Here is a 72089-nt window from a genome sequence, read left to right as displayed (position 1 = left end):
TTACTTTCTACTCATATTTAGTTTGCGGGACCGCAGTTTATCATCCCTCCCGCCCGCTCCCGCATTGTTTAACCCCGCCCCCGCCCGCGCCCTCAGCGAGCTTTCAAAATGTGTCCCGCGTCACAGTGGTTTGCGTCGGGTCCCGCGGGCGTCCCGGGACTGCAAGGCTCTACTCTAGATATGTTATGTGTTATGTTAATATCCCTCTTTAACATTAGGTTTTTGTACAAAAGAATTCTCAAGATTATTTTGGTCAAGTCGACAAAAGGTCATGTATAAGTACTTAATATATTATTATCATTCATTTATTAATCAACAAAACCAACTGTGGCAAACGTCCATGAGTTTGTTTTATTTTATTACATAGACATCAACAAATACAATGAATACAGTACATAAAATACAAATTCATCATTGAAGTCATTTTCAATAGAAACTGTCCAGAAGTTCTATGGGAGATTCAGTGAGCAGAGGAATACTGCACATGTGTCCTGAAGAAAGTGGAGCGGGCGGAGGCAGCACTCATTCAAATGGCTCTGTAGAACTCCCCCCTCCCCCTCTCTGTACCCTACACCCCCACCCAGTCCGCCCAGTCCCATATGACACCCAATAACCAATCTGTCCCATGTCCCTTTGGTCTGTCAGCACCGGTTCTGCTCACAAAGTCCCAGCCTCGAGCAACTTCTCTGTCAATGTTGGTGTGGTACCCTCTAGGGGGCGGGGTTCACCTCACAGCAAGAGGGCCCTTTAACTCTGGAATACATGTAGAATGATGACGATTGTAGTAAAACATGTGAAAGGTTGTAAAAGATCATATGACATATATTATGGTGGTGAGCGAGCCTCAGCAAGGTGCTTTGCCTCATACAGTCATGGACAAAATAGTTGGTACCCCTCTGGCAATGAAAGAAAAATCAACAATAATCACTAAAATAACTTGAAACTGATAAAAGCAACAATAAATAAAAATGTACTGAAAATTGTCCAACAAAAATCAAACACTGTTTTTCAGCTGTGGTTCAACAGAATAATTAGTAAAAACAAAATAATGAAACAGGCCTGGACAAAAATGATGGTACCTTTTTTAACTTAATATTTTGTTGCACAACCTTTTGAGGCAAACTCTGCAAACAAACGATTTCTGTAACTGTCAATGAGACTTCTGCTCTGGTCAACAGGTATATTGACCCATTTCTCGTGAGCAAACTGCTCTGGTTGTCTTAGGCCTGAAGGTTCCTTCTCCAGACAGCATGTTTCAGCTCCATTCACAGATGTTCAACGGAACTGAGATCTGGGCTCACAGAAGAACATTCCAGAACAGTCCTGTGTTTTGTTCTTAGTCATTCTTGTGTGTTTTTCACTGTGTGTTTTGGGTCATTATCCTGTTGGAAGACCCATGACCTATGACTGAGACTGAGCTTTCTGACACTAGGCAACACATTTCGTTCCAAAATACCTTGATAGTTTTGAGATTTTGTTGTATTTTGCACAGATTCAAGACACTCTGTGCCAGATGCAGCAAAACAGCCCCAGAACAAAACCAAACCTATCATTTTCTTTCTAGTCTCCTGACACAGTTCTCTTCTTCTCTTTCTCTGGTCCATGTTCAGTGTTGTGTCCATCATGTCTCCAAACACAATGACACATGTCGCCCTTTAAACAGACACACTGACTGAGGACAAGTTTGAAGAACCTGTGATGCAGATTAGAGACACACCCAAGTTTAACATGTCCCTATTGTTCAGTTACTTACACTCTTTTCTAGAGCTACCATCATTTTTGTCCAGGCCAGTTTCATTAGGGTTTTTTTTTTTTTTATAATTCTGTTGAACAACAATTGAAATACACTGTCTGATTTTCAGATTTTCATTGGTTATTTGTCAGGATTTTTTAAAATGTATTATTACTTTTCTCAGTTTCATGTTATTTCAGTGACCATTGTTGATTTTTCTTTCATAACCAGAGGGGTACCAACTATTTTGTCCATGACTCTATATATTTGTGTGTCTAATGAAAAACTTTAAAGGGCCAGGAGACTATTATTTCCATGAGTCTGAGCAAAATGTGTCTTGTCCCAGTACAGTTATACTGTATAAGCAGATCTTGAGGTCAAAATAAGTCTGCTGTGTACTGTGTGCGTTCAGTTATAAAGTATTTTAGGTTTATTATCTGATCATCAGGATGTGCATGTTAGTCTGCTAGTTGTTGTTCAGTTTTCCTGTAAGGGCAAACTCGGCTCTGGTCTCTGAGAGTTGTGAAAAGTGATTATAAACTCATGCGGGTGAATAATGAAGAGGTTCAGAATGCATAAGGTGAGTGAGGAATAAGTTGAACCACAGCAAACTGTTCCAAATGTTTGTCACGTTTTTGAGACGAGTATAAATCAGGTACAGCACCTTTAAATCATTTGACTCCTGGGACCATATGGCCTTTTATTCTGGGTTGTTTAGCATTTGAACAGCTTTTACTATTTAACATTTTCTGACAGTTGGACAGAGAACACGTGAGTTCCGTGTCTGGAGCTCTGCTGGTAACAGTGGGAGGAGAAGAAGCATTTTGAAATGACAAACCAACTGCACGGCTTCTCATACGAATGTTTTGAATTTACTGGGAGCGTTTTGTGCAAAATGGACCTTTCTGACTGTCCAACCATGTTCTAATGTTGAAGCTGAAGGTTTGTATCTTTAGTGCTTTTTTAAATGTTTTTATCAGGTGTCAGACAGCAGAAGCAGCTCTAGCACCATCTGCTGGTGCCTTTTTACATCTCATTATTAAAGCAACACCACGGAACTTTTTAAAGGGAGAACGTCACCTGCATGATTCCATAGAAATAAATATACTCCATGGAGATAGATACGATTTATGCCATACCGTGGAATATTACAGCCAAAGGAACAACATTTCCATGGAAACAAGCAGGAGGAGGCTCTCCTCCAGCTCCAGGCCAAGTAAGAGACAATTTGTGGAGCTGCAAGCCTGCTCACAGTAAACACACGTTTCAATACAAGAAAAATATACAAAGTAACAAAGAAAATAAAGAAAAAAACATGCCTTTTGTTTATTTTTTGACTAAACGGTTGACTGAGACACAAAGGCGACTGAGAAGCGCAGTGTAAATGTTGCTGCAGCAAAACTTGAAATTCACTAAATCCATAAAGCAGCTCCCTGTCTAAAAAGTGACATGGTGTGGCTTTAACGCTTCCATCTGTAAGTGTTTGATGGCAGATGTGAAACGTGTCTGTGATCTCTGGTCTTCTTCTGTCAGGCCAAAGCAGACACACTATCAGACAGCAGTAACAGACACCATCTAGTGGCGACATGTGAGAACAGTCTCATAACAGATGGCAGCTTTAAATAAAGATATTTTCTCTTGTAGAATTTGTAGAATAATGAATGTTTGAGTGTCAGCAATATTGTACAGGGTCCAACATCCCCCAGAAGTATTATAGTCATAACATTTAGGCTACGTTCAGACTGCAGGGCTTAATGCTCAATTCAGATTTTTCTTGTGAAATCCGATGTTTTTGTGAGGTCGTTCACATTTCACGAGACACGACGACGTCAACCACAGCGAGCGTGCTCAGGGTTTAAGAAAGTTGTCCAGCGTTGGACAGTGGCAGCGACGTCCGTTGAAAGGAACATGTGGATGTGGAGACGGAGCCAAGAGTGGTGAGTGGTGATGTGCTTCACTTCAGTGACACGGAGTTCATTAACAATTTTCGCCTACTTCAGCACAGAATAGTGACGTTTGTGTCTTGTTGATAACGTGTAGGTGGATGAATGCACTTTGACCGTTCAGACTGAAGTCACATGTCAAAAGATCAGATATGTATCAGTTTCAGGAGCACATATCCAAGTGTCCTGGGTCACATTTGAAAAAATCAGATCTGTGTGGTTCAGACTGTCATTAAAAGATCAGATACAGGAACATAGGGGCCAAAAAATCTGATTTGGGTCACTTCAGGCTGCAGTCTGAACGTAGTCTTAGTCTCTTCCATTTCTGGACCAATGAGAATTAGAATCAGTTGTTCAAAGACATGACTTTAGTTGCTCTGCTCTGCCAGCAATATACTCAAACAGCACAGAGAGGCATCACAAAGCTGCACAGGACCACACCATCCCAGTCTCCTGTACCCACCCACATCATCAATCAAACATTCAGGATGAACAAAACGAGTTCAATTAAAAAAAAAAAAATCTCTTCTCAAATGTGTGTGTGTGTGTGTGTGCATGGGCTCTTGTTGTAAACCCCGTGTGTAGTTTGGACCTCTACACACACATTGTGAAATGCATGATAGCTGTTCACATTCCAGTGTTGGGAAATACAATGGCGATACTAATGCTGGACACGTGTGAACTGTGCACCGTCATCTGGATCTGAGAGGAGCAGTATGTGGCCTGTGCAGGATGAAAACAATCAGAGCTGAACCCGAGCCGCCAGAGTCTGAACCTGCACAGACACACAGCCGAGTGTTTGAGAGGCTGCACTAGCACGACTCAAGATCCACTCCAGATGTTGAGCTTTAGGTAGTGACGGTTCACATCAAGCACTCATTTTAGTTTCCAAACAACTGGGTTTCAGCTTTGGAACTGGCAACCCAAACGTGCCACTGCTTTTAGACAGGATCATTGTCTGATGAAGCAGAACTTGAAATTGCAACAGAAACAATTGGGCATCATGTCCAGTGTTGGGGAGTAACAGATTACATGTACCGGAGTTACGTAATCAGAGTACAAATTATGAGTAACTGTATTCAGTTACAGTTACTGTTTCAGTGAGTGGTAATTGAATTACAGTTACTTTGTTGAAATAAATGGATTACACGGCGGGATTTTCCTGTTTTCACATTTTGGGCTATATCCTTTTTTTTTTTTTTTTTCAGTAATTCCACTCATTGCCGGACACTAAACCAGGTCTAAAACCAGGTCTAAACCAAGTCTAAAACCAAGTCTAAACAAAGTCTAAAACCAGGTCTAAACCAGGACTAAAACCAGGTCTAAAACCAGGTCTAAACCAGGACTAAACCAGGACTCAAACAGGATTTAACAGGACTAAATCCTGCTGTGTGGACGTGTCTCCTCTTCTTCTATCAATATATTTAATACGGTTAAATAAAGTCTGGGCTTTTTATTTTCTTTTAGCCGACAAAACATCTTATGTGAAGATTTCCTCATCTTTGTTTCTCTACAGCAAACCAAGTAATCCAAAGTATTCAGATTACATTACTCACTTTAAGTAATTTAATGGATTACGTTACAAACTACATTTTGGGGTATGTAATCTGTAATCTGTAGGGGACTACGTTTTAAAAGTCACCTTCCCAACACTGGTCATGTCTAATGTGATTGAGATGAAGAATAAATCATCATCATCATCACAGTTGTTTCCATTGACAGTTTCGTGTAAAGGCCCAGACGATGATATTTTCTACTCTATGTTCTAATGTTGTTTCATCATCACAAAATACGGGGAGTTGTGTTTTGTTTCAGTCACACATGTTTAAAACACAAACCCCGCACATTTAGTCGAGGTTTAGGCTCTGTGGTCATACAAGAAGTGCTCCACTGTGTTTTTAAACTCTATACAACGCCGTGTATCATTCGTTCATTCATTTTTCAAAATAAAATGAAAAATAAGAAAACAAAAAACCCCAACAATTTTCTTCATTATTTGCCTCCAAAACCAAACTGAAAAAACGGATAATGATTTGTTTTTTCAGTTTTTAATTTTGTATTTAAATGAATGGAAAAAATTGATAACAGCCGTTCCTGTTTAAGTGACTTAAAACTGCGATGCCAGACTAAACCAGGACTAAACCAGGACTAAACCAGGACTAAATCAGGACTAAACCGGGACTGAACCAGGACTAAATCAGGACTAAACCGGGACTGAACCAGGACTAAATCAGGACTAAACCGGGACTGAACCAGGACTAAATCAGGACTAAACCGGGACTGAACCGGGACTGAACCAGGATTGACTAAACCAGGACTGAGTATTGGGACGGGCCCGGAGGTGCATCCACATAAACTGTCGGGTGATCGGGACTGACCAGACCAGGACTGAGATAAAGACCCAGAGTGGGATCAGACCAAGACCAGGACTGAGACCATTTTAATCTTGTTTTAGGCCTGGTTCAGTCCATTATCTGTTTTTTTGTTTTTTTCCCATTATAAATTTAAACACAAAATTGAAAACTGAATCAGTTTTTTTTTTTTTTTTTTTTTGGTTTTGGAGACAAATGATGAAGAAAATTGTATTATTCATTTTCAAATTTTTGGTTTTATTTTCAAAAACGAATTGAACGAACGATACATAGAATCACATTCTCTATTTAAGGGAAAAGCTCACTGAAACAAAACTCAACTCCACATTTTTGAGGAGGTAACAACATTCTAGCGTGGCTTAAAGCTCACGAGAGACCATTTAGCTTAATATTGGAACTTTCTTTTGAACACGTTTCCCTCATATCCGCTCACACAAGTCGGTTATGTTCATGCACTTTTAAATCTTACATACTGCTCCTTTCATTTTGAAGGACATTTTGTGAATCCTCTAATCAGCCAGTGTGACATTTCTGAGCCAAACGGTAGCGGGCGAGGACACACAAGGACACGATGTGAGAAGGGACAGCGTCTTCCTGAAGACACCGAAGCACCAATGAGCAGCGGTCAGTGTAGTCCACAGGGCATGAGCCAAGTGCAGATACCTGAATGTTCACATGGACCAGATCCCAAAGCACCAGACAGCAGCTTGTGTTTGTAATGCAGTGTTGGCGAGCACCTCTCGTTCTATGGCTCCGACCGCTGGCGAGCCGTACCACAATCTCATCAAACAGAGCTTTTTTTTTTTTTGCAGTGACAAGGCGAAGCATTATGGGATAGCGCCTTAGATGTGCTAAAGGGAAGCCGGTGTTTCCTCCTCTGTCAGAACAAGCTCCTCATTTCTAGTTGTAACACTGTGTAATAGGTGAGTTTCATTGTTGAGAAAAGCGCGCGTTGCATGCTGGGAATTAATTTGGTCAGCGGCAAGAAACACTAATTCAACATGACGGACGCTGCGAGAAAACACGTAAAGGGTATTGATCCCGGTTATTTCTCCACTCTAACGGCAGACGACCCAAGACCATTTGACCAGAAATTTGTCATAAACATCGACGCAGCCAAATCACCCTTTTCAACCCCGACAAAAGGTGGACCAAACCAAATTTCTGGTCAGAATCACCAACTACCTGGACAAATATTCACTTGGGCGATATCCACAATGACTTGGTGGAAACTCCTGGGCCATTCACAGCAGAAAAGATGAAAACCTCCAAGAGTCTCGATGTGTTGTTGAACTTGTTGGAGTCCACGGTTTGTTAGGATCTTCTACGTTTGCTCTGCGGATGTTTGAAAGCCGTTTAATTCACCGTTAGTGGTTCTTTTCACTCAGAATATGAAAAAGACATTTTCCTTCTTCCGTGCTTCTATTTGTGCATCTGATAATGCAGCAGGAATTTACCATTATCGAGGATAAATACGCGAGGTTACACACTGTGTTTGACGCTATCCTGTTTCTTGCCTCCAACCAAAATATTTCCCAGCATGCAACGTGGGCTTTTAATAACAATGACGTCAGCTGAAACTCGCCTATATGAGCTTGTTTTCTACACACAGTTTGTGCTTTTACAGAGAGTTTAAATGCTCATATGACTCCATTTTTTCATCTATGTTATGAAGTTGTTTCCTCATCACAAACACACCTGGAGTTGTGTTTTATTTCATTCACACGTTTAACACACAAACCCTACACACTTAGGCTGAGTTCTTCTCTCAAATAAAAAACAAAACACTAATACAGGAAGTGCTCCACTGTGGATGTGCGTTTGGATGATGTCAGCTCTAGAATTTCCAATCTCTACTGAACTAAACTTGGAAAGTCTCAAACAAATTACAAACTCAAAACTCAAGTGTGAATGAAACAAAACATAACTCCAGGTCTGGTTTTGAGGAGGGAACATTATAACATGGCTTAAAGCTCAAAGGTCTTAAAGTTGCGTAATAAAGGAGCTTTAAATGTAGAATGTGCCATGAGCTGATTCATGTAAAATGTGCTATTGTACGTAAAAAACACAGTCCAATCAGGTTCATTTGGTCTTCCCAGAATTTATGTAATTAGTTTCTTTTTGCAGACCAATAGTTTGTTTTCATCCCTGACAGTTTGTTCTGGTTTCTGCACTCTTCCCCAGGGTCACGCGACGTTGCTGTGACGTGTCGCTCAGTTGATTTAAACAGGTTTTGGCGTCGTCTTCCTACCGGAGGAGGCAGGACGACAGCGCCATCTGCAGTAGAACTCCAATAAACTACAATAAAACTGAAAATAAAAAGAGCGCAGGCCTGGTAACGTTACAGTACATCAAGGGCAATAACAGAAAAAGTGCAGAGGGCGATGAGAAAAAAACAATCTGAACACACCAATGAAACCAAACAAAAAACTCAGGCAATTACTCGTCCAGCCAAAGGACAAAATAGAACCAGAGCATAAATGTAACGTCATATGAAACACCCTGCAATAAAACACACATCGGGGAAATAGGGAGGGCCACAAAAAAACAAAACAAAACATAGGACAAAATGTGAGATGGAAACAACGAAGACGAAACACAAGCAACTAAACAGAAAGCAGAACAGGAACAACTCAAATCGGTCGTTTGAAGAGAGAAGCACATTCTGGACTGGAACGAGCAAACATCACTGGGACAGAGGAAACCTAACATCTTCGCTGGATTAAAGAGGCAATTGAAATACGGAAACGAGCCCACGGGACGATAAACCGGGACGAGGGGCTTTTTTACTCTCACACACCTGGGATACTGCAGATGGCGCTGTTGTCCTGCCTTCTCTGAGGAAGACAAAGCCAAAACCTGTTTAAGGTTATGTTTACACTAAAACGAATCACCGTATCGGAAACAATTTGCGTCTAGACACGTCGTTTCTGTGTCCGCAAGCCTTCCCTATCCTCGCAGCTTTGTTTAAGTTTTACAGAAACGAAACTGAAAACCGCAAGGCTAGTTTACATAAACTAATAGCTCAAAAAATAGCTGATGTGGTTCAGCTTCTGTTGGATTAAAAAGGACACAACTCAGTGGAATATGAATGTTTTTTCTGTGACAGAGGGTTGTTCTGCTGATGCTGAGTCTGTTCTGTGTTTCTATCACACTGGAGATGGTTCATGTTAAACGTTTCAGAGATTTTATGTCTGCAGGTCATACGCATAGACCTATAGAACTACACTTTGTACTTTAACGCAAAACCACCTGAAACGCTAGTAAGTTGCAGCAGCTGATTTTGACCGAGGAAGATAACAAGCTTAAAAACAGTGGACCGTGTACTAGCAAATAGTTCTAGCTACACTGTTTCCCATTTTTCCACAACAGCATCACATGACCGATGTCACAAACCCAGTGAACCTGGAAGGAGCAAGTCACGGTGATGTGGTCCAATAAGGACGCGACGAGAGCTCCTACGTCAATGTATCAACGTTTTCAGGTGTCCACGCAGTGCTGGATCAGATCTGTACTCAGATGAATTCGTGGGAGCTGGGGGCGCCAGATCGTTCCGTCTCCGGAGCCGTTTTCCATCGGATTAGCGAGAACGAAAACTGCACCCACAACCAAAACGACTTGAATACAAACTAGTGTGGACGGGGCCTAAATCAGCTGAGCGACACGTCACAGCAACATCATGAAACTCTGAGGAAGAGCGCAGGGAGCAGAACAAACTGTCAGGACAGAAAACAAACTCTTGGTCTGAAAAAGTAAACTAATAAAACAGAAAAAAACATCTGGCATAGTGTTGTTTAAAGTAGAACTATGTAACTTTTCTCATGGAGCGTTAACAAACACTGTCTCTACTGCGGCTCTTGGTTCTTTCATGGAGAAACATGAGAAGGACATTATGGCTCGCCAGGGTCACTTCAATGAATGGGTGACACTCACATATTTCCTGTTATGGATGCCATGTTGAGGACATTCAAAAGGTAGGTGTTTTGTTTTAAATTGTTAGTTGCCATGGCAGCAGTCACGATTAAAAAAAAAAAAAAAAAAAAGTCTCTTAAACCTACGGATACTGGAGCCACTGGTCCTGATAGCAACTGACCAGAACCATTTGAGAACTCAAATACTATGACCTCATGGCTATTGGCACATTTGACAAGCACTGCAAAAATGTCATTAGAAAGTCTGTTTTGTTCCAAATTGTGATATTTAGTTTATTCCTGATGAAACATTCACTGAAACAAAGTGGCGTCTTTGTAAACTCAACACAACCAGACTGAGAACTGCACTAGAATACTGAATTTCCACAAACATTGGATGCATCCTTTTCTATTTAAAGAGGGGGATCTCATGTTTTGAGTCCCCCCTCCCTTTGCTTTCCGCACTAAGTCACCCCCCCTTCAGAGCACCATCACAACACAATCAAGTGTGCGTCCCACTACTGAAACTACAGCACACCTCATCAGCTTTGTAAAGTTGTATTGGAAGTGTTTTGTATCGTGTTTTTGTATATTTGTGGAGAATTGTGTAATCGTGGATGACATAGGCTTGTGGGCGGAGCCTTGTACATGATCGTACTGCTAACCATAAGGAGGGTTTGAATAGGGCTCAGGAGAGATCGCTAAATGACTTAAACACCCATGGATGGCATCTAAAACCTATTAAGGCGTATTCTGATGAGGGAATGTTCTAACATAGAAACCTCCAGAAAGTCCATTCTACAGAATACCCCGCTCTTATTTATTTTTATGACAATATATCTCAAAGTCTAAATAAATGATCCAGTGAATAGTTTGAGTTGTAAGTCCATTTGTTCTGAATGAGCCTGGAATCCAAACAGACGAGAAGCCCCTGATAAACCTCTGCTGATGGAGCCACTGTCACTGAACACACAAAACTATTTGAAATGTAAACATATCCATTCTCAGCCTGATGAGCCCAGTCACCGTCTCATCTTCAGTTATTTGATCACACACTGGGGAGCCTACGATAGACGACCATTTCTTTCCATGGCAACACTGGACATGGAAAGCCTTGGTCGTTGCATATGTCTAAGAATATGACGGGCTCTTCCTGATGTCCCCCCCGAGCTTTCCGCCGATTTAAACACGAGACACGACATGACTCCACAGAAATGACCAGAGGCAGGTAGTACTTACTTACATTTACCTGTTAACTTTACTTTTTTAGCAGCATATTTTTATTCCTACTTGAATCATATTTTTATAGAGGCTTTGCACCATCACGTGTCCCCATGGCAACGGTGCTTACACCACCATGACACTGGACACACTATGTCATTGACTTCAGCAGCATCGGAGAAACATGGGCAGGTTTTGTTGTGTATTTGGTTGTTCTAGACGCTCTGAAAGGGATAAAACGAATCGTTTCTTCACTGTTCCTCTGGATATGACTCATCAGGAGCTCAAACAAGGGAATTATCGAAAAAAGACAGGAATTATGGCTCGAGAACATAAACCACAAAGAGATTTCCAAAGGTACCATCAAGACACCTGAAGTTTCATCAAGGTATTTGCTATTTAAATTGTTTCATAGTTTATTTAATGAGAGAAGCACATTTACTGAACTAAAATTTCATTAATTTATCCAGGAAAACCCGCACTAGTTTATGATTCAATGAACCCACATCCTACCATCAACATGGTGCACGAGTCGAAGAGTCTGTGAGCCGAACCTCGAAAGAATCAGCCATGAAAAGATCCTCGTGAACGTTAGAAAGATCCACTCGCAAAAAGATGAGTGACATATTTATATGTGCGTTGGAAGATACAGTTTCGAATGCCACTCACACTGCAAATGTTTTCTTTTTACATTTTAGTTCAGTAAATGTGCTTCTCTCATTAAATAAGCTATGATCAATTTAAATAGCAAATACCTTGATGAAAGTGACGTGAGTGTGTCTTGATGGTACCATAGGAAATCTCTTAGCGGTTTATGTTCTCCAGCCATAATTCACGTTTTTTTCCCGATAATTCCCTTGTTTGATCCTGATGAGTCATTTCCAGAGGAAAAGTGAAGAAACAAATACTTTTATCCCGTTCAGAGCATCTAGAACAACCAAATACAATCTCATTTTTGTCTCTCATTTGAAGATGGTGAGGCACAAATTTTAAGCAGAAGAAATTCTTCTTTTTGAACAGAAATGGTGGATAGAGGTTTGAAGTGCATGGACAATGACCACATCTAGCCAATCAGATCTTATTCAGGTAGTGAACACTGCTCAAGGTGAGACAGACGACACACAATAGGCTCCGTTCACGCTTCTGTCACAAACCAGGAAGACGTTTGGAAAGACACAATTACAACTTCCGGTGTAGTTCCCGACACTGGACACGTCGCCCGACTGTGATCAAACCCACTGAAGTAAATGAGCACAGAGGTAAAATGAAGACTGCAGATGTATGTGCTGTTTGGAATCATCTGGAATCTGGCACCTCATCTCTTCTAATCACATGTACCCGGTGCACTCGGAGTTATGCGTCAGTGGGGAAATGATGAAAACCGAGGTGTGGCTGTAACTGTTGATTAGCTGAACATAACGGAACTCTGCAGTGACATGGAGATGAAGAAAACTGGGCCTGGGAAGTTGTAATTGCATCTTTCTATGGAAGATCATTTGTTCCGTCAGATTTTGAATTTTAAACATCACAGAATTTCTCACTTTGAAATTTTTTACTCTGAAAAAAGATGTTTGAATTATTTTTATTCAGAATTTTAGTGGCTGAAATTTACTTTCAATTAAAAAAAAAAAAAAAAAAAAAAAATCACAGATATTTTCAAGCCCTCAAATTCACCAGTCGAAATTCAGAATGTAAAATTCGCAGTGAAAAATTTCACAGCAAAGATCCAAGATGCCAAGGCAGAAGCATCGATCATGTGGCAGTAGTTCAGTTGGTAGAAATCAAAGAGATGAGGTTTGGATGAGGCTAATTCTGATCAATCAGATCGGATCACTTTGGATCGATTGCTTCTGCCTTGATCTTTACTGTGAATTTTCTTCACTGCGAATTTTACACTCTGAATTTTGACTGTTGAATTTAAAGGCTTGAAAATATTTTTGCTGAATATTTACATTGAAATTTATACACTGAATATATACACTTTAAAATTTCAGCAAACAAAAATTCATAATAAAAATATTTCAAACACGTTTAATCAGAGTAAAAAAAAATTTTAAGTGAGAAATTCAACAGCATTTAAAATTCAAAATCTGATGAAAGAAATTATCTTCCATATCTTTCCAAACGTCGTCTTGGTTTGTGATGTGAGCGCGAATAGAACTTATAGGGACATAAAGCCGCACAATGGTGTTCGCTGTGAACAAGGGCAGGGCAGTTTCACTCTAAAACTCCTCCTTTAGGGCTGGACTCTTAACTCAGAGCAGGAGAAATGTTAGTGCCTCAAGCCTGCTCCATCAAACTAAACATGGCTTCTGCATTCCTGAACAGGCCTTCACCAACAAGCAATAAGCACCTCCAGTGTCATCTCTTATACACACTTGTGCATGTGTTTTTGTGACAGGCCGACACTCGTGCACTGTTTGTAAAGGGCCTAACTAGGGATGGGCATTCGATGAAATTTTCTTAATCGATCGTCGGACGACTTAACGATCGATTATCGATTAATCATTAACGTTTTTATATTAAAATTGATCATCATTATTATTACTATCTGCACTACTAATCTGCATAAATAAACTCAACTTTACGACATATAAACTAACCACTCTAGAGCCACATCAGCTGTTTGACATTATAATGTGTTATAACGAAACTTAAAACCACATCGCTAATTTGCATAAACTAAGCGAAGATAAAACTCCAGCTCTTGTGTCGCTGATGTGGTTCAACTTGTGTTGGATTAAAAGACATGACTCAGGTGAATACAGGTTAGTGTGACCAGATTTTTGTCAAAACCAGGACACCGTATGGGGGGGGGAGGTGGGGACTCGTCATCGAGCGACTCTCACCTGACAAAACTTTTTAATGTTTTTCGATGTCCTGGTGAAACTTTTTCCCACTGGACACCAAAACATATTTGCTGCTTTGTACACTGTGCACATGGACTCACACTTGTCCTGACTGGAACGGAAAGCGTGAAATTCCTTGTACAAGTTGTCGTTAAGTGCATTTGCACTTCGGTACGTTGCAGACTGACCCACTGTTTGTGTCTCACTCCTTCTGATGCAGAGACACATGTACAGACCCTGTTTGGTCACACTACACACAGCAACATACATTCGGTTTGTCGATTAAAATTAACGTAATCGATGAAATTCTTAATGATCAATTATCGATTAATCGACTAACCGTGCCCATCCCTAGGCCTAACACGAGCAGTGACTCCTGCAGGGGCCCGTCTCCTGTTCCCTCCTCAGTGTAGGGACCAGAGACACGTCCTATACCAGGCTCATTCACAACACAGCAGGGCAAGAATGAAGACGCTTTCAGGGACGGCTTTTCTTCTTATCCTGGACAAAAGTTTATATTACCTTAAACCATTTTTACACATTACCAGTCAAATGTTTGGACACACACTCTCAATGTTTGTATTTTGAGGTTCTTGACATTCTGCATTTTAGATACACACTGAAGACACAAAATCTATGGAATTTTATTATGGAATTATTTATTCCAAAGTTGAAACTATCTGTTGTGCGTGTTGTCGTTTGCTTTGTTGTGTTGCAAACCCTTGGCCTTCACAGTGGGAGCGCGTCTATTTTCACTCAGCCCTATGTTCCCACATTTCCAAGTTGTTGTTTTTTTTCCCCCAAAATTAGGCCCTGTGTCGCCACATTTCCTTTACCATCAATTTGCATCAGATTTGATCCCCATTTCTCCCAATTTGGTCTTCAATTACACCCAAAGGATCCGAAGTTGAAATGACTGAATCATCCCTTTAAATGTGGTATAAAAATAAAATGACTTGACTTAAGACTTTCATTTTGAGAAAAATCTTAAAAATAAGAAAAAATCTTTGAAATGAGGGAACAGAGAGCTGTGGGACCATTGGGCTGACCCCCTTTGAGTGAGCTTCATGATCCCAGAAATGGTTTTCACTTCGCAGCTGTGCCACTTCAGGATCCAGAAATGCCAAGAGTGAAAGGCCGTGATCAGAGCTGAGGGTAGTCATTTTTGTAGCTATACATCTAAAACAGAATGTTGAGTTTTGTTGTTTGCTACAGTTCACATGTGTCATTCATAGTTTTGATGCCTTCAGTGAGAATCTACAATGGAAATAATCTTAGAAATAAAAGAAACTCAAACTTTTGACTGGTCATGTCTATTTTTGGAATTTCAAACCGTTCCAATGTTTGTGGCACACGTTTCTTCTTTAATTTAATTCTGATGACTAGTTTTTAAATATTTATTATTATTAGAGGATTATGTATTTTCCGTTATCACAGTAAGATTTATTTTTATGCTCTGTCTTTGCTCGTATTTGTCAAATGTGCCGATGCCAGCGAGGTCACTGTTGAACATGTACTTTAAATAAAACCATAGACCCTCTCTCTAACAGATAGCACTTCTGGCTCCAACAGTCATAAGTCTCTTTTCAAACTTTCCTATAATGACAGATTTATGTACAATATTGATATAGAACATAACTTAGTACACAAAAAGCCTTTTCACAACTGAACACAAATAAACTGACAACGAAGCCAAAAGCAAATCAGGCAAATCAACAAAATTAAATAGACATTTGTTGATAAATATTATGCCAAATATAGTTCTGTCCTCTCTCCCTCCCCATGCTCCCGGCGTAAAAAACATTTGAGAAAAAGTGGATTCTCCGGCCACCGTCGCTGAGTTAGGCTGAGCACCAGTGCTAGTGTCTTGGTTCGTACAAAAGTAGAAATGTGGTTTCTCCTGGAGGCTTGCTGGGCGGGGGGCGCAGGGACCTCCGGTGGTCGGGTACCTCCAGGGCCCGCTCGCTGCTGGACGTGGTTTTTGCATAAAGAGGTTTGGGGCACAGTCGGCGGCCGCTATGGGGGCTACAGCAGGTCCATTTTGGGTCTGTAGTGGAGCAGGAGGGGCGACTTCTAGAGAACACAAAGAGCACAACTTCAGACAGAGCAAACACGTGCAGGCCTACTGGTATTTCTAACTTCAGTGAGTGAGTGAGTGGTTATGTCATGTTCAAATGTGTACAGATTAGACTAAAGTTAATGATTTAACTGTTACTTGCAATCATTGAATATTACCATATTTTTCAGACTATAAGTTACACTTTTTTCACGGTTTGTTTTTTTCCTGTGACTTATATATTAAAATGTTCACACTAACAGTCACGAGAGGTTCTAGTCTTGTGTGTGAGTATCTGCTGCTCCTGTACCACTGTCACTTCACTCTACTGCACATGTCTCCTGCAGAAAGAGCCTCTGTCCTGTCTGTATCATGTCAGTCGATCGCACCATTACTTCTGCACCACTGAACAATTTAACATTTAAACAAACTTATAAAGACGACTGAGAAGACTGAACACAAATGCCCCCGAAAACAAAATCAGATTTTGCAGATTACAAACTGAAAATGAAAATCTGAAAGTGAAATCTGCAGCTGAAAATGGTAATTGAGCAGTAGAAAGAAAGTCTGGAGTGAGCCAGGAACGCCAGCAGGGTGTCACAAGTGACCATGCAACTTTCCTGAAGTCACTGGATGGATGGACAAAGTCTGGACTTCAGTGACACTGAAACCATCCTGTCTGAATAATTCTAACTGGAACTGATGCTGAGTCTGACGACAGCGACACAGAAGAGGAAGCGGTGCTCTGTTTACCTCCAGAGGTCGAGGCCGAGTTGTTCAGAAGTGACACCGAGGATGAAGAATTGAATGGATTTAGTGATTTGGAGTGAGATGGAGAGTTTGGTAAACTTGTTCTGTTCTGTTGTTTATGTTATAGTTTATCTGAAGAACTGTGAAATATGTGACATTAACAGTCTGTTGTTCTCTCTTCTGTTGTTTTTACTACAAATTGACTTTACACAGGAAATGTCAGTTCCTGGTCTCTGATTTTATCAAATAAATTTCTCCCAATAATGTGACTTATAGTGACAACTTATATAGGTTTTTTTCTTCTTCATTACGCATGTCTGGGCTGGTGCGACGTACACTCTGGAGCGACTTGTAGTCTGAAAAATACTGTACATAAAATTGACTCTTGTGAGCTTTTAGCCATGTTATAATGTTGGTACCTCCTCAAAAACAGACTTGGAGTAGTAGTTTGTTTCATTCACACAATATTTAAGCAACCCTTTATTATTATTAATCTACATCTAGCTACATTTCCAAAGCTCAAAATACTCGGTTCCTCCTTGTAATGTCATGAAGTGGTAGTTTTCCACTTAACAGCTTGCTACCCTTCACCTTTTATTCGGTAAGTTCAGAAAATAGCCACGTATAGGACCTCAAATAGCTATAAATCAAACAGCAGTAAGTAGGATTTAAAGGGGCACTGCACTTTTTAAGGCTGTGTCTCTCAACACAGACAAGGAGGTACTGTTTTAGAAGTATTGATATATAAATACTGTGTACAAATGTGGGTATCGATAGTGTTATGTAAATATCAATACCAATTAAAATATGTACATTTTAAAGCTGGCGTTTAGTACCATTGTGTTTATATCAGAACAGTCACTAGCAGCATTTTGAATTGATCCATCTGTGTCAGGTTATTGTAATACTTTTGAGCCTGTTTTATATACATATATCTGTTGAGCTACCTTGCCCCATAAGGTTAGACAAATATCAAGTATTGGTATAGAAATAAAACCCCCTAAAACTACTTTGTGTCGTAGAGATAAATGCCAAAAACTGGTATTGTCCGTCCTTAGTCCAAAGCCTTTTCTCCATGGAGATGTTTTGCCTTAAATGTTCCCCAAAACGGCACAAAACCTCCTCCTCCCAACCCCAAACCCATGTTCAATGTTTTTGTCAATAAGAATAAATCAGTTTCAAAAATGTATTTATTTTTTTTGCTTTTAAATGTTTTCACGGTGTGGTCCCTCAGTATCTGTCTGAACTGCTCGTACTTCACACGCCCTGTCGTACCTCACACGCCCTGTCGTACCTCACACGCCCTGTCGTACCTCACACGCCCTGTCGTACCTCACACGCCCTGTCGTACCTCACACGCCCTGTCGTACCTCACACGCAGTGTTGGGAAGGTGACTTTTAAAATGTATTCCCCTACAGACTACAGATTACATACCCCAAAATGTAGTTTGTAACGGAATCCATTAAATTACTTAAAGTGAGTAACGTAATCTGAATACTTTGGATTACTTGATTTGCTGTAGAGACAATAAAAAGCCCAGACTTTACTTAACCGTGTTAAAAATATTATTGATAGAAGATGAGCTCTAGTTTAGATTTAGTTTAGACTCAGTTTAAGTCCTGGTTTAGTCCTGATTTAGTCCTGGTTTTAGACCTGTTTTAGACCTGTTTTAGATCTAGTATAGATCTAGTTTAGACCTGGTTTTAGTCCTGGTTTAGACATGGTTTAGGTCTAGTTTAGATCTAGTTTAGACCTCGTTTAGTTTCCAGCAATGAGTGGAATTACTGGAGAAAAAAAAGGGATATAGCCCAAAATGTGAAAACAGGAAAATACCACCATTTATTTCAACAAAGTAACTGTAATCCAATTACCACTCACTGAAACAGTAACTGTAACCGAATACAGTTACTCATAATTTGTACTCTGATTACGTAACTCTGGTACATGTAATCTGTTACTCCCCAACACTGCTCACACGCCCTCTTGTACCTCACACGCCCTCTCTCTCTTGTACCTCCTCTTGTACCTCCAGGTCCGCAGATCAGCCTCTCCTCCGTGTCCCAAACCAGACCAGGAGAAAACAGAGGAGATCAGGCAGTTGCAGTGTCTGTTCCAAGGCTGTGGAATCAGCTCCCTTTGCACATCAAGCTGACCCACTCACTCTCTGTTTTTAAGTCCCTCCTAAAAACTCTTTCTCCTTGACTTTTAACACAGTTCGAGGGTTGACTTTTTACCTGTATTTTTATTGTATTAGGTTTACCTGAACCTGTATTTGTCACCGTTTATCTGTTTGTGTACAGCACTGTGTTGTTTTTAAAGTGCTCTAGAAATAAAGCTGAGTTGAGTTGAGTAGGTAATGTTTATGAATTAAACATCAATCATCTTTAATACTCTACTGCTATACTGATGAGCTGTACCACTGAATCAGCTCCAACATCAGCTCCAGCCTTTACTCCAGACTTTACACAAACGGCATGAGTGAGAGCACCTTAAATCTCCATCGGGTCACGACGACAAACTTGAGCGTGTGGTCCTTCCCCAGGATTTCCTCGTTGCATAAAATGTCCAGCTAAAGGAGACAAAGAGGGTTCAAAACACCACGATATGAATACGGCGCTGCCTTAGACGCTTTATTTGAATTCAAAACGGGATATTGTTACGATCACAGTGAGATTAGAACCACAGAAAGCCAAGTGTACTTTTGGTTATTTATTGATCAACAAATACTCGTAGTGTACAAGTACAGGGACCTAAGACGGGATATTGTTACCTCTGTGTGGCCCAAACCCACAGAGAGAGACAGAGACAGAGGGACAGAGGGACAGAGACACATGGAGACACAGGGACAGAGAGACACAGAGAGATGAGACACAGAGACAGAGAGAGAGAGAGAGAGAGTGACACAGAGACACAAAGAGACAAAAAGATAGAGACAGACAGAGAGAGACAGAGCGATAGAGACGCACGATGATACAGAGACACAGACAGAGGGAGAGAGACACACAGACAGAGAGACAGCGACAAGACAGAGATAGAGACACAGAGAGAGAGACAGAGAGACAGCGATAGAGACACACGGAGATACAGAGGGGGAGAGACACACGAAGGGACAGAAAGAGACAGACACAAAGAGACAGAGAGATGGAGACACACACAGAGACAGAGAGAGACAGAGCGATAGAGACGCACGGAGATACTGAGACACAGAGAAAGGGAGAGAGACACAAAGAGACAAGACAGAGAGATGGAGACACACAAAGAGACAGAGTGAGAGAGACGCACGGAGATACAGAGACACAGAGAGACGGGTGTGTGTGTGTGGGGGGGGGGTGTACCTCGTTGAAGGAGGTGAGGTTGAGCTTTTTGGCGATGAACTTCTTGAGGTGGAGCACGGTGGCCTGAGCCGAGCAGCGGATCCACTTCCTCTTGAGTCCTCTCAGTTTACTGCTGTTACACTCCAGACATATGCTCACCTGAAACACACACACACACTGTTAGAACACAACACACACACTCCAGACATATGCTCACCTGAAACACACACACACACACACACACACACTGTTAGAACACAACACACACACTCCAGACATATGCTCACCTGAAACACACACACACACACACTGTTAGAACACAACACACACACTCCAGACATATGCTCACCTATTGTGTATTGTGAAACACACAATAACTGCTTTCCAACAACACACAAACATCTCTGCTCCTCGACCACTAAAATATTCACTAACTAATATTCACATCTTGCCCGACTACAGATACACTGCAGAAGCAACTCCTTCAGGGTGAAAACTGTTAAACTGTTTTGGGGTTTTTTTGCACTTTGACGGAGCAGCTCTGAATCTCATTATACTGTATAATGACAATAAAGGCTTTCTGTTCTATTCTATTCTACAATGAGACCAGTGTGTGCCGTCTGCATCCAATTACAAAGTGTTTTACTGAGTGAGAATCTAGAAGTGTGCTGATTAGCATGCTAGTTGTGCTTATAAACTCATCGCAGTGAATATTCAGGATGCTCAGAACGCACAAGGTAAGCGAGGAATAACTTTGGAACACTGCAAACTGTTTCAAATGAACTAGTCAAGTAGAGCGCTTTAAAGTGTGAATTTAAAATGGAATGGGTCAAATAAGATAAATAAGACGACGCACATGCTCCTTTAATAGAACACAGACTTAAAGCAGCACCTCTCACACTTCGCTCGCTGGTACTACTCCACTTCTTTCAACTGTTTTGTGTCTGTACATTGCGCCCCCATGTGTTTTTCAGACACGTTCAGCTCCCTATTGTTCACTCTCATAGAAATGGTCAGTTTTTCTTTAGAACACGTGTTTGATGTTAACTCATTGTTAAATATCAAGTATTACAAAACATCTGCACAATTTGAATAATGCCTAAAAAGTTCCCACAAACCAAACCAAACAGGATTTAAGCAGGTCTAAGACAGGATCTAAACTACGATTAACCTGGTCAGATTGAGTCCACACCAGGATTAAAGAAAGCTCGTCAAATGATTATATTATCATCATACTTCTACTTAAACTAGTGATGGGCAAATGAGTCGGAGCTCTGGAACACGTCTCGTTCTTTCTGAAACAAATCACTCTGAAGCACTGCCTCGGAGCTCGTCTCGCAGCAGCCGCTCACGTGACTAAAGTGTGGAAGTGTCGCTCCCTCCCCCTACTGCTTCACTCTGTGTGTCAGTCGCTTCAGTGTATCGAAGCGTTTCATTGAAGCACTCTGAACCAATCACAGAGCGGAACATTCGCTGAGCCAGAGTGTTCAGCGCACTTCCATGGTTTGACAAGCGCTAAACTGTTACAGTATTAAAGATGCACCAATATTTCTTAAAAATATTGGGTAGTGAGGAGTATTGTGTGACGTTAGTGGTGATTTTGGCAACTTTTGGCGACTTTTGGCATTTGTTTCATTTTCGATGGCATCTACAAGTGGAAAAAAGTGATCCATGTTTGGGATCACTTTGATTTAATTCCACCTAACAAGGTAACACCTATTTTCTTCTTTACAGCATGTTATTTATGTTGCTCTTTACATATTATTTTAAATCATCATTATTATTGTTGTTATTAGGTACGGTGTCACTCTGCACACAAGTATTGTCTTACACTAACAATACTTCATCGATGCTGAGACACCTGTGTGCCAATGCTTAAATATGTCCACTAGAGGTCAGTGTTTCTCCAAGGCCTCAGACACGTCCAACCATTTCAGACAATATTGCGACTGAGGAGTCAATGCTTCACGAGGCTCCATTCGCCCATCACTAATTTAAACACACTAGTATGATGCCTAATGTGACTACAGAGTCCGCAAAGCCACTATGGTTTTAGGCATCGATAAGTCAATTCTGTAATCGAGTGCAGTACAACATGCTCCGAAGCAACTGCGAGCGCTTTTAAAGCCCTCAGCCTGCAAAAAATAGTCTTAAATTGGATATTTTTGCCAAGAACTTTGTGGAACTGATTTTTAGCAGGTAAATTTAAAAGCAGGGGCAAAGACTGAAGTAATTCCCTGTAATTTGGGGTAAATTACATCAACACATTTTTTTCAAACTCACAGCCCTGTCTTACAACTTTGTTCAGACACTTCACTTTTCACCTCACGTTTTATGTTGCTTCTATAAGAATTTAACTGAAATGGAGAGAAATGTGTCGTGCTTTGTGCATTTTTTGCACTTTTGAATCTACAGACGCATTAGTTCATCAGCTATTTGTGCTCATAACTTAGAGATGTGGGATGTGGAACATTATTGTGAGCCCAGACTGTTTCCAGAGTCTTTGATTTTGCGTCTTACGTGTGTGGTCAGATAATGCGTCTAATTTATGTCTAATGTTTTGAGCTGCCTTAGGACAACAGATGAAATGTAGATACTGTTCTAACCCCAGCATATGTACCCTGAAGCCGTCGCGGACACATTATTACTGTGTCATAACTGAGCTCCACATAAACCTGGCTGCTCTCTGCTGTGTGTGACGGTGCTGACCTGCTCGTCACTGCGGTGGTAGTCATTGTCCTCTTCGGCCTTCTCCTCTCCAGCCTCCTTGTGTCCAGGCTCCTCACACTTGGCCTCCCCTGTGGACAGCAGAGCATCACTCACCGCTCTCTCTCACATTTACAAAGCTCCAGCACAGATGTGACAGACAAAAGAGACAGCGCCAAGCAAGGAACACAGAGAAGAACTGCAAATACAACTGGCCCTGCTCGTAAAAGTATTACCATAGTAACCCATAGTACTGAAGTTAATCACATGCTGATCTCTCACTCTCTGATGCCCTCTGTGTTTGTTTGTGTAGTGGCTAATTATTCATCCTACTTTTGTTCTTCATGTGAATGTGTTGTATGTGTACATTCTCATAGAAAACAAATGAAATGCCCAGGGGCTGAGGAATTAACTTTAAATAGTTTCAAAATGGTCAGTTTACCTACTTTTACATGTGGTTATAAGAGGAATACTCTATTAATAATAATAATAATAATAATAATAATAATAATATTATTATTATTAATAGGAAATTTGGTTATTTTAGTGTTAGATGGTACTGACTGAAAGTGTGTCTCCTCAAGATTGTAACTCATATTGAACTGTGTAAGAAGAAAAAGTTCAATAACATTTTTGGAAGGGAAAACAAATTCTGTTTTGTGTCATTCACATGTTTAACACACAAACCCTGCACATTTAGGCCGAGCTCTTCTCTCAAACAGAAAACACTCCACCTTGTGATGTCATGTTGTAATACAGGAAGTGCTCCACTGTGTTTTTTAAACTCCATACAACTTCACTTGAATCATTTGGATCATTTCAATACTGGAATTTCCAATCTCGACTAAACAAAAGATAAAATGTATCTGTTAACGTGGGCGATCCAGATTTTTCTGTTCCAACACCGATGGCAAAAGGAGAAATTTCATTTGTCAACTGGACAAAAGTTTATTTGATCGAATACGTTTCGCAGCTCAAACCAAATAAACTTTTCAATCAAACTTTTGTCCAGCTGATACACTGAATTTCTCCTTTTGTCATGGATTCTACCTGGACGACAGGGATTTTACACACTTCTAAAACCAATGTCAATACTTTGGCTTCAACTATCTGCTAGCACTCTATATCTAAATACTAATGCAGAGATGAAAATAGAATGTATTCCATGTAAACACAAACCACATAAGCTAAATATGATCCAAATGTTTGTTATTAGGTAATTTTTTCAGAGCAAGAGTTTGTTTTCATATCTGACAGTTTGGACTGCTCCCTGTGCTCCTCAAAGTCACGTGATGTTGCTGTGATGTGTCTGGTCAGCAGATTTATCTGAGGAAGACCGCAGTGAGCAGTCCAAACTATCAGGTATGAAAACAAACTCTTGGTCTGAAAAAAGAACCTAATAACATAAATTATTGGAAGACCAAATGGACCTGATTGGACTATGATCCGTCAGTATGGCGCATGCACCGCTAATACTACCAATCCCAGAATGCTTTGCAAATGTGTTGGCGCATTTTGACTTTTTGTTGGCTTGTGAAAAAAAAAAGCTACAGATCAGCTATAGAAACATTATTTATTTAAAATGTTGTTATTATTTTATATTATGCTTGTTCTGAATTCAATGTTTTAAAAAGAAAAGGTTTAACATTACAGATATCGAAAAAAGAGGAAACATGTAGATGCTGTTAAAAATTTTCAATGAATATTTAGTTTGGCCCATGACCAAGTCTCAGTTTTTTTTTTTTTTATTTTGACTCTCTGTGAATTTGTCTACATCAGGGGTGGTAAACTCAGATTAATAATAAAGGATTACTCAAACACGGGTGAATGAAACAAAACAACTCTATGGTATGTTTCTGACGAGGTAACAACATTATAACAAGGCTAAAAGCTCACAAGAGTCTATTTTGCAGAAAATCTGCCCTTTGAGTGTATTTTAGTAAAATGAGAAGTGCTTTTCTTTTTGAATCTCTTAATACAATGTTTTGGTTTGGCATTCTAAAGCCTAAACCAGGGGTGTCAAACATACGGCCCAGGGGCCAGATTAAAGGTCTAAAGGTGATTTTCTACTAAAATATTTTAATTATATTTTAAAACCTTAAAGGTTGTATAGAGGATTTTCCAAGGAACGAGAAATCCAGCGACTGTTTGTCCTTTTTCAAATGTTGCGCATGCGTTTTTTTTGGTCATCATAATTACAAGGCTACTGCATCTATAATCTATCACTGACAATTTGAAACAAAAAAAAATCCTCCATACAACCTTTAAGACAGAATTAGCAATTTTTCGCACACCATTCACAGTCAAAACCTCTGATGTGTCCGCAGACATACAACTAGAAATAACAGATTTACAGTTACTACCTTTGTGTGCAGGTTTTCTCAATAAGGAACATTAATAAAACAAAGCTGCGCTCGAAGCTGAACACACAAACACTTGAATGACATTCTGAAGATAACAGCTACTCAGGACATGGTGCCTGATACTGATGCACTAAAAGGCTAAAAGATGCCAAGTTTCAGGAGCAAAAAGAAAGCATGACTAAATTCTCTGAATTGCATACAAGTTCATGTTAAAACTTTGTGTTGAAATTGCATTTTTCTTAAAGTTTCAGGTTGTTCATAATATTATAATATTTTCTAAAAGAGTTCATCAATTAAAAAGATTTCTGTAATAGTGTTGTATTTGTGTTTTTCTGCACAAATATTTGAACTTATTGTTATTTCTGGGGTATATATGCCATAAGTTTTCTGAATACGACTGCACATGTTGGATGTGTTCACATGCACGTGGCACAGAGTGGTACCGTTGCGTTGGTCCAGGTGAGTCTTCATGTTGCACAGCTCTCCTTTAATGTCTCCAGGGACCTCCATGCCCAGCTTCTGATAGAACTCCCTCTGCTTCTTCAACTCCGCTGCACAAACAAACACCAGCACACAGGACGTCAGCAGGAGAGCGCAGGAGGACAGGGACATGGGGGGAATGCGGCGAGACTAAGTACTCGGGATGTATCGATATATCGGACCAGTATCTGTATCTGCTGATATTTTACATGATACAGTAATATCAGCAAAGATCAGATACAGATACTGGTCCAATATCACTGCATCTCTACTATTTAAATTGTCAGCAAATAATATGTGTCACCATGGGAACTGCTAAACATTTTGCCAAAGACATCCGTATCCGATACTATACCGTATCCGACATCCGATACTATGCAGTATCAACAGGTAGTGTTTTGTGAGTCTCTTTTAAAAGCCACTGCAGCACTGTGGCACTGTTCCATGTGAAAGTGTCGTTTCAGCTCTGCAGTGAACTTCCCACTAGGATTTTGTGAATGGAAAAGAAGCAGAGTTGGATGTGGGCTCACCCTCCTGCAGTCCTGGGACCAGCTTGTAGACGATGTCCTGCATTGTTCTGTCATGGCTGCAGACATACACACATCACAAACTCAGTGTCACATCAACACCTACATCCACTTAGGCTTCAGTTTAGGACACATGCAGGTTTTTATGCTGCACATTAAAAGGACGCCATGTAAGGTTTTCATTTTACATTTCATGAACTTGACCTGTGCTCCCAGACACAAGGCAAACTTTTGAATATTTCATTGTTCCAGTCAAATATTCCTTTAACTGAGAACTACTGTAAAGCTGATTTATTGTAGTGTAACAGGTCAAACAACTAACAGTCAGGACTATTTACAGATCCTCTCTGCTCAATGTTTCCATTTCCTTTTCACAGCTCATGTTTTGCGTGAGGTGTGGATAATTTGAAAAGGGTTTACTGGGATGGCATACAATACTCCGTATATGATCATGACTTCAAAATATCGCACTTTATTCTTTTAATTTTGTTCATTCTTTTCCATTCTTTTTACCTACTATTAAAGACACTGCAAACTGCCCTTAATTACATTTGTACTGAAATGTTCTCTTATTCTAACAGTTTATATTAGAATGACTTTTTTTTTTTTTTAAAACAGTGTTATTTATTTAATTGCACCAAAAGTCAAAACCCTGTTTGCCAGTACAAAAATCAGTAGCAAACTTGTTTCATAATCATCTTTGATTTCACTATTTTGCCATTTTTTTAAAATATCGATTATTAAAAACACAAATGAATGTGAATAATTGCCCAGCTCCAACTGTGATGAGCCTAAACGTCACAGTACAGGGGCCACACTATGTAGTGAGGTGGTGGCACCTGCTGGACACTTGATGTACTACAATATTCCACTGATTTACTGTTTGGAATGTTGAGGATTTAGTTTGATAGGGATTCAGTTCCATTTTAACTGATTCAATTTACTTTTAGTACTTTTCAAAGTACTTTTTACTTATACTATTACACGTCATTGAAGAGTCTGGATTACGGGCACACGTTTGCACCTTTATTTAGAAGGACAGTCCGACAGACAGAACACAATGCTTCTAATCACAGCAACAGGGTTCAAACAGCAGCATCACCAAACTGAGCTCAAACATCCACACACTGTTTACAGGGACTTCATTTAGATCTCACATCCACTTTGACCTTCATCTGAATCATCTGCTGAACACGTCTGAACTGGATATTCTCATTTCTGTACAATGTTATGTGGGTAAGTCTGTGTGTGTGCCTGTGTGTGTGTGTGCGTATATGTATATATGTATATGTGCATTGTCATTGTCAGTTTGCTTAGGTCAGACTCTACTTACACTCGTATGTGAGCCTGATGTGTGTACTAAACTCAGTACTTTGTGTGGTACACAGTGTGTGCGGTACACAGTGTGTGCGTGCGGTACACAGTGTGTGCGTGCGGTACACAGTGTGTGCGTGCGGTACACAGTGTGTGCGTGCGGTACACAGTGTGTGTGTGCACTCACCCGATGTACTGCAGAGGGTGGCTCTGGTGGATCACGATGCGACACGTGGGACATGTGTTGTTCTCCTCCAGATACTTGACCAGGCAGCTGCGGCAGACTGCACACACACACACACACACACACAGACACAAACACATACAGAAAGACACAGGCACACACACACACACACAGACAAACAAACACGCACACACAGAGACGCAGACACACACACACACAGAAGCAGACGCACACACACAGAAGCAGACGCAGACACACAGAGACACAGACGCAGACACACAGAGACACAGACGCAGACACACAGAGACACAGACGCAGACACACACACACAGAGAAGCAGACGCAGACATACACACAGAGAAGCAGACACACACACACACACACAGACGCAGAAGCAGACACACAGACACACACACACAAGAATAACCATCAGTATTTGTGTCAGACATATTTGGTCAAGTGTAAAGGACAGTAACATGCAGAGCGGGAGCTTCCTAAACGCAGACGACACAAACTGCAGCTCAGGCCCCCGACTCCCGACTCCTGACTCCACCAAGTCTGATCATGTTTATTTCCTGTTTATCAGTTGATCTACTTGGGTCTTGGCTGCTTCGCTCTTTTACCTAAGACCACTGATTAGTCTGGATGCTTATTACGCCCATATTAACAAGTTTATTCACCCGATAATTATTCCATATTAGGTTTATGTCACCCTGCGAACACAAATAAAACGTGAGGAAGTTTTGATGATCATGTATCGGTCCTGATCACATTATGACAAAGACATGGTGAGCCTAAAATATTTACAATTAATACAACAGTGTTAAATGCTGAAAGTACTAAAAGAGCATGTCTAATGTAACAGATAATACTCAATACAACTGTACAACAACTCACCCTTACGTAACAGATAATACTCCCTACAACTGTACAGCAACTCACCCTTATGTTATAGATAATACTCCCTACAACTGTACAGCAACTCACCCTTATGTAACAAATAACCCTATGTCCTGTCAATCATCACATTATTGTTGCTCGGTCTTCCTATGACCTCTTGTATAATTTTTTTAAAAATAATAAAAAAATAATTTTATATTTTATTACTTCAGTTTTTATTTTATTTTTACTGTGCATTTACATATAATTATATCTTATTTGACACCACACTCTTTTTTGCTACTTACTTAGAATTTATTATTACCATTTATATTTTTACTCTTTGTTATTACATTTGTTGTGATGTGTGAGCTACTGTGCCCAAATAATTTCCCTTCTGGATCAATAAAGTTTGTCAAAGTCTAAGTCTATGCTAGAGCATGTTTAGAGACCTAGTGTGGCACCACCATGTTACATTTTATAGTATTACAAAATCCATAAGAGTAAATGGTTACATTTATATAGCACTTTTCTACCTTTCAAAGCACTGAAATTAAGCCAAATTTTTGCTTAGGGCCTCCTGAGGGTGAGATGCGTGATTTCACATGCAAAACCTGTTGGCCCCTGTGTAGTAGGAGCCACTCTTTCAGTTCCTCATATTTATATTTAGACCGTTCTGACCCATGTAAGACTAAAACTTCACCAGAAGAACACACATACACACGTAGGATGAGTACAGACAGGTACAGGTGGGTGTGAAAGGAGCAGAGGGAGGTACAGGTAGGTGTGACGGGAGCAGGATTTTCTGATAACTGAATGTCATGTGCTTAGTATTTGAAGGGCCCATCTCATGCAAAATAACTCTTTTCACATTGTATCTTCTGCACATATACCAGCACTATTTGGGTTTTTGAACATCCATTACACAGTAGTTCTGAAATCTTACTGATTTCTTGGAGTCAGTCACAGACCAGGAACTATGAAAGGCTGACTATTGTTCATCCCCCCGCCCGTCCTGAGAAAGCACAGGCTCCGCCCTCCAAACGTGACGTAGGCGACGAGTGAGCCACCCTTCCTCCGCCCATCTCAGGGAGGGAGGGGGAGACAGGCGTGCGCCCTGATAGTGGTAGGAATAAACTTTTATTCATCATGGTGATACAGCGTGTTCAGCCGCATGTGTTGGACCCGGAATCGGACGAGGACTTTGAGGAGCACGAAGCTCAAGCACCGCGTCCACATCAACTGAACATTACTGATTGGTAAAGTTTTAATAAACACTAGTAGATCAACTTATTATATCGTGTTCACTGCAGTGGAGAACAATGAGCTTATGCTGTCGCTTTTGTTTACGTGTTCATGTGGGAATTGTCAGCAGATGCGGGGTGGAGGCTGGGCGGAGGCAGTGGCGCGGGGGACGGGCGCGGGTGTGAAGCGCCTTCTGCTACATCAAACGTGTCATAGGTGTATCTGCCGCGTCTTTGTTGGAGCAGCTTTAGTTACGTCACGTGGGAGAGTGGCAGAAATACACTGCAATTTGTTAAAAAAAAAAAGCCAAATCAATCTAAAAACCACTTGGGCGACAAATACAAGGCCCACACATCACTCTTAGAAGGTAGAACGCTCTGAAAAGTTGATTTTGCATGAGATGGGCCCTTTAACTATAGCCCTGTTGATTATTACAAAGTTCAATAGTTTGTAAAATTGCCATGATGAAATACTTAACTTAAAAATCTGAAAAATTCGCAAAAACAAAAGCAAGTCCTGGTCTCAATAGCCTGGTCTCATGAAGTCTCTCCTCCATAGCTCCCCATTCCTCCTTTAATATCGCTGTAGAATAGTGAAAACAGGAGGAGGGGGGACTCATAACTCAATACTCAATAGTACTTTTTATATTCCCATATGTCCTTACGTATATCTATGTGGACCCCCAGTGGTCCAGGTAGGTTCCATAGTGTCCGTTGGCGTGTACTAGTCTATATGCTCTTATATTTGTTCTGACACAACTCAACATCATTGTAAACCTATTCAGGAAAGGTTCATTTGTGTCCTGTCAGTGAACTTTTGAAGTATCAATACCTCAAATGAGTTTCAGTACTGTAAGCAGTGAGGAAATGAATGCAGCAGAAACACTGAAGGAGACAGAGGTAGGGTTGGGTGTGAAGGGACGAGGAGGAGGTTGGGGTCTGTATACTTACAGGTGTGTAAGCACTCTGTGACCGTGGTGGCGTCGATCAGGTAGCCCTCACACAGGCGGCAGGTGATGTGGGCATTGATGTGACACAGTTTGATCTTCCTGGTCAGCATGTCGGGGTTCTAAAGAGACAGACTCAGGTCACATGACTGTACAGGAGAAGAAATGCTCACATCACTTTATTGCATTGGCTGAAATGTTCCACATCATGACACCAGTCTATCATTTATTAACTAGTGGTCTTAATGGGAACCAGCTGGAAACTCACCCTGAACTGTACCCTTCATGAAACTAAGTTAATCTATATACATTTTTTTTATCATTATATATATATTGTACACACAAAGTTACAATATATCTCAACACATTTGTTCATACCTATTTAAAAAAACAAAACATGTAATATTATGTGGTTTCAAACACACACAAATAGAGTAAATAGAGTGTGTCAATAATCCACAAGTGAAGCACACACTTTATGTAAACTCTGTCAATTTCATGAATCACTCAATGACCTCTATTTCAAGATTTTATCTTAACTACGTGTTTCAATGAAATATGTAAGACGTTCCTAAAAGTGATTCTGAATGATTCTTGAACAAATTCTGTAGCTTTTTAAATTTCTTGTGTTCATGGCAGCAGTAAGGAAATAATTAATATTTCTTCCCAACTCAACAGTTACAGTTGTTATAGGACACGTGGAACGAAAATAATGATTTAAAATATGATTAAAATAGGAGGAAATGAGGATTATATTAATATTACAAACTGAAAAAATGTCAGTAAAATGACAAACAAGGACCCACATTTGGTCTGATACATTCACATTTCATTTTATTATGATTAGGGCCCGACCAATATGGATTTTATTGCAGCCGATATGATACCGATAAAATGTTTTGGAGATGCCGATAGCCGATAATGTAAAAATTCACTGTAAATCTTGAATTGTTTAAAAAAACTTGGCTCTGGTGGATTTTAAATTAGGTTTAAAATGTATTGTTATTCTGTCTCTTTATGTCAGATTTACAGACAGTAGGTCGGCCTAATGGCATTTTTATATCACATTCTAGCTACTAGTGATGCGTATTCCAATTCTTTTTAGAGAACCGGCTCGGCTCCCTAAAAGCAGCCGGCTCTTTTGGCTCCCAAGTGACTCTTCAGGTTTTGCTGCAAGCAGGACTAAAGCAGAACTGAACCAGGACTGAGTGTCGGGACTCGGTCTCTCTCTCGAGCTCACGATTAGTGCTGGTTTATTTATTTTATGCACATGCAGATTTCTCAGTTTCGTTTTCGGCCGCTGCCGCTGCCAAACTCCCACGAGTCTGCACACGACGTGAAGAGAAAAAAAGTGAGAGAAAGAGAAAACACGGCTCCCAATAACGATCAGGCTCCCGTCGTTCGCTTCAAAGAGCCGGATTTAAGAGCCGATTCGTTCGCGACCTACCCATCGCTACAAGCTAATAAAACAAACTACCGCTATTAGCCGTTAGCCGTAAGTGCTGCGCGCCGCGGTAATTAATTATATGTGAAAATGTCATCATTCACACGTCTATTCACATCTAATTTACATATCAATGCAGATCCAGTAACAAATATACGGTCAACATAGTCACTTTACAATAGGCCAATAGAAAACAGTCTGTTTATGTGTTGGAGCTACAGCAGCTAACCCATAACAAATGACCAAAACTAGCTTCAAAATCAACACGTTTCCAACACTCAGCCTCAAACAGGCTCCTCCTCACATCACAAGTCTGCACTAACAAATGTTTTAATACAGAATCAAACCGACTGTCCGTAAAAAGAAAATCATCTCACGTGTTTGCGGCAGTGCGCGTTGAGTCGACGCAGAACTATACTTCAGCCGTAACTCAGTACAACACAGTAATTCAGCGAAGTAATTCACTGCCAAAACACTAGGGGGCGACGATATCTGTCCATTCATATATACGGTCTGTGTGTTTGACGTATAATCTCTGAAAAGTTTAACATGAACCATCTCTAGCGCGATAAAAGCACAGAACAGACTCACCATTAGTACAATATTCCTCTGTCACAGAAAGAACACGCATATTCCACTGAGTCATGTCCTTTTTAAGTCCAAGAGAAGCTGACCGTGTACCAGGAGCGAGCTGTTTTATGAGCGCTTTGTTTATGTAAGTTAGTGATGCGTTAGTCGTTTCGTTTCTGTAAAACGTAAACTCATATGCGCAAAGCTGCATTAAACACATTATTTCTAAATATATACTGAAAGAAAGAAAAGCCGACAGGAAATGTCTGTAGTGCGGTGGTACGGAGGACCAATCACAGCTCTTATCGTCTGCGTCGCTCCGCCTGCTGTCTGCGTCGTTTTGACGCGTAGTTAGAACATTTCAGAGGTGCACTTCGGTCAACGCAGAGGCTCTGCGTAGGGGATACGCGCCGACACAGATTTGACGCTGGACCGTAAATTGGCCTTAAAGACTGTCGAGAAAGTCCCTCTCCCGGGCACAGCGGGTACCCGAGTGATGCCCAAGAGAAGGGGGCGCCCAGAGAGACGCACGTTCCCGCAGAGAGAATGGGACGCTCGAGCTGGTATTCATTTTAATGCTCAAAAAAACCAAAAACAAAACTTGTTTGCCTTTCCACAGATCTGACCTGAAACTTGGTTTGGTGGTGTTGCACCAAACCAAGGTTTAATGTTAGGTTAAATGCCAGACTCTGGAACATCTGTGCAACATCTCCATGAAGACAAGCGGGTGACAGACCCTCTTGTTTCATGTTTAAATAACCTATATTACACAGAATTGACTTTTGTGAGCTTTAAGTCACAAGAGTAGGGATGTAACAATAACCAAAATACTGTGATATCATAAAAAGTGTCCCAATAATATCGTGGACTGTCACATTATATCACATTACAAGTTCTTTTGCTTAAATGTTTTGTATTAAATTGTTTTATTGTAGCAAATGCTAATAAATAAACATGGCGCACTACATATCCCATGATTCATTTCAGTGCAGACAACATGAAGAAATGTGTTTTACTTGCATTCTTGGGATTATGACAGTAATAATTCACACCAAAATCTTGTGAAGGCATTTTAAAAGGAGAAACGTATCCTATCTGCAATTATATGAGCCTGTTGTGATGCCATGAAGTGGTAGTTTTCAAGTTAACATAATACCTTTAACTTTAGTTCTGTAGAGATTGGTAATTCCAGGGCTGAAACTATGCAAAATATTCTAGTGAAAGTGTATGGAGGTTAAAAACACAGTAGAGCACTTCCTTTATTACAGTATGACATGAGAAGGTGGAACAGCTGAGTATTTTCCATTTGAGAGAAGAACTCCAAAATCAAAATCCAGAATCTGCAGAGCTTGTGTGAATGGAACAAGACTCCAGGTCTGTTTGTGATGAGAAAACTACATTTAAATATGGATCTGAAAATAGAGTATTATGAGTATTATTATGAGTTAAATGAGCACAATGTAACTTTTTAGGGAGAGGGTCTTGACTTATTTACTTACTTACTTATGGGGTCTAAACTTATTTATCTTCATGGAGACAAGCAGGACGGTGATGAATCCGTGTATTATTCGTTCATGTTTTTCAAAATAAAACCAAAAATAAGAAAAAAAAAACAACTACTTTATTCATTATTTGTCTCCAAAAAAAAACACAAAAAAAAAAAAAAAAAAAAAGAATAATGGTTCTTTTTTTTTTAGTTTCAGTGTTTAAGTGAATAATGGAAAAAAACGGATAACGGCCATTTCCCGTTTCTGTGACTTAAATTGCAATGCTGGACTAAACCAGGACTGAACCAGGACTGAACCAGGACTGAACCAGGACTGAACCAGGACTAACCAGGACTAAACCACGGCCCCGCCCACACTAGTTCATATTCAAGTCGTTTTCGTTGTGGATACAGTGTTCATTCACACTAATCCGACTGAAAACGGCTCCAGAGACGGAACGATCTGGTGGGGCCAGCTCCCACGAATTCATCTGAGTACAGATCTGATCCACCACTGTGTGCACGCCTGAAAACGCTGATACGCTGATGTAGTTCTAAGCACCGTGAAGTAGCTAATTCAGCGCCAAAACGCTAAGAATCAAGAATATATGTCCATTCATATGATCGTACGCATAGACCCGTATAATCTCTGAATAGTTTAACATGAACTATCTCCAACAGATAGAAGCACAGAACAGACTCAACATCAGCAGAATACCCCTGTCACAGAAAGAACACTCATATTCCACTGAGTCCTTAGTGAGCTGGTTTTTTGAGCACATGGCTAGTTTATGCAAATTAGCCATGTGGTTTTAACGTTTCCCTTCTGTAAAACGTAAACAAATATGCTCAAAGCTGTGTGGACAGGGACACAGAAACGAGTCAGTCCTCACTCTGAGCCGCTTATGCTTGTCTTAAATCCAGTGTTAGGCTAAGTAACAACTAAACCTCATCGTCGGTCCACAAAAAGACTGTTTTTACACTTGCCTCAGCTCAAAATCAGCTGCTGCAACTTCAGACTTCCTTGTTTTCACCGCTCACATGACATCGGGATGTCGTGACGACGTGACACCAGCCTATCACGTGACTAGCTTTTCAAGCGGTTTTGCATTACCGTGTGGACAGGGAAGGCTTTGATTGCGGACACAGAAACGACGTGTCTGGACGCAGATCGTTTCTGATACGGTGATACAGTGATACGCGGATTTGTTTCAATATAAACAGGGTCTAGGTCTACACCAGGACTGAACTGGGACTAAACCAGGTCTAAACCAGGACTGATCCCACAACTGAACAAGTACTGAGTGTCAGGACGGGCTCGGAGGTGCATCCACGTAGACCGTGGGGTGACCGCAGGAGAAAGGACCGGCACAGGGCTCTTGCACTTTGCAGACACCCTGCTCTGTGGGCTCGAGGCTCTCTCTCTCTCCAAGTCCAAGATTAGCCCTGGTTTGGTCCTGGTTTGGTCCTGGTTTGGACCTGGTTTGGTCCTGGTTTGGACCTGGTTTGGACCTGGTTTGGTCCTGGTTTGGTCCTGGTTTGGTCCTGGCGTAGTCCTGGCGTAGTCCTGGCATAGTCCTGGCATAGTCCTGGTTTAGACCTGGTTTAGACCTTAGACCTGGGTTAGACCTGGGTTAGACCTGGGTTAGACCTGGTTTAGTCCTAGTTCATTTCTGGTTTAGTCCTAGTTCAGTTCTGGTTTAGTCCTAGTTCAGTTCTGGTTTAGTCAGTTCTGGTTTAGTCCTAGTTCAGTTCTGGTTTAGTCCTAGTTCAGTTCTGGTTTAGTCCTAGTTCAGTTCTGGTTTAGAGCTGGTTTAGACTTGGTTTAGTTCTCCTGGTTCAGTCCTGGTTCAGTCCTGGTTCAGTCCGGCATCACAATTTAAGTCATGTAAACGGGAAACATCCGTTATCCTTTTTTTTTTCATTATTCATTAAAACACAAAATCGAAAACTGAAAAAACATATCATTATCTGTTTTTTGGTTTCGAAAAACTGATAAATGAATGATACACGGATTGTGACATCACCAGGACACGTTACAAGTTACACTTCGACTTTATTGATCCACAAGGGAAATTACTTCGGCACAGTAGCTCACGCATCACATTAAAATAACAAAGCATAAAATAAATATAAAAATGTTAAGAAACCATCGACAAGTTACCATTTACAAGTCATATCTAGATGAATAATTATTGCTGTGGTGACACTTCATAATAAAACTTAAGAGTAAAGAATTTCATATTTTTAGATACAGTAATGTTGTTTTTTTTTATTCAAAAACACACTATATGATTTATTTTTCCAACATGGCATTTAAAAGAGCCCATATTTTCTGATCTATCTTATAATGTAGTTTCCTCATCGCAAACAGACATGGAGCTGTGTTTCGTTTCCTTCACACATGTTTAACACAGAAATCCTGCAAGTCATGTGGTGATACAGGAAGTGCTCCACTGTGTTGCTAAACTCCACACACCTTCACTAAAATCATTTAGATCATTTCAGCTCTGAACAAAAGCTAAAAGGAGCTGTTAACTTGAAAAGTACCACTACATGACAACACAAGTCAACAGTAAATTTTACATAATATAGGACCTTTAAATTTTATTATTTTACCAACTCCAATACACTAATTCTCAATACATAAAATCTCAATAAATAAATTCTCAATACATCAATTCTCAATAAAAAAAATTCTCAATAAAAAAATTCAATAAAATCAATTCAATAAAATCAATTCTCAACAAAATAAATTCTCAATAAATAAACTCTCAATAAAAAATTCTCAATAAAAAATGCTCAATAAAATTAAATTAATTCTCCATCCATCCATCCATCCATCCATTTTCGTCCGCTTATCCGGGGCCGGGTCGCGGGGGGAGCAGCCTAAGCAGGGACTCCCAGACTTCCTTCACCCCAGACACGTCCTCCAGCTCCTCCGGGGGGACCCCGAGGCGTTCCCAGGCCAGCCGAGAGACATAGTCCCTCCAGCGTGTCCTGGGTCTTCCCCGGGGCCTCCTCCCGGCGGGACATGCCCGGAACACCTCCCGAGGGAGGCGCCCAGGATTTTTTTAAAGGCAAACTCTAATCTGTCTTTATAAAAATGCATTGTTTCCTAGTCCTTTTTTGTATATATAGTAGTTTTTGCATAAACTCCCCCTGCAGGTGTAAATTAATTCTCAATAAAATAAAAAAAATGAAATAAATAGAAATGGTTCTCAGTATTGATTTCCTGAAAACAAACAAGACGGACTTTTAACTTGTGCCATTTAGCACAAAAATTAAACACATGTCTTGTGTCTGATCCAAACCACATGGTGTTAGTGACAGGACTGGCTCTAGACCTCCCCTGAAAACTGACTCACAGTCTCTTTATGAACTGCCCAGCTCTTCTGAGAACACTCAGTTGACCATGGAGATGTTATTGTTTTCCCAAGAATTGGTCCTTTTTCAGATTCTAAAATGTGATGAAGTCAAACTCACATTTTTTTCCTATTGATGACAGTATTTTATCTTAAAAGATCAGTTCATTCACATTGAACCTGATCATCATACAAAATAAAATGCATTTTTAAAATCAAAACATCTGTAAAATGAAATGTGACATGTGACAGCAGCAGAAAAGAGAAGTGAGTGCATGAGTAATCTGAAGATTTTTTTTAAAGGCAAACTCTAATCTGTCTTTATAAAAATGCATTGTTTCCTAGTCCTTTTTTGTATATATAGTAGTTTTTGCATAAACTCCCCCTGCAGGTGTAATCTGGGTCAGATACACATGGGTCCGGTCAAGTGGTAACGGAGGGAAACAGGGGCAGATTTCTGACATTCAAATGTCTCTTATTCAGAAACTAGAGGGACTATTGAAATAAGTAAAGTATCAGAATGTAGGAAAGAGTTACACTCCAACAGGGTCAAGTTAAACCTGTGATATTCTTTCAAGTTGTTGACAAAAAATTTTAAAAATCATGTCGGTAACAGAGGGAATGAAATATGCAGCACTTTCTGGGCAATAAATCCAAACAGTGATAACTCTTGGTTCTCACTTACATATCCTTAACAAACTGGTTTGAATATTTGCTTCATATAGTTTTCTACCATATGGTACAAGATTAGGTTGAAAAACCTCTTACTTTTTGACTCATGAGATTTTTTATTAAGAAAGGTCATGGTAACGGAGGAAAAATTGTACAAACAAGTAGAAGGTGCAGGATTTTACATCATTTGTCGCTTTTTTCTTCTGAATACTTTAATATTACTTCAAAATGAAAGGAAACTATTTCTATAAAATATGTCAGTCCTTCCAAGCAAATTTTTATCATTTTAAATACTTTTTTTTTTATTTTTATCATGTACCTTCATCAATAGTTCAAAGATGGAATAACACAAGATATGATGAAATACATCCATTTATTGACATGATTTGCAGGTCTTTGAAATTTGGGAAATAATTTTTGTTCCATGTTTCATACATGGTCTGTTTAAAACGTATGGAACTTTAGAACCAAAAATGGTACAGAAAAAAGGTCAACAGTTTCATAAACTAGAGTACATATGTATCTGTTCAATACTTTTTTATATCAGATGCATTAACTTGAATTTTTGGCCTTGTTGTTTACTTCTGCTTGACCGGGCCCACAGATAAACAGAATAGTTTTGAGAGCTTTTGCTACATCCCCTTTTAGTCGACCAATCAATCAGCAAGACATGCTGTTAGTCCAACATCAATTGCGTTAGTCGACTACAGACCAAGTAGTGACAAGATTCCTGAAAAATCAATAACATCTCCATGGGGACAAGCAGGTAGGAGACCCCATTTCAGAAAATCTACATAGTGTGCCTTCAAAAGAACACACTCCAGGAGGAAACCAAGCCCTAAACTCTTACTGCCCATGTCAGTGATTTCACTGAGACATTTGCTGGTCAGATTAGAAAAGCCTCTAAACATGTGCTGATGTGAGTGTGGCTCTTACCCCTAGCACCGCCATGCGTGGGCTGTGGGGGGCAGCAGAGGTCCAGCCTGGTTCAGCTCCACATCCTCAGGAGCCTCTCATGGGGCCCGCACACACACAGGTCTCTGCTGAGTCCTGCTCTGTCCTGTGCTGTCCTGCAGGAGACACAAGAGGGGACATCTTACAAGTCTGACACAAGACAATACAAGCATTGTACAAGCAGGCCTGTCACAGTTTATGATCAGGGAGTCTCTAATCATAAAACACATCATAAAAATCTGAATAAATCATTATCATCATAAACAGATGGATCAGTGGGTCTCTAATAGGGACCCACCAACTGAGCTTTTCAAGATACTCAAAGACAAACAAAACAAAGGCAAACAAAAGAAATAAGACAGTTAATGAAAGGTGCTTTTAAAGAGATGGGTTTTAGGGCTTTTTTTTTTTTTTTAAACATGGAGCGTGTAGAGGAGCCTCTGATGTGTTTGGGGAAGGAGTTCCAGAGGGTGGTCCTGGTGGGGGGGACAGGAGGGTGGCGTCAGCTGATCGGAGGGCACGGGTGGGGGTGTGGTGGTGGAGGAGCTCACAGAGGAAGGTGTGTCTGACAGGTTATGAAGGGACACAACGGTAAAGGATCAGTATTGAGTTTCAGTCACTACTGATATCATGTCAACACTCACTATCAGCTGATCCCAGTGTAAATACTCAAAAAGGCAATGTATTTTCATCAAAACGTCGATTTAAGTTATTTATCCAGCAAACAACTGTTGAAAAACCTCAAACATTATGAAACATTCAAAGCCCACATTAGCCAGTAAACTCTTATTACATCCAATCAAAAGCCCAACAAGGATAAGGGCTGAACCAATATCATGAAACCAATACCCCAATTTGACTGGGTCTGCAACCCTAAGCAATACTAAAACTTCAAATTCTATTCTGATACTAAGGAATACATTCAATACTCAATACCTAATGTGATACCATAATAATAATTTTTAAAAACACTCTTGATTTAGACAACAGAAAGTGATTTTCTGTCCCCATGTGTGTTATATGTGTGTAATCATCAGTGGTGCAGTAGGTTCACAGTGGCCCATGTGTGTATACTAGTCTACGTGCTTTTCTACTTGTTCTGACTAGGGGTGTGCAAAAATATTGGAAAATCGATATATCGTATCGTTTAATGTGATGATACAGTATTGATATCGTGGGCTAATGTATCGATATATTTCACCAAGAGTACTTTTAGGTGTGTTTTACTAAATTATATTGTTACAAAGCTACAGTTTTGTTGCTTGTGGAGTGAAAGGAAACTCATTTATTCATCACATTTGACATTTTCACTCTTTTAATGATTAAAATGATTGTGTTTCATATGAACTTTGCACAAGTGGTTTGACAAAGACTTTTAGGCTACGTTCAGACTGCAGGGCTTAACGCTCAATTCCAATTTTTTTGTGAAATCCGATGTTTTTGCGAGGTCGTTCACATTTCCAATTAAATGTGACTTGTATGTGACTCCAGTGTGAACATTAAACGGCCCAAAAGTGTCCCACATGTGACACTGGAGACACAACGACGTCTGTGTTTACAGAAGTTGTCCAAACATGGACGCAGCATCGAGCACCTGGAGATTTTAAAGTTCCTCTCGTACCGGAGCCAGAACATGAACAACTTACTTGTTTTAAGGAGGAGATTGAGAAGGAGAAGGACGAGGTTTTTGGTCGTGGTGTTTGTGGGACAGCGGCAGCGACGTCTGTTGAAAGGAACGTGTGGATGTGGAGACGGAGCCAAGAGTGGTGAGTGGTGATGTGCTTCACTTCAGTGACACGGAGTTCATTAACAATTTTCACCTACTTCAGCGCAGAATAGTGACGTTTGTGTCTTGTTGATAACGTGTAGGTGGATGAATGCACTTTGACCGTTCAGACTGAAGTCACATGTCAAAAGATCAGATATGTATCGGTTTTAGGAGCACATATCCAAGTGTCCTGGGTCACATTTGAAAAAATCTGATCTGTGTCGTTCAGACTGTCATTAAAAGATCAGATACATAGATGCCAAAAAAAATCGGATTTGGGTCACTTCAGTGTCACAGCCACAATTTAGCCTTTATTTTTTTATTGAACCGTATCGAATCGATTTGAAATATATCATATCGAATCGAAAGTGCACTGTATCGAGATATGTATTGGATCGTGGCCGGTGTATCGAGGTATGCATCGTATTGGCAACTTCTTAATGATACCCAGCCCTAGTTCTGACACACTCAATATCATTTTAAAGACATTCAGGAAAGGTTCACTTCTGTCCTGTGAATGAGACTTTTTGAGTTTAGTCTAGATTCAGTACTAGTTACAAACATGAACTGCAAACAACAGAATGAAACACTTTAGTAGTTTGTTTGTATCTGTAATGAGCAGCAGAAGTGATTTGTCCAACCCTCTACAGCTCCAAACATATTGTAAATAACGAGGGACGCACCGCTCCAGCTTTTTCAGTTTTGATCCAGTTCTCGATATTCTGACTTAACAGACATCAGAGTCAGGACAAAAAACTGCACTTATTTTCTTAAAACACAGTCAGGTTATTACACAAGAGATTTAATAGTGTTGTGCAACTTTTATCTATCCTTGAAATCACTACTGAACAGATTTGTATTAAAGGGCCCATATCATGCTTTTAAAACCATTTCTGATCTATGTTCCAGTGTAGTTTCCTCATCACAACAGACCTGAAGTTGTGTTTTATTTCAGTTACACATGTTAAAACACACAAATCCTGCACATTTAGGCTGAGTTCTTCTCTCAGACTGAAAACACTGTTGTCCCTTGTGACAACATGGAAGTGCTCAACTCCACACACCTTCACTCGAGCACGGCAACACGACTTTACTACACAGCCCTGTCAGCTGCACAAGTGTCACTCGTACGATAAAAACAGTGAATAAATTCACTCTAAAACACACAGCGGATCTGTGCTGATCTTCAGTAAACACTGTGACACAGACAGAAGTTTAGCTGTCCTCACTCCTCCTCCTCCTCCCTCTCCTCCTCCTCCTCCTCCTCCTGTCCTCACTCCTCCTCCTCCTCACTCCTCCTCCTCCTCCTCCTCCTCTCCTCTCCTCCTCCTGTCCTCCTCCTCCTCCTCCTCCTCCTCCTCCTCCCTCCTGTCCTTTCTCCTCCTCCCTCCTCCTCCTCCTGTCCTTACTCCTGTCCTCACTCCTCCTCCTCCTGTCCTCCTCCTCCTCCTCCTCCTCCTCCTGCTCCTCCTCCTCCTCCTCCTCCTCCTTCCTCCTCCTCCTGTCCTCACTCCTCCTCCTCCTCCTCCTCCTCCTCCTCCTGTCCTCACTCCTCCTGTCCTCTCTCCTCCTCCTCCTGTCCTCACTCCTCCTCCTCCTCCTGTCCTCACTCCTCCTCCTGCTCCTCCTCCTCCTGTCCTCACTCCTCCTCCTCCTGTCCTCACTCCTCCTCCTCCTCCTCCTCCTGTCCTCACTCCTCCTCCTGTCCTCACTTCTGTCCTCACTTCTGTCCTCACTTCTGTCCTCACTTCTGTCCTCACTTCTGTCCTTCTCCCTCTCCTCCTCTCTCCTCCTCCTCCTCCTCCTCCTCCTCCTCCTGTCCTCCTCCTTCCTCCTCACTCCTGGCCTCACTCCTCCTCCTCCTCCTTTCCTCACTCCTCCTCCTCTTCCTCCTCCTCCTGTCCTCTCTCCTCCTCCTCCTGCCCTCTCTCCTCCTCCTCCTGTCCTCTCTCCTCCTCCTCCTGTCCTCTCTCCTCACTCCTCCTGTCCTCTCTCCTCACTCCTCCCTCCTGTCCCCTCCTCCTCCTGTCCTCCCTCCTCCTGTCCTCCCTCCTCCTCCTCCTCCTCCCCTCCTCCTCCTCCTCCCTCCTCCTCCTCCCCTCCTCCTCCTCCACTTATTTTCTCAGGTAACAGCGCTGGCTCTCCGTTAGCGGTGGGCGATATCTGGATATTTAAAATACATCGTTGGAGATGATAAACATGTACTGGGACACTTCATCTGAACAATACTCCGGTCAGAGAGTAAATTAGGACAACTGAATATATTTTTGGAGCCTTTAATGTCTCGTCTTCAATCCTTTTAGCTGATTTCGCCTGGTTATCTATAAATACTTTTAAATCATATTACTTACTGAAAATAACTGTAACAGAGTAGTAATAGGTAGCACATAGAATATGAAAGTATATGAACAAGTGTTAAACAATCACATTAACTGTAACATAATATGTAAATCAGCATCTGCACATTTACACAACGATTAGAGAAACAATAAATACTATTTTACAAACCCACCTCTATCACAGACACAGACTTTGATAGGTTATGGGGAATGATCTGAAGCTACAGCAGTCCAGCAGTAACAGTGTTACCATGGTGCTCTGAGCTGCCTACAAAGGCCTGACTAAAATCAACAGTTCTATTAGGGAAGTTACAAGATCTATCGAGATATTTTTTTAAACACAAAATAAACTCTGACATGGGGGGGGGGTATATTAGTATTTTAAATATATCGAGATATTTTTTAAACTCGATATGGATTCTGACATATCGTATATGGGTCCGGTCAAGCAGAAGTAAACAGCAAGTCCAAAAATTCAAGTTAATGCATCTGATATAAAAATGTATTGAACAGATACATATGTACTCTAGTTTATGAAACTGTTGACCTTTTTTCTGTACCATTTTTGGTTCTAAAGTTCCATATGTTTTGAACAGACCATGTATGAAACATGGAACAAAAATTATTTCCCAAATTTCAAAGACCTGCAAATCATGTAAATAAATGGATGTATTTCATCATATCTTGTGTTATTACCTCCGCCAAGGAGGTTCTGTTTTTGCCGGCATTTGTCTGTTAGCAACATAACTCAAAATGTTATGGACCGATTTTGATGAAATTTTCAGGATTTGTTGGAAATGTGAAAAGGAAGAAGTGATTTCATTTTGGGGGTGATCCGGAAGAAATCCTGGATTCTGGATCACTTTGAAATTTTAGTTAACATTGTGGTAAATGGGGCCAAAAATTTTGTTTCTCAATATCTCGGTTAATTATTGACCAAACCCCATGAAATTTGACTCAGGGATGGACAATGGGATCCTCTTTCATATTCCAAAAGCTGATCCGGATCTGATCCAGAAGACTGATTTTATCGCAATTTATATAAAAAATGGGGGTAGTCCTTGGCGGAGGTCTGCGCTCTCTGACTGCTTTTCTAGTTCCATCTTTGAACTGTTGATGAAGGTACATGATTTTTTTTTTTTATGTATTTATAATGATAAAAATTAGCTTGGAAGGACTGACATATTTTATAGAAATAGTTTCCTTTCATTTTGAAGTAATATTAAAGTATTCAGAAGAAAAAAGCGACAAATGATGTAAAATCCTGCACCTTCTACTTGTTTGTACAATTTTCCCTCCGTTACTTTTCCCTCCGTTACCATGACCTTTCTTCATAAAAAAAATGTCATGACTCAAAAAGTAAGAGGTTTTTCAACCTAATCTTGTACCATATGGTAGAAAACTATATGAAGCAAATATTCAAACCAGTTTGTTAAGGATATGTAAGTGAGAACCAAGAGTTATCACTGTTTGGATTTATTGCCCAAAAAGTGCTGCATATTTCATTCCCTCCGTTACTGACATGAGTTTTTTTAATTTTTTGTCAACAACTTGAAAGAATATCACAGGTTTAACTTGACCCTGTTGGAGTGTAACTCTTTCCTACATTCTGATACTTTACTTATTTCAATAGTCCCTCTAGTTTCTGAATAAGAGACATTTGAATGTCAAAAATCTGCCCCTGTTTCCCTCCGTTACCACTTGACCAGACTCATATCGATATAATGTTTATATTCAATTCTGATTTCGCAGCTTCGCTTGTTTGCTTCTTTGTGCTCCCCCCGTCTCCCTGATTTTGCTGCTTGTGTCTCATTCACTCGTCACTACCGTCGTTAATGCCTAAAGTTGGTGCCAGTGAAAAGCTTCTAGCACCATGAACCTTTTCCACCATTTACAGACAAGACCATCAGCAGCACATCCAGTGTCACAGAGAGAACACTCATATTCCACTGAGTCACACCGAAAGAAGCTGAACCACATCAGTGCACAAGGACTGAGCTGTTTATGCAAACAACGTTTCTGTTAAATGTAAACACACGTGCACAAAACTGCATTAAACACATTATAATGTCAAACGGGCTGATGTGGCTCTAGAGTGGTTATGGTTATGGTTTAAATGTTGTAAAGTTTAGTCATGTAAAGTTTATTTATGTAGAAGATTTTAATGAATAATCTGCTGCAGTGTCACTTGTACAATAGTGTTTGGAAACGTTGGGTTTGATCTGCAGTGGATTGTGAGCAGTGTTGGGAAGGTGACTTTTAAAATGTATTCCCCTACAGATTACAGATTACATACCTCAAAATGTAGTTTGTAACAGAATCCATTAAATTACTTAAAGTGAGTAATGTAATCTGAATACTTTGGATTACTTGATATTGTCATGTTTTTTAAAACTACATGAATGTAACAACCACATCCTGAAAATTAATGTTTGTTCTCTTCAAATTGTCTGTTGAGCCCAAATCTCCATGAATAGACTTTTGTTTGTTGTAGAGAAGCAAAGACAAAGATGTTTTATCTGCTAAAAGACACAAAAAGTCCAGTCTTTCCTTAACAATATTAATATTATTGACAGAGAAATGTTTTCTATGCGAGATCACTGCTGCTTTAAATTATGTCCACCTACTGTTAGTGTCATATTGTTTAGTCCTGGTTTAGTCCTGGTTTAGTCCTGGTTTAGTCCTGGTTTAGTCCTGGTTTAGTCCTGGTTTAGTCCTGGTTTAGTCCTGGTTTAGTCCTGGTTTAGTCCTGGTTCAGCCCAAAATGTGAAAACAGGAAAATCCCACCATGTAATCCATTTATTTCAACAAAGTAACTGTAATCCAATTACCACTCACTGAAACAGTAACTGTAACTGAATACAGTTACTCATAATTTGTACTCTGATTACGTAACTCCAGTACATGTAATCCGTTACTCCCCACCACTGGATATATATCATATATATCGATATAATACTTATATTTTATTCTGATTTCACTGCTTTGTTTGTTTGCCTTCTCTGTGCTCACCTGCTCCGCCAGCACAAGGAACGAGCTGTTTTTTTATGCTTTTTTTTTTAGAGCTTATAGTTTATGCAGATGAGCAATAATGAGTCATGTGGTTTTAAGTCTCATTTCTGTCAAGCGTAAACAAATGTGGCAAAGCTGCATTAAAAACGTTATCAAACAGGCTGATGTGGCTCCATAGTCGTTCTGCTTTATATGTTGTAAAGTTTAGTCATGTGAAGTTTATTTATGCAGCAGATTTTCATGAATAATCTGCTGCAGTGTAGAACTTGTACAATAGTGTTTGGAAACATCGGGTTTGATCTGTGCAGTGGCCTGTGGGACACCTCACAGCTCCTTACAGATTGTTAGGAAGCTCCCAGGCTTCCTCTGCCAAAAGGAGCTCATGGTTCTGGTTATCGTGCCGTTAACAGAGTCGATGCAAAGATGAGCTTGAGTTGCAGAGTTTCCGAACGCACTTTATAGTTTAGGGCGCCCGCCTTGACAACAAGTTTCCCCCCTGCCTTGACTACGTCGCTACGCAGAACAAACAGTCAGGATTGAAAACAAACTCTTGGTCTGGAAAAAAAAACTAATAACATAACATAGTAACTACAATTATTTTTTTCAAAGTAACATGCCAAACACTGAGAAAGACTAATAACGGATTATTCAAATATGTGTGAATGAAACGAAATGATCACTTTGTGACCTTAAATAAAAGTTCAGCTTGTAAATAATCATATAACATCCAATTAACAACCCAACCAGGATATCGGCATAACCAGTATACCGACAGTGTTGGGGAGTAACAGATTACATGTACCGGAGTTACGTAATCAGAGTACAAATTCTGAGTAACTGTATTCAGTTACAGTTACTGTTTCAGTGAGTGGTAATTGGATTACAGTTACTTTGTTGAAATACGGCGGTATTTTCCTGTTTTCACATTTGGGGCTATATCCCCCTTTTTTTTTTCTCTTTAATTCCACTCATTGCCGGACACTAAACCAGGTCTAAACCAGGTCTAAACCAGGTCTAAACCAGGTCTAAACCAGGTCTAAACCAGGTCTAAACCAGGTCTAAAGCAGGTCTAAATCAGTTCTAAACCAGGTCTAAAACACGATTAAACAGGACTAAACCAGGACAAAACCAGGTCTAAACCCAGGTCTAAAACTAGGTCTAAACAAGGTCTAAACCAGGACTAAACTAGGTCTCAAACAGGATTTAATAGGACTAAATCATGCTGTGCAGACCATGTCTCCTCCTCTTCTATCAATACTATTTTTAATTTGATTAAGTAAAGACTCAACCTTTTTATTTTCTTTTAACAGACAAAACATCTTATGTGAAGATTTCCTGGTCTTTGCTTCTCTACAGCAAATCAAGTAATCCAAAGTATTCAGATTACATTACTCACTTTAAGTAATTTAATGGATTACGTTACAAACTACATTGTGGTGTATGTAATCTGTAGGGGATACATTTTAAAAGTAACCTTCCCAACACTGTATACTGATACCATCCAGCTGTTTTACCAGTATCGAATTGGTGCTTCCCCACACATAACAAAAAATACAATGAAAAATGAACAGTGAATATTGACCCCCAGAATGTACTGCTCCATCTGCTGAACGAACTATTGAAGGATAAGTGGAGGTAGTAACTATAGTGACAGGACTAAAACAGTTTGAGAGCGCGTCTTTGTAAAAGTCCTGACTCATTTCCAGTTCATTTCTGTCTGGTCTGGAGTGGATCCTCAAACTGTGGGCCTGTACAATATATCACAATGGAATAGAAAGTGCAGTTTGAGTTGGAGCAGTTTTCAAATCGCAAAAAGCTGCAATTATTTACATCATAGAATGTCCTCCGCCAGCAACTAAATCTCCGGTCTTCTTTATAGAAAAATCTTTGTTGTACTTCGTCCTACACAGTGCTTCAGAAGCACTTCTATCGTCATGGACACCAAACCACACCAAGTTTCAGGTTACATCTGTGGAGAGGCGGCTAGGGATGGGCATGATTAGTCGATTAATCGATAATTGATCATTAAGCATTTCGTTCATTACATTCATTTTTAATTGACAAACCGAATGTAGGTCGCTGTGGGGTGTAGGTGGGGTGTCGCTGTAGGGTGGCCAAACGCCCGTTTTTCCCCAGATATGTCCGTTTTCCACGTCCTGTCCTGGCCGTATTAATAAAGTGATGTAAATGTGCGCGTTTTCATTTTCTTTCATTGGGGGCATTAAACTGAGCTGTTCTCGTAGCTGTGACTCAGAAGGAGCGAGACAAACAGTCGGTCAGTCTGCAACATGCTGAAACGCAAATGCACATTTAACAATGACTTGTACAAGAAATTCTCCACTTTCCATCCCGGTCGAGACAAGTGTGAGTCCATGTGCACCGTGCACATAGCAGGAACATGTGTCGGAGTCCAGTGGTGGTGCCAGGGACCTCAAAAAACATTCAAAAGTTTTGCCAGGTGAGAGTCGCTCAATTAGGGATGGGCAGTCGATGAAATTTTCTTAATCGATCGTCGGAAGAATTAAAGATCGATTATCGATTAATCATTAACGTTTTTATATTAAAATGATCATCATTATTATTACTATCTGCACTAATCTGCATAAATAAATTCAACTTTACGACATATAAACTGTAACGACTCTAGAGCCACATCAGCTGTTTGACATTATAATGTGTTTAATTCAGTTTTGCACAACTCTCACAGAAACAAAACTTAAAACCTCATCACTAATTTGCATAAACTAAGCGAAGATAAAACTACAGCTCTTGTGTCACTGATGTGGTTCAACTTCTGTCAGATTAAAAGACATGACTCAGTGGAATACAGGTTAGTGTGATCATATTTGTGTTTGTCAAAACCAGGACAGCGTACGGGGGGAGGAAGGTGGGGACTCATCATCGACATTGAGCGACTCTCACCTGGCGAAACTTTTTCCCATTGGACACTGAAACATATGTGCTGCTTTATACACTGTGCACATGGACTCACACTTGTCCCGAACGCATCGGAAAGTGTGGAATTTCTTGTACAAATCATCGTTGCACATCGTTTGCATTTGCACTTCAGTAGTTGCAGGCTGACCAACATGTACAGACCTGTTTGGTCACGCTATGCACAGCAACCTACATTCGGTTTGTCGATTAAATGAACGTAAATCGATGAAATTCTTAATGATCAATTATCGATTAATTGACTAATCATGCTCATCCCTAGTTTATATGTCGTAAAGTTGAATTTATTTATGCAGATTAGTAGTGCAGATACTAATAATAATGATGATCATTTTAATATAAAAATGTTAATGATTAATCGATAATCGATTGTTAATTCTCCTGATGATCAATTAAGAAAATTTAATCAAATGCCCATCCCTAGAAGCGGCCCCGCTCAGTCAGAATGCCTGTTTTTCTAGGTGTTTTTGAGTTTTAAAACCACCTGTAATTAAATAAATGTAAGGTCGAGCTGTCATGCAGTGGAACATTCCAGACAGAGAAATGACATATCCATAGAAACAAGCAGGCGATGGACCCTCCATCAGAAAAGTTACACAGTGCACCTTTAAAATACTGTTTAAAGTATTGGAAAAAGTGATTCTTGTGTAAATTGTGTCAAACTTTTGGACAGAATTCTCCTACATAGATCTCAGTGCTGTCAATTTTAACATTTCTCTCCACTTGGTAAATTGATTCTTGATTGGTGTAAAACAGATTTATATTTCATTCTTGGCCCATATTAACCAGTAAACAGTAAGTGTCTTATTCCAGCTACAAACGTGTTCTGAAATGCTCAGGGTCGTAGAATTAGTTTATCAGACATAGCTCGTCTACCTGTTTTTTGTTTTTGGAAATGTGAAATCTCCTTTAAAAAGTTAGTAAAAGAACACGGTTTTGAAGATATGCAAAAGTTGAACATCAGCTACAAAAAAAGAAAATTCAGTATTTGAAACTGCAGCAGAAAAGATCTGACTCATGTTAGAACATTTCAAACAAAGCCATAAAATGAGCTTTTTCAGAACGTATTTTTCTGAACCTCAACCAACACAAATTTTGCACTCTTTTTTGCATTTTTCCACTGCTCCTGATTAACCCCATTCAAATTCTACACCAAAAAAACAAACAAAACAAAAATAAAATCAATCTGATTTTAGAGCAGCAGAGCAGAGTCCAGAGTGGAGTCCAGACCAGGGCTGTAATGGACAATGTGCTGCTGATACTGGTGATAAAAAGGCATTTTTTCAGATAAAGCCAATGTAAAGGGCTCATCTTTGTCTTTACGCTGCCTCTGTCCTACTTTGGACTCTCTGCATCAGCTGCTGCGCCTCACGCCTCCTCGCATGTGGAGTTTTATCCGAGCACCCCAGTTTCTCCCATCGCTCCAAAACATGCACAAGAGGCAGAGGTGACCAACACTAGCTCTGACCTGGAGATGGGGAGTTAAGACCTTCCTAAAAGTCATTCTGAATGATTTTTGAACAAATTCTGTAGCTTTCTTGCGTAAGTTTCTTGTGTTGCGCTGCTGGAAAATTATGTTCATGGCAGGTAAGGAACTTACCATATGTTCTGGGCTATGAGACGTGCTCTTAAGCCTTTAACCTGTTACCATCCACCTAATTTGGTGTGTGCACAATAGCACGACATACCCAAATGCCATAGCTTATTAAAAGAAAACCTTAGAACCCACATGCTTGTGTGAGGCACCATTTTAAAGCTTAGGCCTTCTAGTTTCTGTAGATATGTATATGAAGACTGTGAGTGCTGCCTAACCTACAGTACAGTCAATTAAAAATTGTATTTTTTTGCTTCGAAAAATCAATTGAAAAAAGCAAAGGCCTTAGCTTGGTCATACTTCATGCTAGGCATTTGTGACTCACTACACTCATTGTTCAAGTTGTTGGCAACAACTGTGTAGAATTTCAGATCTCTAGGACAAAGGGTTTTGATGCTGTGAGCCTTTGTGTAAACAAAATGACAATTCGGCACAAGATTGCCAAATTTGTGCCAAAATAATAATAATAATAACTGTTATTATTATAATACTAATTCTTCTGAGCTTTAGGCATGTTTTCTCAAGAAAAAACCTAAAAGTAGCCAAAATTGTCCTCCAAGTGCCAGATGTGCCCTCTAAGGCCCCTCCCGCACTGCTCTCTGTGTCCCTGTTTGTTGCGCTTGTAAACACAGCGTCCGTTTCAAAGACTGTCTGCATGTCCCACCCACCGTTTGAAAGCTCTGGTGATAGGCTAAAACAATATGTCAATCACTTTCTGGAAGAGCCAACGACTGAAGAGATTTCCCGTAAACAAACTGATGACGCGTACGTAAAGCCAGGAAGTACGTCGGTACGTTAGCTTCTTCAGCAGCTTGTCCCAGCTAAACCCCGGCACCGACAACAGCGAGGAGGGTCTCATTTTGAAGCTAAAAGTGTGAGGAAAACAAGGGTACCCAAGAGCGCCAAGAGAAACGGAACTCAGAGAGGGAGAAGGCTCGGAAAGGCAACATATCTTTTTATTCACGCTTTCATCCATTCATACGGACGAGGATTTTCTGGATTATTTACCCACATGGAATTATTTTATGGAAAAAACAACTTGATATTATTTTTTGTGGATTATTAAGGACTTATTGAGTACAACTTTTCATGGATTGAACACGTTTTGGACCGACAGAACCGGCTCAAAGGTAAGAAACGCGTATCTTATTCTTTGATTATGATGTGAATTTTTAAGTTATCGTGTTTTGGGCTCGTTGTACGGCATAAAATGAATGATATGGTTGTTTTATTGAGAAATTAAGCTTTCAAACGATGTATGGCATGCCAATAGTGAAAACAATAATGAAGGTGAATATACAAAGTGAACATTTTTTATTGGAAAATCGCCCGCCGGCGGGCGGTATCAAAAAACGACCGCGTGCCCAACAAACCAGAGCATCCTTTACATGAATCCACACAGGTGTCCCAGCACGACTTCAGTAAACTACAAAGCTGCACCACCCGCAGAACACAAAAACACACACGGAGCAGACAGAGACCGCACAGCCAAAAACACCCACAGACACACTCATCACTCCACGCCGACGAGGAACGGAACAGAGGAACAAACCGAAAAAGTGAGTGCAATGTGCCACTTCTAGACACAACTGAACAACTGAGTCACTGTGAACACGCCGACAATCCAGCGACAGACACACCCTCCCTACACGCCCCAACTGAACAAAGCCCAGAGTCACCGTGAACGCCACAAACAAACAAAACCACTCACCCATCACACTGTTGGGTTTCCTTTAAAGTCCGGTGCAGTTTATTTTTGAAAAAAGTTTGAAAATAGACCATTTAATGACAGTAAGTCTTCTAATCCAGAGCACCTAATAGCGTGGAAAATAGGGTATTCATATTTCTTGCCAAATCAACAGTCACACATGCAGTAGGATGTGGGGAACAAGAAAATAATATTTTAAAATATGATTTCATAGTCAACTTCTGTGAGCAAATGAGGATTATATTGATATTACAAACTGAAAAAATTTGTGCCACTTCGGGAAGATAAAGTAAAATGACATAAATAAAGCCCCACATTTGGTCTGGTACATTCACATTTCATTTTATCATGATATAGAAGCTGATTTTCTAACTCAATACATCACAGTGCGTGACGCGGCCGACTAAAGCCTGGCGAGACTGTCCCCCCTCTCCTGGGCACAGCAGGTACCCGTGTGTCGCCCAAGAGAAGAGGGTACACGGAGGGAGGAGGGGGACGTTCCCACCGAGAGAATGGGACTTTCAAGCCAGGGGGACGCTCGGGTCAGTATTCATCTCAGCACTTTCTGTCATTTTTAACATTTCTTTCAACTTTCTCCTGGTAATTTGCTTCTTGATTGACCGTCAGATCTCAGAAGCTCAGCAGGGCCAGGCCTGGTTAGTACTTTGATAAGAGACCACTGGGAAAATCAGGAGCCACAGGAGGCGCCAGTCACAAAAAAACTGTTGTTGTGTCCTTAGGCAAGACACTTCATCCTCATTGCCTAGTATGAATGTGGTGTGTGTGTGAGTGATGGTGATGGTCGGAGGGTTCGATGGCGTCGATTGACATGGCAGCCACGTTTGCGTCAATCTGCCCCAGGGCAGCTGTGGCTACAACAGTAGCTCATCATCACCGGGTGTGAAGAAAAAGAATAATGAATCTATAAAAAATGCTCTGTAAAGCATCTTTGTGACATATGTCTGTGAAAAGCACTATAGAAATAAAGACTTACTTACTATGAGGCCCACAGTTTTAACGGGGAACATAAATTCCTTTCGCAACTGGAGGAACATTGGAAACATCAGTCTGACCCTAGTCCAGGTCCGTATGGGATGCCGTCTGAACTATATATATTTTAACAAAATTTTAGCCCCCTCAAAATGTTCCTTTCGAAGCTTTTTAGGGGGTGTGATGGGTGAATCAGGGGTGTTGGACCCCCGCACCCCCTGTGTTTCTCACACTGTCATCATCATAGCAAAAGGTAAACACTGGTCACACTTTCGGTGCGTCAGCTCCTATAACTCTGTTTATCTCACTTTACATGCAAACGTGAAACCGGAGTTTTCAAGAATCTCCACTCTAGCCGGTGTTTTTAGAAAGACTCGTTTTCAGAGGCGAATTCACCGTTTGAGTGTAAAAGATGTGTACAAACGAAGGGAAATGTCTCCGTTTAAAAAAAAATATATATCTGTGTAAGTGTAAATGAGGCCTTAGAGCAGGAGTGTCAAACTCATTTTGGTCCGGGGGCCGTATCCAGTTTACTTTGATCCCAAAGGGGCCGGATCAGAAAACTCATGTCATATAAACCCCAAAAATAACAATAAGTTCAAATATTTGTGCAGAGAAACACAAATCTATTGCAGAAATCTTTTTTAATTGATGAACTCTTTCTTTTATAAAATATTATAATATTATGAACAACCTGAAACTTTAAGAAAAATTTAATTTCAACACAAAGTTTTAACATGAACTTGTATGTAAATAGGAATAAGTCCATTTTTGTTGTAAAATCCTGCACTCGGCTCCACTTTTCTCATGTTGGACATTTTTCTGATGAGGGTGTCACGGTCAACAGTCAAAACGATCGTCCTTTAAGAGCGTTTGGAAAGAGACAAGTCTTCATTTGTGCTGCTCTGGTGGGAGGGGCCACGTACAGAGACACTGGAGACGCTGCTGTGATAAACACCACAGAAAATTAACAAGATTTTAATAAAAAATATAATTACAATATTTTAGTAGAAAATCAGATGAGGGCCAGATTAAAGGTCTTGGAGGGCCGGATCTGGCCCCCGGGCCTTATGTTTGGCACCTGTGCCTTAGAGTTTGGATTTGTAAATTAATATATGCCAACCTATAAATATAAGTCCATCCATCCATTTTCTGCCACTTATCCAGGGCCGGATTGCAGAGGAAGCAGTGTGAGCAGGGACTCCCAGACTTCCTTCACCCCAGACACTTCCTCCAGCTCCTCCGGGGGAACAACAAGGTGTTCTCAGGCCAGCAGAGAGACACAGTCCCTCCAGCGTGTCCTGGGTCTACCTGGGGGCCTCCTCCCGGTGGAATATAAAAATAAGTATAAAAAAAAAATCTCATCAAAACTGTGAATGTTGAAGCCGGTCACATAATCAGATCATCTAGTGAAATTATTTAAAGGATTTTTTCACCTAACTTTTTCCTCACAATATTCGGCACACTTTTTAACATTGTTTGTACCCAGCCAGTTCACAGCATTACGTAACCTGCTTGTTTCCATGGAGATCTTACTTTGCCTTGAATATTCAATAGTAACACATTAATCTTATATACTGCTTCAGTTACAGGAGTTTTATTGATCTAAAAATATAGAAAAATATGCATTCTCACCTCTCCACAGAGCTGATCTGTAACTTGGCCTTGTGGCTTCATCTACGTGCAGTGTTGGGAAGGTGACTTTTAAAATGTCTTCCCCTACAGATTACAGATTACATACACCAAAATGTAGTTGGTAACGTAATCCATTAAATTACTTAAAGTGAGTAATGTAATCTGAATACTTTGGATTACTTGATTTACTGTAGAGAAGCAAAGACGAGGAAATCTTCACATAAGATGTTTTGTCTGATAAAAGAAAATAAAAAGATCAGATTTTACTGACAGAAATAGTATTGATAGAAGACGAGGAAACACAGTGGTTTAGTCCTGGTTTTAGACCTGGTTTTAGACCTGATTTTAGACCTGATTTTAGACCTGGTTTTAGACCTGGTTTTAGACCTGGTTTAGACCTGGTTTAAGTTCTGTTTTAGTTCTGTTTTAGTTCTGTTTTAGTTCTGTTTTAGTTCTGTTTTAGTTCTGTTTTAGTTCTGGTTTTAGTTCTGGTTTTAGTTCTGTTTTTAGTTCTGGTTTTAGACCTAGTTTAGACCTGGTTTAGATCTAGTTTAGACCTGGTTTAGTTTGCGGCAATGAGTGGAATTACAGAAAAAAATAAATAAAAAGGGGGATTTAGATCAAAATGTGAAAACAGGAAAATACCTCTGTGTAATCCATTTATTTCAACAAAGTAACTGTAATCCAATTACCACTCACAGAAACAGTAACTGTAACTGAATACAGTTACTCATAATTTGTACTCTGATTACGTAACTCTGGGACATGTAATCTGTTACTCCCCAACACCGTCTACTTGTTAAGATATATAGAAGATACTGTGGAATCTCGCAGACAAAGCTGTGATATCGCCATAGAAACTAGAAAGTGGTGGATCCGCCCCCAGAAGCGTTACAGAAAAGTGACGTATTTGGTAGATTTGAACTATTTAGGACTCAGATTAGATTTGCTGTTTACTTTTAAATAACAGGAGTTCACTTTTTGAACACGTCCAGAAGAATTGACAAAAAGACTGAAACATGAACTGACAAACTAAAACAAGAATCACATTTCAGAACAGGTTTGTACACATCGAAACTAGAGGCCAGGGTTAGCAGCTTTTATGCAAAATAAGACCCCATGGAGACACAGGGAGGGCATCTGACACACACACGGACATTTCACAACATGTTTGTACAGATCAAACTACAGGGTTAGTAGTTTTTATGCAGAATAACATTAGGGGTGTGCAAAAATATTGAAATATCCTTTAATCTGATGATACAGTATCGATATCGTGGGCTGCTGTATCGATATATCACCAAGAGTATTTTTAGGTATATTTTACTAAATTATTTTGCGTAAGAGCTACAGTCGTGTTGACATTTTCACTGTTTTGAGTAAAATGTGTTTTTCATATTAACTTTACACAAACTTAGTGAACTTATAGACTTAGAATCCGTGTGTCGTTCGTTCATTCGTTTTTCAAAATAAAACCAAAAATAAGAAAATGAAAAAACAACTGTTTTCTTCAGTATTTGTCTCCAAAACTAAAATGAAAAAACGGATAATGATTCATTTTTTCAGTTTTTGATTTTGTGTTTAAATGAAGACCAGGAACCAGACCGGGACCAGACCGAGACTGAGACCGGGACTGAGATCAGGACCAGGCCGGGACCAGGCCAGGACCAGACCAGGACCAGACCAGGACCAGACCAGGGGACCAGCCCGGGACTGAGGCCGAGACCAGAACGGGACAGACCAAGACTGAGATCAGGACTGAGATCAGGAGTGAGACCAGACCGGGACCAGAGCGGGACTGAGATCGCGACCAGACCGGGACCAGACCAGGACCAGACCGGGACCAGAGCGGGACCAGAGCGGGACCAGAGCGGGACTGAAAACGAGACCAGACCAGGACCAGACCGGGACTGAGATCAGGACAGAGACCGGGACCAGACCGGGACTGAGATCAGGACAGAGACCGGGACCAGACCAGGACTGAGATCAGGACAGAGACCGGGACCAGACCGGGACTGAGATCAGGACAGAGACCGGGACTAGACCGGGACTGAGACCAGACGGAGACCAAGACCAGACCAGGACCAGATCGGACCCAGATCGGGACTGAGACCAAGACTGGACCGGGACCAGACCAGAGGCTCAGAGCCCACAGCAGGGCCGAAGCTCGAAGCTGAGGCTCAGAAGCCGCAGAGGCTCAGAGTCAAAGCTCGGAGTCCGCCCTGGTCCCGGTCTCAGTCCCGGTCTCAGTCCCGGTCTCAGTCCCGGTCTCAGTCCCGGTCTCAGTCCCGGTCTCAGTCCCGGTCTCAGTCCCGGTCTCAGTCCCGGTCTCAGTCCCCGACCTGGATCAGTCCTGGTTCAATCCGTATGCAGTGCAAAAGTCCAGCATCGCAGTCACGGAAGTCACGTAAACACATTTAAACACAAAATCAAAAACTGAAAAACTAATCATTATCTGTTTTTTCATTTTTGTTTTGCAGACAAATAATGAAGAAATCAGTTTTTTTTTTTTTTTCGTTTTCTTATTTTAGGTTTTATATTGAAAAACAAATGATACCTGGATGACTTAGTATCACAGCCATGATTTAACCCAGGCGTCATCAAACTAAGTCCAACTGAGGCCATCCACGCCCCTTTGACCTCACCACTTGAACTGGTCCTTTGAGGCAATCCTCAAAAGTTGTCATAGCCTTTTTTTTTTTTTATTACTTTTTGGCAATAACACATCTGCATCTTGTATTTTGTAGATTGTTCAATAAAAAAAATATATTTATATGAAGTATTTATATTTAAATCATTATATAACATATTTATAAATTTTGCAGCCAAATTTTCATCACCTGACAAACTCGACAACACACACAGAGTTGTGCAGTGCAGTTACGGACAGCAACATGACTCATGTTAAAGAATGAAAAGTTGACAGAGAGTGCAGTTTTTAAAGAGCAGTGGACAATAGATTACTTTTTTTGTTCAGTGTTGGAGCGTGCAGTTTGTCTGATATGTAAAGAAAGTGTGGAGGGTTTCAAAAAATATAATCTGGGTCATACACTTCTGTTGTACGACCGACCCGACCCCGGCCCCGTCACACTCAGGAGCCATAACGTGGCCCCCAGAGGAAAACGTTTGGTGACCTCTGATTTAGCCTTTGTTTTTCACTGAATCGTATCGAATCGATTTGAAATATATCATATCAAATTGCATTGGATCAAAGTGCACTGTATCGAAAAGTGTATTATATCGTGGCCTATGTATCGTATCGACATTTTCTTCCTGATACTCAGCCCTACTCTCCATTTAAATTGTGCCATTTAAACTGTGCCAGTATTAGACCAACAGGGTCACAGGACCAAACACTTGGGGCACATTACTGCCACTGTGTCCTCAGGCAAGACACTTAACCACTTAACCTTTGATGCTCTGAGTCTCCCCTCTCTCTGCTCCTTGAGCTTAGTCAATACCCCTTCAGAGCGCTATCACAACAGGAATGAGCTTTAAAGTCCCCCTGAATTGAACCCTTTACAAAAGTTTGTTAATCTATATACATGTAAATAATATAATATTAAAATTAAGTAATATAATTATTTTTCATTATATATTGTATTAATTACACACGCAAGTTACAATATATCTCAACACATTTGTTCATACACACAAATAAAATGGCAAAATGATGTGATCTCAAACAGGGATGTATCAATAACTGAAATATCATGATATCGTATCGTTAAAAGTCTCACAATAAAACCGTGGGGTGTCAAAACATATCGAATTACATGTTCCTTTGCTTAAATGCATTTTATAAAGTAGCAACTGCTAATAAACATCAGGAACTACATATCTCATGATTCATTTCAGCGCAGATAACAAAGAAATGTTTTTACTTGAATTCTTCAGATTAGTGAGAATAATGATTCACACCAAAATCTTGTCAAGGTATTTTAAAAACCAAAAAGTGTCCTGTTTACAATTATATTAGTTTCTCCAAAAGATCGGAATAAATATTGTACCGTGAGACGCATATCGTGATAATATCATATTGACAGATTTGGATATTGTTGCATGTCAAACACACACAAAAAGAGTAAATACAGAGTGTCAAATGACTCCTCCGGAACAGCCCACAAGTGAAACTCGTGTTCTCAATAAATGTGCCACAACTATTTCAAGATTTTATCTCACAGATTTCAATGAAACACACAGTAAAGACCTCCCTAAAAGTGATTCTGAAGGATTTTTGAACAAATTCTGTAGCTTTCCAAGTTTCTGGTGTTCCACTGCTGACAAATAATGCTCATGGCAATTTAGGAAATAGGGTCATTCCATGCCATTTCATCAAATTTCCAGAAAATCTCACAAATCATGTTTTTTAAAAAAAAATTGAAAAAATTTAAAATTTAAGGAGCTTCATAAAATACATATGTTTGGTACCATATGAAAAGTCTTTTTCTGGTCTTTCAAGAAAAAAAATATTCCAAATTTTTTCATCACGACCCACATGCCATAAATTACATGTGAAAATTGAACCATGTTGCATTTTCTTGTTTTAAACAGGACCCTCACACATAACCTATTTCAAATGTTCAACATTTGGTGATTTTTTTTAAAAACAGTCCTACTACATATCTTGATTCTCAAAAAAATTCACAGGTCTCCGACACCTACAAGTAAGTTTATAAAGGGGCTAAACATGGTACGCCACGGAAATGAACACGTTTTTTGTTTTTGTTTTTCATGTTTAAGTTCATATAAAATGACGATGAGTTGAGATACCAAACTTTCGATAGATGTTATTTGAACACAGAGTAGAGGACAACAAGCCTACAAAATGTCAGCTCTGTGTGTGATACTTACAGAGATATCGACCTGTGAACACGGCCAAGAAGAAATTATGTGCATTTTGGGCCTGTAAATTGACACATTCTCCCCTCACTAAATGAACCGTAACTTAAAAAGTATTGATTGAAAATGACTAAAACTTCACAGGGTTGGTACAAGATAGTAAGGGACTATTTGGTCATTTTTTTTTATTTTTTGAGATCAAAGTGCGTGGGCCATTTGTTGAAATGGCATGGAATGATCCAATAATGAATATTTCTTCCCAAATCAACAATTACACATGCTGTAGGACACAAAAATATGATTTCAGTCAACTTCTGTGAGCAAATGAGGATTATATTGATGTTACGCACTGAAAAAATGTGTATGGCTTTGGGAAGATTGGTAAAATGACATAAACAAGGTCTGACATGTGGTCTGGTACATTCACATTTCATTTTATCATGATATAGAAGCTGATTTTGTACGTCAATAAATCACAGTGCGTGATGCGGCCGACTAAAGGCCAGAGAGAACATCCCCCCCTCTCCCGGGCACAGCAGGTACCCGTGTGCCACCCAAGAGAAGAGGGTACCCGGAGGGAGGAGGGGGACGTTCCCACCGAGAGAATGAGACGCTCGAGCTGGGACTTTCAAGCCAGGGGGAAGCTCGAGCCGCTAATCCTGTTCACAACAAAGTCAGCGTACACAGAATCTTACAGCTAACTATCAGGAGTGATAGAGTAGGGCCCAAGAAAGATCGCTAAATTACTCAAACATGCATGATGACATCTAAAACCTCTTCAGGCGTGTTTTTAAAGAGCATTATTATATGGTAGAAAGCCCAAGAAAGTTGATTTTGCAGAGTACGTCCTCTTAAAATCAACAAACAAAAGCTTTTCACTCTGTTATTTTCTAACCAAACAAAATCCAAACCTCTGCTCCACACCACATCTGTTTGCACTGCCACGGAACGCCACAGTCATGTCCATTAACAATCCAATCACAACATCTGACAAACCGCACGGCCTGATGTGTCTGTTCTGAACGTTAGCGTGATGAAATTTCACAAACAAAGCCAGATGCCCTTCCAGCAGAGATATTCAAAGCTGGAGTACCTGATTCCTGATAGACTTTTTGCAGCTTTCTACCGCGTTATAACACTGTTCCCTCATCAAAAACATGTCCTAAGACGTTTTAGATGTTTAGATACTTGAATAATCTAGAGATCTCTCCTGAGCCCCATTCAAACCCTCCCTATGGTTAACAGTAAGATTCTGTGCAAGGCTCCACCCACACGTCACCCATGATCCCACACGACAATTCTCCATAAAAACAAAAACAGAAAACAAAACCATACACTACAACTTGACGTGCGATGTGCAGAAATTTCATTAGTGAGATGCACGCTGATCGTGTTGTGATAGCGCTCTGAAGGGGGAGTGATTTAGTGCAGGGAGAAAAACCATATAACGCATTACAAAACATGTTCATATTTTCTTGAGCATTTTCAAAACAATAAAAAGGTCACGTGGTGATGTGACACGACAGATGAAATGACACCCTGCTCTCTGATGAGGTCACACATTGAGAGGACACCCTTTGCTCACGTGCACTTGTTGCCACATCCTGCTCTGTGATGTTTTGCTGAATGATCCACACTTTTAGAAGAAGATGGAGGACAGGAAGTAGTCTGAGTTCATCCCAGAGCACTGACAGCTCTCGGGCCTGACACTCACGGGATTTTACTACAATCCAAAAATCACAGTAGTAATCTCCTGTTTGGTGCGTGTGCGTGTTCTGCATGTTGTGCATGTTCCGCTCACCTCTGCTCGGTCTCCTATTCACTGTTTACAAAGCAGCGCGCAAACATGCTGCTGGTGGTGGGTTTGGAGCACAAGACTCCTGGGACAGAAAAGTGCAGTCAAACTGTCGCTGCTCAAAGTGAAAGGACTATGACATGTTTGGGGTCTGCAGAGAGCCACGCAAAGAGCCGCTGGAGCCGTGAGAGTCACACTGAGCTGCTGATGCGAGCGGAGCGTGCCCTCAAACTGCCCGGACTTGTTGGCTCCAATGTCACGGCGGGCTGGCTGCAGTGTCTCCGGGAAAATCCACACCAGAACTACTGCAGCCGCCGCCGGTCCACCTGGACGCGCGTTCAGACTACACCGAACTTTACACCGACTTGGAGCGTCCAGGCGTCCGCAGGAGCCCCGCTCCCCTCCGAGACGCACAGGCTGCCCGTGCCCCAGAGGCGAGGCGTCCACGGACGTGCACACGGGACACGGGCTGCACTACCGGGCGGCGCTCGGACCACGGCAGCACACCGTGTGCCGTACCGTCCTGTCCCCGTGTGGACTGCAGGGCCCGGCGCCGCCATACCCACAGCCCCACGGACACAACACCGAGAGCGTGCTCGAGCAGCGGCGGAAAGCCAGGCCGAAACACACCGATCTACACGCACCGAGAGACGGCCACAGCCTCCCGGGACCGTTCTAGAGCACTGACCTGTGAAGAGCCGCGCGGGCCGCTCGGTACCGGGTCGGAGTCCAGTTAAATCCACTGTCCGTAAAACAAAGAGGCGAAGATAGCCGAGCCGTGCCGGAACAGGCCGAAAAAGCACTCTTTGGAAAGCGCGCATGCGCAGAGATGCACGGGGGTGCGGGGGTGAGCGGGGGGAGGGGAGCCGAAGGGGCGGGGTCAGTGAGGGCATCCGTTTGTCCCACTTCACCTGAAGTGTCCCCGGAACGAACCGGACCAGACGAGCCCCGCCACACAGGCACGCACGCACGCACGCACGCACACAGACAGATCACGCATGCACGCTCCCGCACAACAGCATCGCGACACCAGAAACAGGGCATGGCCACTCACCTGGAGCTCCAGCCAGCTTAGGCCTACTGCCATGTTGTCACTGGGCAAGACACTAGGCAGGTACCTACCACAATACAGTCTATGACCTACACTCACGTGGACCTGCCTCATTTATGGCGACAAAAGTCAAATTTGCAAGAACTAGGTCTACGTTTTTAACAGTGCGAGAAGAACTCAGCCTAAATGTGCAGGGTTGTGGGTTGAACATGTGAAAGAAACAAAACACAACTCCAGGTCTGTGTGTGATGAAGAAACAACATTAGAACAGAGATCAGAAAACACTGTAATATGGGCCATTTAATATTAGATCGTGGATTAAAATTGATTAAATTTTGAGTTAGATTTATTTATTTATTTAATAAATAAATAATATTTATATATTTATTTCTTTACTGGGTGGGTTCTAGATTAAAGGCACTGCATGTAGGTGTGTTCACTGTTAAAAAAGTACTACAGTTCCCAACTGAACATGTGTCTCCATCTTTAACCTGCTGGTAGAGACACATCCAGGTTTGTTTCATTCTCAGATTATGGACAGAACATGTCTCAAGCTCAGAACCTCCAGGCTGCACGAGCACTGACTCAGGACTGGTGCAGGTGCAGGGGGTTAGGGAGAGACCGTTCAGATCAGAGAGACATTTTAGGTTTAAACACACCGGATTTCACCTTTGAAACTGGCAACGCAAATGAGAGAGTCACGTGAGGCTCATTATTTGACAACCTCCTCCAGCCTCATATCACACCTGTGTCTCACCTGTGTCCCACCTCTGTCCCACCTCTGTCCCACCTGTGTCCCACCTCTGTCCCACCTCTGTCCCACCTCTGTCCCACCTGTGCCTCACCTCTGTCCCACCTCTGTCCCACCTGTGCCTCACCTCTGTCCCACCTGTGTCTCACCTGTGTCCCACCTCTGTCCCACCTGTGTCTCACCTCTGTGTCTCACCTCTGTCTCACCTCTGTCCCACCTGTGTCCCACCTGTGCCTCACCTCTGTCCCACCTGTGTCCCACCTGTGTCCCACCTGTGCCTCACCTCTGTCCCACCTGTGTCCCACCTCTGTCCCATCTGTGTCTCACCTGTGTCCCACCTCTGCCCCACCTCTGCCCCACCTCTGTCCCATCTGTGTCTCACCTGTGCCTCACCTCTGTCCCACCTGTGTCCCACCTCTGTCCCATCTGTGTCTCACCTGTGTCCCACCTGTGTCCCACCTCGGTCCCACCTCTGTCCCATCTGTGTCTCACCTGTGTCCCACCTGTGTCCCACCTCGGTCCCACCTCTGTCCCATCTGTGTCTCACCTGTGTCCCACCTCTGTCCCACCTCTGCCCCACCTCTGTCCCATCTGTGTCTCACCTCTGTCCCACCTGTGTCCCACCTCGGTCCCACCTCTGTCCCATCTGTGTCTCACCTCTGTCCCACCTCTGTCCCATCTGTGTCTCACCTGTGTCCCACCTCTGTCCCATCTGTGTCTCACCTGTGTCCCACCTCTGTCCCATCTGTGTCTCACCTGTGTCCCACCTCTGTCCCATCTGTGTCTCACCTCTGTCCCACCTGTGTCCCACCTCTGTCTCACCTCTGTCCCACCTCTGTCTCACCTGTGTCTCACCTGTGTCCCACCTCTGTCTCACCTGTGTCTCACCTGTGTCCACCTCTGTCCCACCTCTGTCCCACCTTTGTCCCACCTCTGTCCCATCTGTGTCTCACCTCTGTCCCACCTCTGTCCCACCTGTGTCCCACCTCTGTCCCATCTGTGTCCCACCTGTGTCCCACCTGTGTCCCACCTCTATCTCACCTCTGTCCCACCTGTGTCCCACCTCTGCCTCACCTCTGTCCCATCTGTGTCTCACCTCTGTCTCACCTCTGTCTCACCTGTGTCTCACCTCTGTCCCACCTCTGTCCCATCTGTGTCTCACCTCTGTCTCACCTCTGTCTCACCTGTGTCCCATCTGTGTCTCACCTCTGTCCCACCTCTGTCCCACCTGTGTCCCACCTGTGTCCCACCTCTGTCCCACCTCTGTCTCGCCTGTGTCCCACCTCTGTCTCGCCTGTATCTCACTTGTGTCTCACCTGTGTCCCACCTCTGTCCCACCTCTGTCTCGCCTGTGTCCCACCTCTGTCTCGCCTGTATCTCACTTGTGTCTCACTTGTGTCTCACCTGTGTCTCAGCTAAAATCATCTGTTAAATTGAAAACTACTGCTTTATGACATCACAAGGTGGACCGGAGCATTTGGAGCGTTGGAGATGTAGACGTACAACAATAAAGAGTAACTCAAACGTGTGAACGAAACTAAACATGAAACATGAACCTCCATGTTTTTGAGGAGTCAACATTCTAACGTGACTTGAGACTCACATACGGGCGACAGCGGCTCAGGTGAAGAGTTTGTCCACTGATCCAACTCCTGCAGATGATTACTATTGTTGTGTCCTTGGGCAAGAAACTTAATCCCCCTTACCCACAGTGTCTGCGTACTCTGTCGTATGAACGGCTCCTCGGTGTAAAGTGCTTTGAGTGTCTTGAAGGTGCACAGCGCTGTATAAAAATTCAACCATTTAACATTTACTCGAGTAAACTTTGCGCAAAAAGGTCCTAGAACCTTTAAATCACTGCTCAACCCCTTTTCTGCTTTGGCATTTGACCGTAGACACCTGACATCTTTATGTTTCATTTTGCTGTGTGCTAGTCAGAGGCGGCGCTACCGTTAGGTGACAGTAGGCAGCCGCCAAGGGTCCCGGAACCTGGAGGGGCCCCCAACCAATTGCCCTGAGTGCCACTAATGACTGAGAGCAATTTGATTTTCTCACAATATGACATTAAATGAGAGTAGTTTTACACATGAAAACACTATCAAAATAGAATCTGACTGTCAAATCTGTTTTACCTGTCACAGCATTTCCCCCATCACCTTTTGTTAGAATGGACTTGTCAGCTTAACCCTGATTTGAACAAAATCATAGCATAATCATGATCATATGTAATGGATGTAAACAAGAATGAAATTGTACTAGCAAAAAAATAACACTACTTTCAGCTCTGGTTATCTAGTAGGCGACCTAACGAATAAGACAAGTTTCAAATAAAGATGTGTGTGAACAATGGACAAAAACAGACAATAAATATTTGAAAAAACAAACAAACAAACAAAAAAAGCCATGCATTATAGTGTGGGCCCCAAACTGTCAAAATTCTTCAAGGCCCCCACATTGGTAACTCCGCCCCTGGTACCACTGTTGGGCAAGTTACTTTAAAACTGTAATGCGTTATTTATGACTTATTACTGTTATTTCAAAGTAATTCATTACATTACAATATTACTGTATTTAAAATGTAAAACATTACATTACTGTTGCATTACTTTAAGTTACTCTCACCAAAATAACTGCTGAACTTTTGTGCCGTATATGGACTGAACCAGGACTAAACCAGAACTAACCTCTGACTGATTCCAGGACTGAAGAGGAGGACTAAACCAGGACTGAACTAGGACTAAAACAGGACTCACTGTCAGGACGGGCTCGAAGGTGACCACAGGAGAAAGGAGCGGTTCTGCTCTGCACCTCACAGAGGTAAAAGCGGCTGTAACCCGATTGCACTTTATGGACACCCTGCTGCTCGGGCTCGTGGTCCTGGTTTCAGCAACTATTTGCGTGGACCCGACCCAGTGCAAGACACTGCTACAGCGCGTAACTTCTATCTTCAACGTGTCTAGAAGTCCAACTTTTTGTGCGATGGTTACATCTTCCTCTGTCTTTTGAGTGCGACCGCAGGAGTCTTTGTCAGTGCAGAACGATTTGTCGACATTGTGGGTTTTGTTGGGGAGAAAATTTACAAACATACAACACTTCAGAATCACACTGATACAGATTCAACATTTATTTAAATTTGGCAGCTGAACACATTCTGTACTGTACAGGAGCAGGAGTCCCTTAGCCAATCAGGACGCAGCGGGAGGAACACAATACATGTTCATACACTGTAAAAACAAAAGGCATGAAAAATTGCACTAAAAAAATCTGCAAAACAGCGAGACCGCGAAAAGTGAACCGCGATAGAGCGAGGGACGACTGTAAACCAGGTCTAAACCAGAACTGAACCAGAACTGACCCAGGTCTAAACCAGGTCTAAACAGTGTGGAGTTCTGTGTCGGTCCTTTCGCCCGCGGTTACCTGAAGGTCTATTTGGCCGCGTGTCCGGCGTTTCACCGCTGTTGATATCGCAGTGATTTTAGCAAATTTGTATGAAGAAAAACCCACCACTTCAATCCAGGTTAAAAAAGCATTGTAATGCGCGTTACTGACATTTGTACCGAGTAAAATATCACAATTTTTTCCCCTGTAATTCCTTACATTACCGCGTTACAGCAAAAAGCAATGCATTACTGTAATTCGGTACTTTTATAATGCGTTACTCCCAGCACTGCCTGGTACTAGTGTTACTACTGTGGTATTGAAGCCTGTTGCTTGTGTTGTGCAGCACTCTGGTTTGTAATGTGCTTTACACATCGTGATTCATTGATTCATTGATTCATTGATTGCACACTTCACGTTTCGACCTTGAACCACAAGAGTTTGCGCCTCCGCTGCGCTGAGTTTGCTTCTGTCATGTGACTGTTCTGAGTGAACTTCTCTTCTCGTAAACGGAGCAGACTTACGCTCGGCCGTCTGTCACGTGTCCTGCCTCTGTGGGCTAATGTATGGAGACTAAAGACGTTACACCGAGTAGCTCATCGGCTCAGCACACGATCTTTGACAGTGTGGCACAGTGAGGAGCGGCTCCTCTGCGCACCCAGAGGCGCCATATGGAGTGGAGACCGTTCTGGAGATAACGAGACTTCGTACTTTGGAACACGGCTGTTCTAACCCAGTGCCTTCCTCTCTGCTGCGCACGGACTCTCCGGCTCTGTCCGTGAATGAGGGTCTCTCCTTGGGCTGTTCCTGGAGTAAAGCCGTGACTAATGGAGGATGGCGGCGCAGAGAGCGAAACTCACGCCCAGTACACGAGTTCTCTCCCGCGGGAAGAGAAGGACAAGCTGGAGAAGCTTCTCGTGCTCAAAGTGTACAAGCGGAGGTGGTTTGTTCTGCTCGTGCTGTGCCTGCTCAACCTCTCCAACGCCACGGTCAGACCCTCTCTCCCTCTCTCCTCTCTGTCTTTCCCTCACCCCTCTCTCCCTATCCATCTCCTCCCGTGTCTCTCCCACACGGCACAGACCTCGCCCGCGGCCGTGCGTCTTTACGCACTACTCCATTCTTAAACATTGAGCCCATAGGCTGTGTCAGTCACAGGTGTCTGCTAAATCAATGGCAGTGGCCTGTCGTATCTTTGATGATAATTGAGACAGGGAGAGAGCGGCCTGAGTCACTGTCGATGTGTTTTGTTTCATCAGTTCTGTGTGTTAATCTGCGCCGACACTTGTGGTTCCGACTCACGGCTGATCTGGAACCGGTCTGACCGGGTCGACCATAGGACTGGGGCAGACTAACACAAGAGTCCACACTCTGACCAATCAGAGGACACGCTCTGCCCTGACCAATCCACAGGCTCGAGCCCACATGTCTCTGTTTACATGACTCCCTCTCCTCCCTCTACTTCTGTCTCCTTTCCTCACATCTGTCTCCCCTCTTTCTCCCTCTTTCTCCCTCTCTCTGTGATCACGAGTTCCTTAAACTGTTGACGCTTTACATTTTCACTTCCTCATGTGTTGCATTTTTTTTAAAGAAATTTATGGCAATAGCACATGACCTGCTCTCTCTCTCACACACACACATAGACACACTTGCACAAAGGGCTCACAGACTTGTACACAACGGGTCAAAAGCATTAGAATCATTAGTGTGCCATGTTGGTTTGTCACAATAGTAACATTCAAAACATGATTTCAATACTTGAGAATAGATTCAGTCCTCAATACAGTTTCCAATACCACGATGATAATAAAAAAAATAAAAAATAAATACTTTCTTTTCTATTCCCATGTGTCCTTACACGTGTGTGATCGCTCAGTGGTCCATGGGTGTGTACTAGTCTATGTGCTCTTCTACTCGTTCTGCTCAAAATCTTTCTAAAAACATTCAGCAAAGGTTTATTTCTGTCCTGTGAATTGGACTTTTTCAATATGCTCAAATGATCCAATTAAATTTCCCTGAGTGCCAAAATATTTCCACATTGCAAAACCACAAAAAATCTTCCGGTAGACAATGTTTTATTTGCCAAAATACAATCAACAGTTATAAATTCCACGACAACTAACTAAAACCATCATTTATCAAAAGCACACAATGTTTCTTTTTCAATTAACACTGCATGTGTTGGAAAAAAAATGTGTGAAGCAGATTAAAACAATCCCACAGCAGAACTGCACTGGAAACAGAACCAATGAAACACATCTCTTTACACAATTATGTGTTATATATAAAATACTCTGCTAGGACTGAGTACTGCTACGACATGACCAGTGTTGTGAAGGTGACTTTTAAAATGTATCCCCTACAGATTACAGATTACATACCCCAAAATGTAGTTTGTAACATAATCCATTAAATTACTTAATGTGAGTAATGTAATCTGAATACTTTGGATTACTTGATTTGCTGTAGAGAAGCAAAGACGAAGAAATCTTCACATAAGATGTTTTGTCTGATAAAAGAAAATAAAAAGTCCAGACTTTACTGAACCAAATTAAAAATATTATTGATAGAAGACGAGGAGACACGTCCACACAGCAGGATTTAGTCCTGTTAAATCCTGTTTTAGACATAGTTTAGACCTGGTTTTAGTCCTAGTTTAATCTTGGTTTAGACCTGGTTTTAGACCTGGTTTAGTCCTGGTTTAGACCTGGTTTAGACCTGTTTAGACCTGTTTAGACCTAGCTTAGGCCTGGTTTAGACCTGGTTTAGTCCTAGTTTAGACCTGGTTTGAGACCTGGTTTGGACCTGGTTTAGACCTGGTTTTAGACCTGATTTTAGACCTGGTTTGGACCTGGATTTAGACCTAGGTTAGACCTGGTTTTAGACTGGGTTTAGTGTTCGGCAATGAGTGGAATTAGCGAGAAAAAAAAAAAAGAAAAAAAAAAAGGGATACAGCCCAAAATGTGAAAACAGGAAAATACCGCCGCGTAATCCCTTTATTTCAACCAAGTAACTGTAATCCAATTACCACTCATTTAAACTCTGGTACATGTAATCTGTTACTCCCCAACACTGGATATAACTATGTTAATTCACATTTTCAAACACAGTACTGGGCTGTGCACTGCAGAAAATAGTCGCTGGATTTGCATAAAAAAGTTATAGAAAGCGGTTGCATGCAATAAAATGATTTAGGCTTTGAAACTTATTTTGATCCCCTATACACACATTTTTCTCAGAACATGAACGTCACTTTTTCATGTTGATGAAATTTGATCAAATCCTGCTGAATATGCATATTTATCTTATGTTACCTTATCATGAAATGTATAAATATGTATAATTTAATTGAATTGATCTAATTCTGTAAAAGAATACAAAAACAGTCTTTAGTTTTCCACAGTTCTGTATTGTCTTATTGTCTTGTCTTGATTTATTCCAGTGAAGACGCTCTGGTCTCTGTGGACACAGAATAACACATGATGATCACATTCTGATGATCTACTCTGTTGTACATGTTTAAATACACTTAAAGTACTTATTACTACGATAATGGACCAGAACAGAATCACATGAACATTAGAACTGTATCTGCAGAAACAAAACTCACCTTGTGCTGCTTTTCTTCCTCTAAACCAGGGGTGTCAAACATACGGCCCAGGGGCCAGATCTGGCCCTCCAAGACTTTTAATCTGGCCCTTGGTTGATTTTCTACTAAAATATTTAAATTATATTTTCTATTAAAATATTGTTAATTTTCTGCGTCGCTTAGCACAGCAGTGTCTCCAGTGTCTCTGTACGTGGCCCCTCCCACCAGAGCAGCACAAATGAAGACTTGTCTCTTTCCAAACGCTCTTAAAGGACGATCCTTTTGACTGTTGACCATGACACCCTCATCAACAAAATGTCCAACATGAGAAAAGTGGAGCCGAGTGCAGGATTTTACAAGAAAAATTGACTTATTCCTATTTACATACAAGTTCATGTTGAAACATTGTGTTGAAATTGTATTTTTCTTCAAGGTTCAGGTTGTTCATAATATTATAATATTTTATAAAAGAAAGAGTTCATCAGTTAAAAAAGATTTCTGTAATAGATTTGTGTTTCTCTGCACAAATATTTGAATTTATTGTTATTTTTGGGGTTTATATGACACGAGTTTTCTGATCCGGCCCCTTTGGGATCAAAGTCGGTTGGATACGACTCCTGGACCAAAATGAGTTTGATACTCCTGGTCTAAATGCAGTAACAGGGAGGGCATCTGGTATAAAGTCCTCTAGTGCCACATCACCCTGTAGAAACACCATAACTGTTTCAATAAGAAGTACATTTTGAAAAAAATCTAAATCCTAGTCCTACCTGTTATAGTTTTGTCTGGACAAAAGAGAAACTGAAGTCATTTTTCTCAGTTTCACACTGCGGTGTGTTGAGCTCTTTTGCCTTTGTAGGACCGTATAGGTGAGTTTCAGCTGACGTCATTGTTATTAAAAGCCCGCGTTGCATGCTGGGAAATATTTTGGTTGGAGGCAAGAAACAGGATAGCGTCAAACACAGTGCGTAACCTCGCGTATTTATCCTCGATAATGATAAATTCCTGCTGCATTATCGGATGCACAAATAGAAGCACGGAAGAAGGAAAATGTCTTTTTCGTATTCTGAGTGAAAAGAACCACTAACGGTGAATTAAACGGCTTTCAAACATCCGCAGAGCAAATGTAGAAGATCCTAACAAACCGTGGACTCCAACAAGTTCAACAACACATCGAGACTCTTGGAGGTTTTCATCTTTTCTGCTGTGAATGGCCCAGAAGTTTCCACCAAGTCATTGTGGATATCGCCCAAGTGAATATTTGTCCAGGTAGTTGGTGATTCTGACCAGAAATTTGGTTTGGTCCACCTTTTGTCGGGGTTGAAAAGGGTGATTTGTCGTCCATCGATGTTTATGACCAATTTCTGGTCAAATGGTCTTGGGTCCTCTGCCGTTAGAGTG

General features: G+C 41.2%; 2 protein-coding genes across 4 annotated transcripts in view; one reads left to right on the top strand and one right to left on the bottom strand.

Annotated features, from left to right (window-relative positions):
- Positions 1–15411: 15411 nt before the first annotated feature.
- On the bottom strand, positions 15412–62742 carry LOC110155805 (polycomb group RING finger protein 3). Of its 2 annotated transcripts, XM_020919978.2 has the most exons (10): positions 62611–62742; positions 39267–39400; positions 30798–30915; positions 27727–27823; positions 26229–26284; positions 25662–25769; positions 22859–22947; positions 20171–20308; positions 19324–19404; positions 15412–16101 (listed from the first exon to the last, which is right to left on the bottom strand). In XM_020919978.2, the coding sequence occupies exons 2-10, from the start codon at positions 39279–39281 to the stop codon at positions 16054–16056; spliced, it is 750 nt and encodes a 249-aa protein (XP_020775637.1). In that variant the 5' UTR covers positions 39282–39400; positions 62611–62742; the 3' UTR covers positions 15412–16053. The 2 variants fall into 2 exon arrangements, with proteins under 2 accessions (XP_020775637.1, XP_055015482.1); XM_055159507.1 differs by lacking the exons at positions 39267–39400; positions 62611–62742 and adding an exon at positions 32615–32702.
- A 4879-nt stretch (positions 62743–67621) lies between these two features.
- slc49a3 (solute carrier family 49 member 3) overlaps positions 67622–72089 on the top strand; it is a 21816-nt gene continuing 17348 nt past the window's right edge. Inside the window, exon 1 of one of the 2 annotated variants that reach the window (XM_055159361.1) lies at positions 67622–68091. In XM_055159361.1, the coding sequence (XP_055015336.1) occupies positions 67930–68091 (162 nt within the window). In that variant the 5' untranslated portion in view covers positions 67622–67929. The remainder of the gene's footprint in view (positions 68092–72089) is intronic. The other variant, XM_055159360.1, reaches the window with a different exon arrangement.

Source organism: Boleophthalmus pectinirostris, unplaced genomic scaffold (genome assembly GCF_026225935.1).
Source record: "Boleophthalmus pectinirostris isolate CB_2022bp ecotype Guang Dong unplaced genomic scaffold, ASM2622593v1 HiC_scaffold_23, whole genome shotgun sequence".
Classification (NCBI taxonomy): domain Eukaryota; kingdom Metazoa; phylum Chordata; class Actinopteri; order Gobiiformes; family Gobiidae; genus Boleophthalmus; species Boleophthalmus pectinirostris.
The sequence above is the reverse complement of the archived record's forward strand: the minus strand, read 5'-3'. Positions and strand labels throughout refer to the sequence as shown.

Excerpts from the sequence above, each read along its gene's own strand:
- LOC110155805 (XM_020919978.2), bottom strand. Across the intron at positions 27,824-30,797 it reads CACAGAGTGCTTACACACCT|TCTGCCGCAGCTGCCTGGTC; the intron begins GTAAGTATACAG and ends GTGTGTGTGCAG. Across the intron at positions 22,948-25,661 it reads TCACCTGGACCAACGCAACG|GGGAGGCCAAGTGTGAGGAG; the intron begins GTACCACTCTGT and ends TGCTGTCCACAG.